Source organism: Seriola dumerili, unplaced genomic scaffold (assembly GCF_002260705.1).
Source record: "Seriola dumerili isolate Sdu_G_001 unplaced genomic scaffold, Sdu_1.0 BDQW01000019.1, whole genome shotgun sequence".
Lineage (NCBI taxonomy): Eukaryota > Metazoa > Chordata > Actinopteri > Carangiformes > Carangidae > Seriola > Seriola dumerili.
In genome coordinates this window covers 573,188-645,276 of record NW_019174274.1, presented here as the reverse complement: position 1 = coordinate 645,276, position 72,089 = coordinate 573,188, and the positions used below count along the sequence as shown (strand labels likewise).

Sequence of the window (72,089 nt, the reverse complement as noted above, 5' to 3'; positions counted from 1 at the left end):
GTGTGAGAATTGATTTTTGGACTGGTGATTACAGTCTAGGTCTTTTTTTTTGTTTCACATGCCACTGCATCACTGGCTGACTGTGGGTGTGGGTGTCACTTGTGTGCTTCATTAAAATTCCTGCATTGACAAGGGAGGAGTAACATCTCTGTCCAGCTGTTTGCTATTTCTTTGCACCAGAGCCCTTTAGATCTTCGGGTGGAAACATGATTTCTGCAATGCAATAGAAATACTATCAGAGCTGACATGAATATCAGGAGTATTGACACTATTGGTTAACGAAGGACAGCACTACAGATTTATGCAGCCATCAATTGATGACTCAATTCATTGAGTTAATTAATGTTCAAATTGTCAGTGACCTGTTTAAGCGTAATTACAGTCACTGTGATCTGAATCAGTCATCTCTGCACAGGCCTACCTTTTGACGGATGCAGCAGTTTATACAACTTCTCGTTCCTGCACACCCCCCGGCCGTGCAGGAGCGCGTGCAGCGGCTTCTCCTCGCCGTTCTTGGGCAGGCAGCGGAGCCCGCGCGTGCACGGCCCGGTGTACACGCCGCACGGCTGGCCCTCTTCGAGCGCGCACGTCAGGCAGCAGCCGCAGCCGGGCTCCTTCACCAGCTGACAGCCCACCGGCACCGGCGGACACATGGACAGGGCCTTCTGATCGCACGGCTCGCACGGCACGTACGACGAGCCGCAGCCGGTAATGCTTAGCAGGGGAAGCACCAGGAAGGAAACTCTCAGCAGCATGGTGCGCTTCACGTCTAAAACTGCAGAGTGTCTGACCGAAACCGCGACGATTATCAACTAAATCTCGTGGTGAATCCTTTCTTGGCAAAAGATTTGAGTCCAACCATCAGGGGGTGTTAGCTGCATCCACAGGTGCCTTGCGCGCTAAGGTTCCAAATGTCACCGCATCCGATGCTCGCAATCCACAAAGAGATTCACACACTGACCCCCCCCCCACCCCCTGCGTTGTCCTTCAACCTCGAAGTCACCAATCTATTAAAAAAGACAATAAAATATCCAGACACCACGTATTTGTCCCTTCAGTGATGCCCGGTGCCGTTTACGCGCAAGCTGTTTGTCTCCAAATGAGAAAGAGATTCCCACTCGCGCTCTCTCTGTTGGTTATTTTACCCACACGGTTTGTGAGCAGAATGTATAATCTGTGGCTTTGAGCTTGCCTTTTAAAAAAGAAACTGCCAGAGGCGAAGCCTATAACGATGGGTATGTCAAACAACGTTTGGAGGGGGAGGCGCACTTGTCAACTCCGTGCGCTCAGATGCTGATTTCACAGGGCGGGTGCTGGCATGTCTCCAGATCTGCCAGATACGAGACGATGCTCCTGAAGGCGATGAATAAGACCTTTTCTCTCTCGCTGCAGAGTGGCCATTCAACGTTCCCAGCCTTTTAAAAACGATTATATTCTGGTTGTTTGTGCTTAAGAACAAGGCAGATCACTTCTGACAAGATCAGGCGTCAAGCAAGAGGATTCTGAAAACTCAATTTAAATGTTTGACAAGGCTGAGAGCCAGTGAATCTCCAAACCATGTTGCTGGTCATTTTTAAAGAAAAAAAAAAAACAGTTTGAGTGAGAGTCACGTGGTGCCATTACTACAAGCAAGACAAGAACAATTTGGCATAAAAAGAAAATTAGACCAAACTGAACAGAATTCATGTCACATGCTGATTACCATGAGGAAAATGTGGTTTTAAGGAAAAAAATTTTGAGTCAACATGACTGAATGACTTGTTAAGATTTATGGTGAAGTTTTTCAAAAGTTGCTTTTATGGACCAAATTTCAGTGGTGAGATTATGACCAGTTTATTACTGGTCCCTTAATGTGATTTTTTTTTCTTTCAAAATGGCTTATAAATAAATATGTGGTGATTTTCGCCTGTTCCCCTGGTCACACAAACCATAAAAACAAATAAAGACTCCCTTAACTTCCTGCTCTTGCTAAGATTGACATTTTTACAGTGTTGATCCACACACTGATGAGGGTTTCTTGTGGTAAAACTCTACATTAATGACCTTTTATCATCACATCTGTCACAAGACATAAGCAGACTTGATGATTCTCCACTGTTCTGCACACCAACGCACAATACTTCGATTCCCAGTTTGATTTCTCTACTCCAGAGATAATGTGTTCTCTGGAGAAAGTCCACAGCTCAGATCTTAATCTCCACTAAAATCTAAATACTTGTTCAGATGCAATTAGAGTATTGAGATACTTATGTTGACCACAAACATGGTTTTCATTGTCCCTCTGTAAAGCTGCCAGATGAGATGGACCCCACCATACCCCCAAACCCTAATGTGTGTTATCTGTTCTTTGTCAGAAACGACTTGGTGAAATTTGACCGTGTAATGACACCAAATGTGCTTTGACTCTTCCAAAATTAAGGGTGTGTTTGTGCATGTGAAACAAGAAAGCTTCCTAATTCCCCTCAGATATCTGTGGACTTGTTTTGCCAAAGTACTGTAGCTTTAAATATTTGTGCGATGCTGTCTTAACCATAACAAATGTGCTCTCCAAAGACACAGTGACTGGCTGTAAAAAAAAAAAAAAAAAAAAGGTCCAGATTAGGGCACACTGCACTCAGAGTGACCTGAGTTTACGGCTCAGCGAGGTCAGTGTCCAGTGAGATAAATGGTCAACTCTCATGGAGAGGAGCTGAGGACAAAACGCTCATAATTCACTTGATGTTTTGGCAGATAGCAATATATGTCTGAGGATTGTAGATGATCAGCATGTTTTTGTTTTTAGTAAACAGAGTCCCAGCAGAGTCCAAGATAAGTTAATTTAATGCTTTTGACCCTGGTCATGTTGGAGTAGGCTGTTGCTTCTGTGTATAATTTCTCGATTATCCCGTTTTATTTGATTATTTGCTCACATCCCGTTATTCGTCATGTTGATTTTGCTGTTTAAATGGAGTTTAAGTGTCCTGCAAGTGCCAAAATCTAACCTCAGATGTCTGCAACATCAGTCAGTGCTGAAACTGACCTTTTAAAACCCACGCTGATCAAAGCTTTTGTTCCTTTGCTTTATCGAGTTTCACTTCCCTTTTTTCCCTTCCCCACTTTGTGAAACTTTGCTGGAGAGCTCCGTTCAGATCATCTGACCCCTTTTTGCCTTTTGCCATTGACCTTTGCGCCGTATCAGGTGTCATAAGACGTCACACGTGGCGGAAAGGTCAGCTCGGTGTCGCCCACTCAACCCTTTCATTTCCCTCAGCTACCTGTCTGGAGTGGAAGAAAGAGCGCCATTCAGATGGAAACCTGCACAACACATCTGTCTTTCACAGGTTCCAAAAAAAAAAAAAAAAAATCCATTTGAAAGATCCTCCTGAGACTCTCCTGCACATTTATGATTCATAAATTGATGATTTATGACCCAGAGGCATATTGGCAATGCTAATACATCGACGCTTGTTTTGTTTTATCCAGATGTGAGACGCAGAGGAACTGTGGTCCAAGTGCTGCTAGGGTTCGTAAACGCCGCCGTTAGGTCTGTTAACGTTGGGCTTCCTGTATAGTTTTGGTCCGAGTTGGTGGTTCTCTATATGGGCCATATGATGCACAGATGGTGGATTTAGCTGTTCTGGATAGAGATACAAAAGTTTTGGGATTTCCTTGGGAATCAAGCCAGGGACTAAATATGTGCTGAGGTTTCCATGTCAGACCAGTGTCTATATTAGCAACACACTCCGTCCCTTGCCTGAGCTACAGTTTGGTTCATTCAACTTTGGCTAAGTAATGTTGGGACGTAGCTTTCATCCACTCTTTGTCCAGTGTTACATAAGTTACTGCGATGCTGTAAAACTCCCAAGCAACTCTTCACAAGTCTAGTTTACAATAGAGCCAGGGGCTGAACTGAGCTGCATTGTTTAGCTAGCAGACAACAGCTAATCCTTCTTCTCAGGACTGTGCTAGGACTCCTCACTCTCCTGTTAGCTTCAGTGCACCAGTTAGAATGGGACAATTTTACACCTTCAACGTTCTCATTGGCCCACCGTGTCCAGGTGCCTCTCATTATCCTCGGTGTAGCTGCAACTCCCTCAAACCTGAGGTGAGGCCTGATTAGTCGGGTTAAGTGAAAACACCTGTGTGGCTTTGCGCATGCTGAGATGGAGAACTGATTACAATGCATTTGGCTAATTTGATTTGGTTCACGTGACATCCTTCACAGAAGAACGTCACACACTGAAGTGAACATCCTGTAGCAACCGGTACAGGGCAAACAAACATATTGTTACACCCTCAGCTGTGTTCCAGCTCAAGGACTGAATCCAGGGCCACAATTCTAAATAAGACTAATTATGGAGGAATATCCCATTTCAAACGCTTCCACATTGATCACTGCTAAATAAATCACCCCAACAAACCTGGCATCGAGGCATCAAACTCCACTTGGGAAAACAATCCCGCCACATGGCCCATTTAGTAGGTGTTTTTGTATTTCAATCATATTCCACATTTGCATCCATGATGGTTCCATCTGCTATCGCCTTCATGTCATGATGCTGATCATGTGATGTGATCGAAACATCCAGAACCACTAAATGTTTCCTCAACTATTGCTTCCAGTATTAACAGTGAACTTTGTGTGTGTCCTTATATGCAGCCTGTTAATATTGTTCATCACAGGGTATGACAAAAAATTTGAATTTATATGCATATATTAACATAAAATATTACAGCTGTCTATCATTTAGTTACCATAAACTCTGGTTCTCTTGTATTTACATTTTGGCAGGTGATGAATTTGCAGATGTTTGTCTCACGGAGTTGTCGAGGAGCACCTGAATGCACCATCAGTTTCCCTGCGACATGACCTTGAAGCTCTTCTTATAATTTGTTTGATTATAATTGTTGGCCTCCACGTCCATTACTGTACAAGTGAGAAAACGTGTCGCGAAACAGAGGAGACAGTCGCTTGAATCGCAGCCAGGAACAGAAAGGTAGTGTGAATTAAAACATCCATCCACCAGCCAAATGATGTCATGCTCAAACTTGGACACTCCCCACCCCGCAGCGCTGGTTCGTCTCCAACTCCTATATAGCAGCAGTATAGGAAAGGAAGAAAAAAAAAGAAAAAGAAAAAGACGTGTATGTGTGTGGTAGAAAAAGAGATGTATGCATTTCATAGCCTACCTGTTTGTGTCAAGAGGCTCATGACAGAATACCACCCACCAAAACCTGAGTCTCGGGGGCCTCAGCAGAGCCCTCGGGCTACAGAGGAACAGGAGAGACGGACACACAAACCTTATCAACACTCATCTCCTACAGCAACAGCCCTTTTTTCTCTCTGTTTCCCTGAGTCTTAACCTTTGTCTCTCTGTAACTGGAGCTGCAGGTCAATAATAATTGATAATATGGAAGGTGGCATGAAAGTAGGAACATTATGAAACATGTTTAAGTTATTATCTATAAGAAAAAAAAGGACTCTGCTTGTGGGTGCTCCAGAGGTTTGAGAGGTACAGTAGCGTCCTCTCATCTGTGATTCCCTCCTCTTCCTCCACCATTGTTCCTCTGCTTCTGTCTGCAGCTTGGCTTTCATATCCTGACCTACTTTGTTATCCGTCAAAAGACACCGAGGCTTGCTGCCACACTTGTTCTGGAGGAGATAATGGAGCCGATCGTGAGCAACATCTGAATGGAGAAGATGATCAAAAGCGGCAAGAAGAAGCAACCTCAGCGCAAAATGGCTCAAAGCCCCGCTCCAGTGTCGTATTTCTCTCCAGCCTCCAGGACCCCGGGCTAACGTGCCACATTACAGGAGAGAGTCAGGGGAAGAAAAGTCTGACACACAATGAAGTAATCCTTGTGAACGTGATACCTTGAAAGCCTGTGCTGCACCACGTTTTCTTCTTTTTTTGCACACATTGAGTCCTGCCTCTTAAACATTTATTACTTTATATGATGATGATTTTTTGTACTGTATCACTACCTGCCATCCTTATGTTTCCAAGTTATGGAGCTTGGCTAGTCAGCTGATTTTTTTTATTCTTCCTTGCCATCTGTTTGTCATTTGGCGCTTCAGAAACCTGTGACTTATGGAGATCTACAACAACCTGTGAGCTTTTAGCTTCCAGAGCAACTGCTCCTATAACGAAAAGTCTGCATTTACGTGGCATCAGGCCTCATAGTCGCTCTATATCAAACACTTCTTACAAAGTCGTTGCATGTAATGATGGCGATCGAGACATATTGCCGTCAAACTGTGAATAAGTCAGCATAAATGGTGCAGCATCTGCAGCGATGTGAATCTTATGTCAGTTCACCACAAAACATATGTACTTAGGGTCATGAGTTTATGATAGTGAAAGAATAAGGTTGTGGTCACAGTCAACAATGAAAAATGAGTAGAGCTGTTGTTCCTTTGAAGGCAAATGAGCCAAGTGAGGCAGTTCTGCATCTGATCAGGATGCCTCCTGGATGTGGAGGTGTCCTGGACATGTGAGGCTCAGATGAGACCCAGAGGAGAAGGACCCGCAATACACGGGAGAGACTTGATATCCTGTCTAATCTGTTAGAGGATGGATGATGTCCACAGCCTGAAAGAAACATGGCTACTTGCCAGAAAATGGATAGAAAACTGATTGATGTGAATGCAACATACTCAAATTTCAAAAACTGCATTTCTATCATGGGTTGATATGCTGCTGCTGACGGGGTTCAGCCCACTGCAGAGCAGCAGATGACTAGTTTATGTGACTGGTGTGTGCCATATGATACAGTCAGAGCTTACTGTAAGCGACAGAGCCGAGTAAACCGCTGGAAATGTGCTGAGACAGCATGCATCGCCCTCCCCCACACACACTCTCACACAGAGATAGTCGATTCCCAGAATACAGTAAGCACTTGATTTTCTGACAGAATTACAGAGCGGGTGAAAAACAGGTGGAGCTCATAGATGGTGACTTTCCCACAACAAGAAAACCCAAATGAATTAGATAAGTTGTATGTTTTGTATCCTTATTATGTCTAATGGCTGTTTAAGTACAACAAAGTGACATTTTCACAAGAATAATTGTCCATTTTTTATCTCTCCTGTCAAGGCTTTGTGGGGAATTATCGGCTGCTGCACAGGAAGTGGTGTATTTCATGTTGCTGGCATCTGCAGCAGAGGTTGTTTGGAATAAATAGATAGAGCAGTAATCAAGCACAGCGCCGCCTACAGAAACTCATGTGTCACCAAGGGAAAATCCCAGGAAATCAGATGTCTGGGTCGCGGCCACACTGACACATTTCTATTTCACGTGTGGGACGTGACTACCACATCAGTGATGGTATCTGAATCAGAAAAACACAAAAAAAAAGACAAACATCGTAATGTGTTGTTTACAGGCTGCAGGAAAGACGGAAAACAAATGTTGTGCCAATCAATATTTCTTCAGCCAAAATTGGCCTTTTTACCGTAAACTGTGTGGCTGCGGTTGCTCTGAGTCACAAACTTGCTTGGGATGACCGTGCACTTTTATTCCCATGACACAGCAGCTGCAGTCACCGACAGCAAATTACACATCAGGCAGTGCATGTTTTGCGAAAATGCGAAACCGCAAATCAGCAGGAGACAAAACTATAGCGCAAGGTAAGAGGAGGGGAAAAACAGGCAGAGGCGAAGGCGTTCGAGGAGCTCTGCAGGCTGCAGGGTTTGGTGAAGGAGAAGGATTATAGGAAGCAGTACGTGAGATGGCAGATTGGCTAAAACCCTGTCAGCACATCTGTGTGGCCCTGGCAACTGTGGATTGGACAAATGCAGCTCATTGGATCCAGATGTTGGAAAAGCTTTGGTGCGCCTGAGCCTTTCCGATTCTCTGCTTTTTTTTTTCGACAAATTCATGGAACCCAGATATTTAAACCTGTTGGCAAATCGTTTGTCTTTTGTAAAGTGAGCTGTATGTAAACGGCTTTCAGTGAAGACAAATTGTGTCAGGTGGTCGTTCTCTCAGAGGGAGGCGGCTCAAATTTGATCCATAACAAGTATGCTGACACGTGGCGAGGGGATTTACACCGGCCTTTAACTCTCCTTAGGAATTCCTGTATTTCCAATATCCCACATACAAAAACATACTCTTAAATCTAACATGTTTTTACTCAGAGTATAAAGTGTACACTGGCTCTTTTGTAACCATATTCAGAGTTGGGCCCGCGATGCACTGCGACAACGCCATAGCACCTGCAAAGCACAAAGTCAGAAACTAGCAAAAACATTTCTTGGAAAACCGGAATTTGGCATCCTCGTTACCGCCATCACTCACATGAAAATGCTTTCTCAGAATTTGCGGTTGCTACTCGTCTGCAGTGTGTTATGCAGAAGAACTCCCAAGAAACTACGGATGAATTTGGCAAGAGGAGGCCCTCCGAGGAATCGTTTTGATTTACTGCTGCGAGGCTTCAGCCCTTGTTGTGGGCCTGAACCGTCTGAGGCTGCGGTCACGCTGTCCTCTGCTTTGTTGCTTTCCCACTGGCGTCGATGCGCAACGCTATGAGTGATGGTTAGGTTTTTGTAAAAGGATCTTTCCCAGAATAAGTCCTGCTGTGGTTTTCGGGGTCAGTGTGACTTGGAGATGCTAAACTAACTTCATCTGGCCTTGCTCGCGTTTCTCGTACATCATTTGTGTCAGTGTGTCTACACATCAAGTGCCAGAGACACATTTCCTCTAGTTAACATCCTCATTTTGAGATGGCTTGCTTACAGAAACAAAGTATTCATAGATATGTACATGCTCGCACACAGTGGCGCAGTATATGGGTGACTGGGTTACAAAAGGCATGACAAAAGGCACAGAGTTGACCTCGCTAACTATCTCTTCCCTTCCCATTCAACTTCTTGTGTGTGAGTGTGTGTGTATGGGTTGGACTATCACGTCCAAAACCAAGACATTTGCTGGAATTTATTTCGACTCATTATTTTTCCTTTTTCAAATCATTAAAAACAGATGAAGACTGGATAAAGCACAAACAGAAGCTGTGACCTCGCGTCACCATTTCATATCTTGTATGTTGTGTCAGCAAACCAGCCCTCAGCAGAGCACCAGTGTCTTCTTTTATGATTAAGCGGGTGTGGAGGGGGTGTGCCAGCTTGCAATGAGCAACATACAATTAACACTTTTAAAGAGGTAAAAAAAAATCATATGACATCAGCCATTAAACATTTGACCTGAAGACAGTTCAAGGCTCTGCTTAACAACCACCACTGAACCCAAACATATTCCATATACTGTCTAGTCATGGAATGGAGTACAAGGTAAGTTTGAGCGAGCTCATCACGAGGGTAAAATCTGGGCGAAAATCAATTTAATCAGTTCATCATGAATTGGCTCTTAATCCTGAAGAAGACAGTGTGTCAATCTGTAGAACTTAAAATAAATGTTCCCCAAATGGTTCTTCAATGAAACTTCAGTTTGGGTGCAAGACGTCTGGGGTTCAACTCCTGGACAAGCTCCCAATTTGTGACGTTCCCGGATGTGGAACCAGGGGATGCGGAGGAGTAACAAATGTAAAATGCGTTCCGGAAGGAAAGAAAGGTTAGAAGTCTTAACAAAAGTGTGAGGAGAACCAGACTTTTATTGTCAAGCACAAACTAAAATCACTGCAAAAGACAACTAAAACCGCTGGTTTGGAATACCTAGAAAAACAATAAACAACCAGGATTTTTACAACTAACCACCAACTATCAAAGAGCAAGAGAAAACTCAAGCAATAAGGGAACAAAGCACCCTCTTTCACAGCAAGGAGTAAGACACACACAGCAACCACGCTGCAATATACTGGCCCACTGGTGCTGACTGGGCTCCCTCTCTCCACTGTGACGTCTCCTGCCAATCAGCAAGTGGACGCAGCTGCATGCTTTTTCAATAACAATCTGCAGTCAAAGGCAAAACAATGAGCCACAGGTGTCGCCATCCTTCTCTGTGCGCTTCGTATCCTGTGCCATATCTCCTTCAAACCTCCATTGTTTTGCGCCAAACCCAATCATAAATAACCAGAGGCTGTGTCTTCACAATGCGGGACTTTGTGTCCTCCATCCTGCGCAATAAAGCAACTGTATAATCAGGTTAATCAGGTTGGTTCCTGTCTCGATTAATTTGCCATGAAATGGCTGAATCATTCATTGAAATCTGCTGACGAGGGAAATCTCTCACACCTCACTGCAACCTTCAATCAAGTAGTAAATATGTCAGGTTTGAAAGCTCATAAAGCAACACCCCTAATTTAGTTTTGTTTGACTATAGTATAGTATTATGGAGGGGGAATATCCTTCAGCTTGATTCAAAGAAAAGAATGTGCCTCAAAATGAAAAGCACCCTTTGGGGCAGATGCAAAGTGAAGCTCTTTGCCCTGAACCCAAAAAGAGGTTTATTTCACACACACACAGTGAAAATTCAACATCTCCAACTTTATTATTTCAGCTTTTACATGAAATAAGGTCCTGAAAGATGTATTTCCTCCTCTTCAAACAAGATTTGGTTGATTTTTTTTAATTCATTTTAAGAATATTTAGACAATAACGACATGATAAGATGAAGATTCTTTTCAGCGTTCCGAACTCAGCGACGCTAAATCAACTCTCTTGTGTGTGTGGGCTTGTATAAACACTGCTACACTGTGGTTTTACACCCTCAGAGGAAAACGATCTTCAATAATTATGCCTTGTGTATAATAAGGTGTCAATGTGTGGAGAATCTGCGGTGAGAGTACAATCCAGGGGGTTTGTTTTACAATGCTGGCACAGCTCGCATCAGGTAAATCATTGCAATAATTCAAGAAATCCTGCTTTCGTCAGTGTCCTTGGGGATCTTGCATATCATGGCAATGTGAGAAGCCAAGGAGACCAGCATGATAAGGAGACGAGAGAGAAAAAAAAAAAAAAAAAAAAAAAAGGTTTTCCCGTGAGCGTTGCAGATTCCTATCGGAGGTGCTGAGCTTGTCAGTTCCGCATTCCGGGTTTGTACACTGATGAGAATCATGGAAATGTGCATACTGAACACTGTCTCCTGCAAACAAAAACAAAACAAAAACCTTCCTGTCTCGTCTCTTTCTGGTTTTGAGCCTTCTCTTCACCCTCCCACTTGAAGTCTGTCAAGTATCAGATTCGTGCGGCGCAGCGGCCTCCAAAAATCAGCTGGATTGAAGCTCTTGTTCTCGTGTTCGGTGATCTGTGAGCCGCTGCCAGAGCCGTGTCTCTTTGCAGGACATGCAATACCGTAACATGAGGGCATTGTCAGGTTGGAATGAGTCAGAAGGTGTTGTGTTAACGCAGACAGAAACTCAGAGACGGCGAGTGAGTGCGCATATTCGAGAGACACGCCGTCGTCTTGTGTTTTTACAGATTTGAAGAGATAAGAGAAACCTTCGTCACGCGTTTTTAAAAAAGGGGGGGAGGAGTGTCATGCATGATACTGCAGATAAAAATGATGAGTAATACCAGACAAAATAAAGTTGATGTTAAAAAAAAATAAAATCAAAACCATTTTCCAAAGAAAGTTGACTGAAAAATGTCAACACTGATTTGCTATCTTGCGAAGTGTGTGAAGATTAGTTTCGACCACAGTACTTTGTGTGTAATCCTGCTGACACCACTTGGTGAAGGTAATAATATGTGCAAGCAGCAGGTTAGCTTAGCTTAGCATAATGACTGCACGCAGGGCATAACAGCTGAACATTGGCAAGTTTTGTTACGAGAGTAGTCTTAGTCTTAATGAGAAGCTAAGCTATCAGGTATCATTCCTGCCTTATTTTATGGCAAAACCCCTGTATAGCCACTACTTTCTGCTACAACTTTTCCAAAATGTTAAACTATTAATTTAATAAAAAGGAGCTGGATGACCTGGATGTAACATAAAATTGGACTTTTTTCATTTCTTTGTGCGTTTGTGTTTAAAATAACCCACCTACACACTTTACATCTCCCACACCTGCAACATTCAAGGCCCAATTTCTCATCTCGCCTCTTTCTCTTCCTCAATCCCTCCAGAGCTGAACCGCAACAGTCTGCACTCACCTGTAAAGAAAAACAACGCAAAACAAACCTTTCACTAAGCTGTCACTGACACGTCTTAATACCCACTACAGTCTTGATTTAATGACGTGTCAGAAGTGCGGCCTGAGTCACTTGTCTTGGCAAGAGACCGAGGCTCTTACAATCACACTCGGGGGTTGATGGAAATCTGTCAGAGGGATGAACCTCTTTCCTCACATCACATACAGAGACGCTCTTGTTTTTGGCCGGAGCCGGATGTCTGTCACGTGCGTATTAATGTTTTGGCTATTGTGTAACTTTCTATAACGTAGGTTGAAATGTGTTCCTTCCACTTGTTAACACAGTGATTACAGTTGCATTTGTGCAAATATTTCACCTACATTCGTACGTGACATCCCCAGCTGGATCCTCGGAATCTGCGTGAGATGTCTGTATTTAGAGCTAAACTAATATCTTAAGAGAGCTTTTTTGTTGTAGCGTATTTGCAAAGCGAGAGTCTTAAAGCTCTCCAGGATTATGGTTTTAGACAGTGGCATTTCTCAGGGATTATGATGCATGTACTGCTTGTACTCTTCTTGCCAATTCGTGAAGGGCTCAAGCCAAGTTAATGAACCCGCTGACATCAGATAAGGCTACAGACACGAATACAAGAGGCAGTTTCACCTCACACCTTTTAGGCTTCATTAAATCAAGAGCCCTTTTTTTCATTTATCCCATATTGATATGTCAGACTCTGACTTTATATTGGGACTTCTATTTTGCATCTCCAGTCTAAAAGGCTCTAAGTAGCTGCAGGAAACTCTGTAAATCAGTTTAGTAAAGGGGAGAGGTTTTTTTCCAAAGGATTACTGAAAGAGGAGTTTCTTTTTTTTTCTTTTGGTTTTCCCCTTTCCACAGGTAAATGGGATGGCAGGGGTTCAGTCCTTTACACAAGGGCAAATCCCCGCCACCGCAGGGACCTGAAGCTGAGTTTTTGCACTCAAGAGATGCGCTCCCTGCCACTTCTATCCAGCTGATCCAACTCAACCACGGCCGGCAAGGAAGCAAAGTTTCCGTCCGTCTGTGTTTGCAAACCAGCTTCCTTCCCCGGCCAAAAGACAGCACAGGCTGCTATTAATTACAAAGAAATATTATCCTCTTGCAGGAGGTTCGTAACAACACCAGTATCCAAAGCAAACAGATACGGTGTGCTTGGAAGCTTGGTGCCTTGTACAGCTGCCATGCCAAATCCAGGCCCGTAGATCCTCTTACAGCAGATCAGAGACAGGGAGGAGGGGAGGTTTGTTATCATGCATGCTGCAGCATCATAATTCCCCATTTCATCCTCATGTTGCGACTTCAAAAACTGAGAGGACAGCAGCGTGCAAACTGTGATTTCATTGTATTCCCCTAATTGTAACTTTCCCAATATCTGCTGCGAGACAAGTTATCTGACTAGCGAACTTCTCCGGGATCAGCGGAATGTGATTGCATGATAAATACTTTCCAACATGCAGCGTGATAGCAGGTGGTTGTGTGGGAGGGTTGTGAGTTTTTAAACATGCATAACACCATATCAGCCCTGCAGAACAGCATGGGAGGAAGTTAGAAAATTGCATTCATTACATTCAAGATGTTACTTTTTGTTGTAAAAAAAAAAAAAAAAAAAAAAAAAAGCCTTTGCAAGAAAAAGAACTATTGACATGTGATGATAAAACAAATCAGGTGGTCCACAAAAGAAGTCACTCATTTTAGTTACGGGATTTAGTTACCGAAGCTCTTGAGAACTGTCATGTTACAGTGTGAATCGGTAAAGCTGGGGGCCCCTCGACAACGCCCCGCACTACTGCACATAAACACACAGTAAATAGCCATTACTCCTTTGACATTACCTGCAAACTGTGAGGAGAGGACATCCTGTGCAAAGGGAGAGAACACTCAGTGTCAGAATGATGGATGAGGCCAGACCATGTTGTTTTGATGGAAAGATGTGGTGGGAGATGTTTGTGGAAGCGTGTGTGTGTGTGTGTGAGAAAGAGAGAGAGCGAGATGATGCCCAGTGGACTGTTTGAGTGACAGCAGAGGTGCAACACATTGAACACGCCATCACAGAAGGGCTTTAGGATTGAACCTGAGAGGAGAAACTCTCGTAGCTTGGGGGATACGCTGAACAACACTGCAGAACTTGTTGGATATGATGACAGTTCCAGCTCCGAGGCTCTGTGTATGTGCAGGTTTAGCTTCTAGACACGAGGTTCAAGCTAATTTAGTACATTAGTACATGTTTGGTAACAATTTGTTTTACGGGTCTCATTGTATTCAGTCGTTTTGTCGTTATTTCCTTAATAAAAATCCAAAGAAACCAAAAAAAAAGTAACTTTCAGGAATTTTCCTGGAAAGGACTATGTAACATGGTATTATGTGAAAGTTGACATGGTGTTCAACTGGTGCTCGTCCATTTCGTAAATTTCAATAAACGCTTTTACTCCAGAACAGAGCAAGTAAACCGAACCCGCGTAAATCTGAGCACACAAGTCAAGAAATACTTCAGGAGAATTACTGAAGATTTCCTCAGGTCCAAATGGATCTCTGTCAGCTTCTTTGAGGTATTAATATTTCAGCGTCTCTGTCAAGGAATTTCTCATTGGAAATAACAAAAACCTCAGCCAGATCATAGCCAGAAGTTGAAAGGACATCAAGTTCAGCCTCTTCCTGCTACAGCCCTTGCAAACACCATGTTTGTCGACAAGTCCGACAAGCTAATTTGCATATTGATATCTGACCACAATACAGCCAGAATGGACATAATGAACACTTCCTAACGCTAGGTGCAAATTCAAAGGCCTGTGATTGGATGTATTTATGGAGATAATGTATCCAGATACAGATCACATGTTAATACCGAGTGTAAGCGGGACCTTCGTGTACAACTAATTGCATCATCCTTTCCAAGACACATACCAGGAAATCGCTAAGAAATCATAGGACCCATAAAATAAGGCATTAGCAAGTTATTCCATTAACCTGAGTGAAATAAGAGAAAGGTATATGTAATGCGTCTGCTGACCATAGCAGCACAGACTGAAAGCACATTATGTGACCAAGTTTCAATGAGTATCAATACTGTTTACTGTTTCCAAACTGATGATAAAATCTAACATAAATTATGAATCCAGCCCAGAATTAAAGGTGCACTATGCATTCCTGCATGACATCACTTCTGATGTTCGAAGTAAATACCAAACAAAACAGAGCAAGCTCGCCCCTCCCCCCCATGTTTGCATCAGACTGGAAGCCCTTCTGCCAGCGGAGTTCTCGCCACCTTTGAATCGATTCCCCAATATAAATGAAAGGTCTTCGTTCGTTCCTTCTCCATTTCTTTCCTCCTCATGATATATTCATCCGAACGTCTTTTCTTTGGTTGTGTCCGTGCCTCGGCCATTTCCCAAAATATATCGTTGAGTCGTTAGACCTAGTTCATGGCGCCATCCAGTTATCTACTCTCAGATACTCATGCTACTCTATCAACTCTGCTCACTGCCCCCCCTCCCCTCTATGTGCATGCGCACTAACCCCCACCCCCTCCCCCAACCATCTTGTCGGTGATTGGCTGGAACGTGGTTTGTTATGTTTTGGGGCACAGCCTGTGGCCCTAGAGTTTGTTTGCCGTTTGTGACACCTGTGTTGTCTCCAGAGACCGCGCTTTTTCACAGTGGATTCAGGGGGCAGGCAGCTAGCGGATCAAGGGGAGATGCCTGTGATTTGAGACAAAAATAAAATCGCACTGAAGCCATGCAGGAATGCATAGTGCACCTTTAAATGATTTTGTTTCCATCCTTCCTAAAAGAAGGGCCTCCCAAAATGTCTGTGCGTGTTGTGTGCGTGCGTGCGCGCGCGGACTGCAGCACTGTCATCAAACACTCCATCATCGGTTTCCGTCTGCAAAAGGCTCATGGGGAGACAAAACAGCCGCCGCATGCTCACATCATCAGGGAGCTGTTGTAACGAGGCCTGTGATTTTCACCTCACACAACGCTCATCGGACATTCAGGGATGTGAAGACATTCCTCTGCAATTTTCCAAGTAATTCTGATGAGTTGATGATAACAGTGCTGCTAAAAATAGATCATACTACAGTAATTGGCCGACTGTAGACGATAAATTCATCCTGTAACTCTGAACTGTTTTCACCCATGTCTGATTTTGTTGAATTTTTTTTTTTTCTCATGTGACTGCATATCTGATTCCTGCATTTACACCGGAACTCTTTTTGTTTATACTCCAAACAGCCTGCATGCGTAAGTGATGTGGCAGATGTGGTCGTAAACAGCTTCCCTAACCGAGCAGGGAGCACGGTCTGCGCGGCCTTCGCAGCTAAACGTACACTTCAAATGGACAAAGAGAGAAACAACGATTTAAGCTCAGAAGATTTTCTCTTGTGTAAAAGCTGCAAGTTTCTTTAATCAAGGGAAAAAAAGTTCCCTTTCAGCAACACGTACAGGACAGACATTTTAAATTTGCACTAATCAATAATTTTATAACAAAGGATCAAATGCCTGCCTGTAATCTGAGGGGGTTGCCACACAGAGAATTATCTCGAGGCTTTTGGCGTCTTTCAGTCCATTGTTTTGGGGTTTTTTTTTTTTTTTACCCTAGACGGTCTCGTGTGGTTTTTCTTGCAAATTCCTGAATGGGTTTACAATGACTTTTTGGCCAACAGGACACACAAATCACAGACAAAAGTTGTGATGAGAGATGTTAACAGGTCATAAAAAGGATTGGGAATCACTGACTTAAATTGCACATCTGCCACTGTAAAGTCAAACAGTGCTGAACCTCCTGAACTCATCTCTCTGCTTCACACTTTATTTCCTCACGAGGTGTACCTCAGAAAGACGATACTGGCTGAAATTTTTTTTTGCCGTTATGTTGACGCCTTTTATCCAAACTCAATTCAGACCATAACTTTGCCTCAGGCTAACAAGACAGAGTTCAAAACGGCTGTTGATTGACACATTGGCTGTTGTTAGTGTTGAACTGGTGACCTCTCAGTTCACGGACACATCCCAGCGATGCTGTCAACCTTGATCTCCAGACGCCGCTAAAAGGTCTTCTTTTTCCTTGTCGGGTAAGGTGAGAAAAAGGGATTTTGCCAGCACCACACTTAAAGGCCCCTCTGGGCAAACATGCTCAGTTCAGCGAGTTCAGCTCAGGTCCAGCAGCGTGTTGAACAAAAGAGGTGAGACGGTCTCTAAGTTCTGGGATCTTCTTCTTCTTCTTCTTCTCCCCGGTCACTAAAGTTTCTTTTTTTCTTTTGCTGAGCAGGCACGCTCTCCTCACTGTGTTACCCCGCTCATAAAGTTTCATAGCATCACACCTGGGAGCCGCTCAGTAAAACCACATTCTTCTTCTGCCAAGCAGCTCCACTGGCGCAGTGTTGTTGTTGAGTATTTTGCTCAAGGGTACTTCTGACAGTCACTGCTGAGCGAGGGGTGAATTATGCTTTTTGACTTCCTTTACCCAGAGTTTTCCTGGCAGACTTGGGATTTAAAGTGGTTGAACGCGTGTATGTGTGCGTGTGCACGCGTGTGCGTACTTTCAGGCTACAGCGGGAGTTTATATTATGTATCTTTGGGGGACTGACAGGATTGATGACCAATTGCCAGTTACTCATTGATCACTTTGCCAGGTGCTGAGATTGTTGGTTTGCAAAACCTGTTCTAACGCTTTGTTTTTTTGGAAGAGATGCGACTGATTTCCTCCTGAGAAAACAAATGTGTGTCAAGAAATAAGGTGTCTTCATCTCTGCTGAACACTGATTCAAGCTTGCAGTTATTTTTGGCATATGGACAAAGAAGCAGGATTATGCTATTAGAAAAGCACAGAGGTGATAAATGCTCAAAAATCATACGAATAAAACAAAAACAAAATGAATACAGAACATTGACGTCCTTAAAGAAGTGAACAAGATCAATATCAAATTATATTGTTCCCATAAGCTTCATGCTGTTTGCACAAGATCCATATTGTGCTCCGTACATTTGTGTAAAAGCGTATATATTTCCTTGACATGTTTCTCGGCACCTGCAATAAAAACGGGCATCAGGCACAGAAGAAGTGTGTCCTGGATCGAAGACAACCGCCAGTCCCTCTTCACACTTCATAGCTGTTGACATTCCTGAACCTGTAGGTCTGTCTCTGGCTCTTCATGCCTGCTCACCTTTTTACACGTCACGCGGGTCGAGACAACAATGCGATATTGTTCTCCATGCACCGAAGCCTGTCTCTCGGGAACTTAAATGCACCGTGTTCGCCTAATTTAACATTTCAAGAGACAAATGTTGTGCAGTCTGATCCCAGCTATAAATCTCGAGTCAAAACAGCAAGCGATGAAGCGGTAACATGATCACAGCGTTATGTACTGTGATATATTGTTACCTCTTCACCAGATGTAGCTCAGTGTGTTACTTTATTAAAATCTAATGTTGTTGGCATCAGTTACAGGTTTCTGTAGCTCAAGGTGCAGGTGAGACGAGCTCAACATACAGGTGGAATCTGTATATGTATTTAAAAGGAAGAGCTCCATTACACATTGGATTGATCACTGCTATAACCAATTTCACGCACTGTCCTCAGCATGTTAGAGATCTGCATTACATCCATGTTTCACTTGGAGAACAACCAAAGCTGAGCAATATTTCTCTATTACATAAAGATATAATAGGCTTCACAGTTCACATCGTTGGAGGCTCCACCTTTTGCATATGCAGAGATGAAATAATGACTCAGAACACTGCAGAAAATGTCCTTCCTAACAATAGAGACAATGACAAAGAAAATGTTAAGAATAAAAAAGAGTCCATACCATACTGATGATACACAACGGCATGTATAAGATATCCTGTTAATGCAGAACTCCTGCTGCCCTGAAAGAATTCTTGCTATGCTGGAGTCTGACAGATTTACAAGCTGGTGGACGTTCGCAGTTTACAGATCAAGGAATTTACAGCATATACAGTGTGCAGGGTGTGTGGACGCTCATGCTTGTCTCCCGACTCCCTCAAACAGACTTGATTTGAGATGGAAAAAGAGCAGAACCGTCATCCAAGTCTGAGAAAACTGATGTTTTAAGACCAAAGTGGAGATAAAAAAGGCGTGATAGGATAGACACTTTTTGCAGCTTTTTGGCAGCTTCATCTCTGAATGAGTGTGTCGAGTGGTGTAAGTTCCACCATGGAGCAGATCGTCTCGATTTTTATTGCCGTTGGCAGAATTCATAGACTAAATAATGGTTGTGCAATGGAATCGGTGCTGCCTAAAACACAGGAAATAAATGGTGGTGGTCATGTTCATTCATGCTGGTAATTATCACTGCCTTTTAAAAAAAAAAAAAAAGGCAAAACCCCCTCAAAGCAAAGAAATTATTAACTTTGGAAAGACACTGACTGGGTTGCATTGATCCAAAAGTTAAAACCGCTCCGTGTGTGTCTGTCTGGTACACTCGACATCTTGATACTGGGCAACCACCGAGGAGAAATCGCTCCTGCTCTGGGAGCATGTGTTCGCCTCAGAGGGCAGTTTCCAGCCAGATGAATCTTCGAGTTAAAGGTTTCTTTTCCTTCTGCGCTTGGGAAAGATTTTCAGAAATAAGATCTCAGAAAATCATGTGAAGACAAGAAGGCGCCTTGTATATACATGTCACATGTATAATAATATCACTTTCGAAAAGTTTTAATGAAAGCATATGAAACTAATTATGCTGGTACAACACCGCACGTTGTGGATTCTTTGGGAGATCCTGGCTCTTCGACGCTGGCCTGAGGACAGGCCCTTCCCAAAGCCCCGAGGCTCCTCGAGGGCCACGTCGTAAAAAGAAACACTTACGCCCCACCATGACTCAAGTTTGGGAGTATTCACATTTATGACAGTTTGTGTTTTCTCTCGAATATAATGCGCTGTGCTTGTTTGAAGCAGGTATCCCCCACCCCACCCTTTGACCTGTTTCTGGAGCATCAGGTTTGAATTCTTTGACTTCTTCGTGTTAACCTGCACGCTGCTGCTTTATTACTTGGTTTTATGGTGCCTGCAAGATTGTAGGTTTCATTTCAACTTTACAAGGCTTACACTCTAAACAGCAAATCATGCAGACTTTATATGACTGTAAAATAGCCTAAAAACAGCGCAGCTATCATGAGTTGTATGTGAAGTTTTTGACCCTTAATTTTAAAGGAATAGTTAGAAATATATATAAGGATGGAGTCAGGAGAAAATTCAATAAGATACAGTGTGACTTGTTCATCCTGGCGAGAAAGACCTGCTTGTTTCCTTCCAAATCTAAATCTATGCTTGACTGAGATGCCTCATAGTCTCCAGTCAGTCTCATAGAACTTGACCCATTAAAAGCTGAACTGGATTTGAATCTTCATCACTCGACTGGTGTGGGTAGATACGAGCACTGATGAGCCCTCTGATGCACAGTCGTTGATCCGCGGAGATTTCACACGAGCGTGAAGCTAAAAAAGGGAGTCAGTGAGCTGTTGCGGGGACACGGCGAGAGTCTAACAGGGCCTGTTCTGCAGCTTTGGCGGGAGAACAGCTGGCCCGTTTCAGAGCCGAACGCTCGCCGGCCTTCTTCCTGACCAACATGTGGATGTGAGGAGAAGCCCAGTGTACCGTTTCCTCCCCTAATTAGCCTGAACTCAGCACTGTTATCTTAAGGAAACCCTCAGGAGCTGCGAATCGGTCAAACGGCGGATATGACAGGAGTGATTTCTGCAGCAAATGGGCTAAATCAAGGCTGCTCCTGGGAAGATTATCACTGGCAGGAACAGCTCACCAACACCACTGATGAGCTTTTAATAATTTCCTAATAATTTCCTCTCCTTCGTCAGCGTAAGTGCTGATGACATCATGGCGTCATGGATGTTTGGAAGTGGCAAAAAGGCGATTATGCGTTGAGTGTCACTTGTAATAAGCACCTGCTGCTCTGCTTTGTGAGTGGACACAGAAGATTAAACCTATCACTCCCATTTAATCTGTTTTCTATCTAAGAAAATAACAAGACTCAGTCCTCTTTTGGAAGTAAAAAAGAAAAAAGTAAGTAGAACAAGGAGGAGGTGGATTGCAAACCAAAACAAGCAGGTTGATTTTTCCACTTGATAAGAGCAGAGTGGGAATTTTCCCCTGTTTGACTATTTACAGTCCAGTGGCATCTGCATGTGCAGGGGTCAGGTTTTTCCAAAACGACTGAGTCTCTGTGTGGGAAGGTCATACCTGGGTGAGATGCCTCTCACAGACTGTTCACATTTCCACTGCGCACTCACTTAAACACTGAGAGGTTCATGTTCATGCTTTGGCCGTGTCCTGCACGACAAGAGATCAGTTACAGCCTCTACATCCAGATCACTTATTTATTCTCATCCACACCACTAGAAATAAGGAGGCGAATGTCGATCAGTTGGCCATTTTGTTCCCGACTGAAAAACCTCAAAAACCTTAAGATGAAATGCCATGAAATTAATGAATTAATGATGTTTGTTGATGTTCGGTGGTGTTATATTAAAGGGCCACTTTGATTAAAGGGAGTCTGAGAAAATAAACCCTGATGATGTCATCAGGGTTTCGGCTCAGGATTTGAAATGTATTTGTGCAGGATCAACGTTTTGACTCATACTAAGGACTGAAAGTCAGAATATCCTCTGCTGCTTCAATTTTGATCAATGAACCCCTTTATAAAAGTGCAATACTACAATGCTGCACTACACTTCAGAAACACTTTTAGTCACAGATGTAATGGGACATCCATGCTGCATCTCTCATTTGAATATCTGACATGTCATTCTGCAAATACATTAAATTTAAAGAAGAATCTACTTTTTAAATGTATAATAAAGGCCATCCCTGTATTCAAGACCTTCTAGCCGGGTATCTACTTTTGGAAGATCTTATTGTGGTCTATAACTCAAATAAATCAGCAGTTTGATTCCTCGAAAATTGAAAGTTTTATTGCTGAGATTTGAACTGAAGACAAGCTGGAGAAAACCTTGTTTTACTTGACAAAGAAAGTTGGTAAGAAATGCTCCGTCAGGTGTATTTGAACCTCGGTGGGTCACAGGCTACAAGCTGAACCCCCGCTTCTTCTTTTTCTTGCCGCTTGTTCTTTGGCGTTAAACTCAACTTAACGCACCAACCTTCAGACTGGACGTCATTCCATCGCAGCAGCCCTCCTTCAAAGCAGATTTCAAAGCAGAGAAGCATATGGTCCTGATTTTTAATTCAATGACTTGGCCGCGGGTCGAACCCCAAACCAGCCGGTATCAGGGTGGATGCTAACCGCCGCGCCGCTGATCTGACGTTTGAACTGTAGCTGTGTTTTTATTGCCTTGACAGATTCTGTGTTTTTAGTTTGCTTTGTTTGCTCTCTGTCTCATGTTATTGAAATGCAAAACTTGTTCTGCGCACAGAGGATCTCTTGTAGAGAAACTTCGGTGTCAATGGGATTTCCTTGTTCAAATAAAGTTGCCAAATCAAATCAAATCACACCGATTGCAGACAAGGCCGTGAACGTGCAATCCGTCCACAGCCTGATACCTTTACATCCGTCAACTCTGAGGGTGAACACATACATATGTCGTGTCTATGAACTCGAATCGAGACCAGCCACGTGACCCATGATGCACTTGGTGGGAGCGTGTGCCTCCCTCACAGCTCATAATGTGCCGTGGCGAAGCAGAGAGAGCGACAGCGCGTACGTAATTTGTCAGAGGGGAAGTGTGTCATGCATATTTGAGAGTTTGAACACTGTCTGCAGCCGTGAGAACCTCACAGAGTTTTGATTATATTTCTTTACTGCCTGCGTCCCTCTCTCCTGGCTCCGGCGTTCGTGTTGGCCGAGGTGGGGCTCGGGTCTGAATCTTAGAAACAAACAGCGAGCAAACAAACAGACTGGGCTACTGCTTGGGGAACTGCCTTGTTGACTCTGTAGGACTGGATCTCCCCCAGTGGCTCAGCCTCACACATCTGTTGTCGATTTATTTGCCGTTGTACGACAGAGTAGCTCTGCAGTATTTTATTTTCTGTTTGTGGTTCAAACTCATTTTGTTACCTACTTCCAAATTAGTAGGTTGTTCAGATGCGGAATTTGATTCATAACAACAACAACCGATAGCTACCAATACAAAACATAAATCAAGAGAAACATTTGTAGGCTTCAGACTTCAATTTAAACTTGAGTCACAAAAATGAGGACTTGTAACTCAACTTGGACTTGTCTGATGCATGATTTGATTTATTGGAGGCTTGAAGGTAAAAAGCCAAAAAGATTCGACCTCAGATCAATAAATATTAAAAACTGCTAAATTATTGATGATTGGTGTTGTCATTGTGTAATGGTTCATACCAATGTTTCCATAATTTTCACCACATTAACGATGGCTCTGTGCCATTCGAGTGTCCCAGCAAGCTGCAGCATTAAGTGTGTTTCCATTCACCTTTTTGTGTCTTTTGAATTTGCACGGTAAAAAAGTAGAAAAATCGCACAAAGGTTTTTACACTTGGCTGAGGTAGAAACGTTGGTGAACTGATAAAAAAGGCAACAAATGGAAACAGACTTAAGTCATGAAATACTCTTCAAGTGATCACATGAAGCAAACAGAAATGTCATTTTCCTGCCATGTTCTCCATCATTTGACTCTTTCTCCTCATGTCTTTACATCTCAGTTGCAGTATTTTGCTTGGAAACCTGACTTGCGTGACAGTGAGCCAGCGTGCACGATACTAGGGCTGTGATACTGAAGTCAGCCATTGTTCATTTCAGTGTTCAAACCTGCGCTTTCCCTCCTGTGACATGTCAAAATGTCTTGTGGCTTGTGTGCACGCTCTGACCTGCTCACCTGCAGCTCGGCTTAATGAGCAATATGTGGTAAAAAAGCAAATAATTAAGAGAATTAAAGAGGTAAATCAGCTTCCCTGTCACAAAAGGATCACACTGGAGGAAGCACCAACTAAAACAGGCAGTCGTTTGACAGTAAAATAACGTGGCGGGAAGTAAAGGTGAGGAGGGCAGCGGGTGAACCAACGGTCACATGTGCCTTCAACTCTTATGCAAATCTGTTTCATATGAGGAGGAGGTTTTAATTTTCAGAGGCTTTTCTTATTCAACTGTGTCCAACACCTTGCTTTTATCTTACACCACATTTCAAGTACTTTCACTAAAGCTCACCCTCCCCAACAACACTGGAAGCACATGCAGAGTGAAATAAACTTCCCCAAGGTGCTGCACATTCAACCTAACGAGGCGACTGGAGCTCGGAGCTGCACAGCTGACAGAGAAGCTGAGCGATGAGAGACTGAGAGTGATGTTTGATGCCTGAACTAATGGAAATCAAACACTGTGAACCAAGGAAATGATCAAAAATAAGCTTTGGGCAGTAAAATCATGAATCCAGATTCTTCTAAACTCATTTATGGAGTCACAAAAACCAAATGAACACCCACATAGCTTTAATGTAACTGATTTGTATTGCTTTAATGTTTTTTTTTTCTCCTTAGGAACAGGTAAGCCATGACAATATAATGTAAATGATAAGCGCAAACAAAATCTGAGACCCTTGTGTACATCCATAGTAGCACATTCATATAAGCCCATCTGTACATAGGGGTCACAGAAACCTCTTCTTTTTCACTGAAACAAGGTAACTCTTGACTCAAAGCCAACAGGTACAATGCAGGTTTAGATTTTTTTTATTTAGACATTTATTTTTTGTTTTTTTTTTTCTCTCCAAATGACTAAAAATGAAATTAAGCTTGTTAGTAGTCAATCAAGTGCACTGTACCTCTTTGCTTTCAATAAAGCGCCACCATACATTCCCCCGTTCGTTAACACTGAACGTTAAAAACTGCGATAATGTGGTGATAATGCGACGATGAAACAAGATTTTTAAAAACATGTAAGGAAAAAAAAAAAAAAAAAAGAATAAATAAGAATAAATAAATCGTTGACTTTCGAGAGGGCTGGAGAAGACACCTTTGGCAGTCTGACAAAGCTGCAGCTGTCGAGCTTTAGCATCACGGTGTGAGACACGTCTAACTTTATTTACCTCCAGCACTGGCACCCATATGGAATTTATGTCACTCCTCTTTTGGTATAGTGAATATAAGTGCTTTGTTTACACACTTCCAATTGGGGCACAGCAGGCCTGTTCTCTCTTGAACGGGCGTCGGAGGTGGACACATTTTTCTAGCATTGAGACGCCAGTAAAAACAAATCAAAAAAACGCTTTAGTCATGTGCAGCTGAATGTCTCGCTGTATAAATGCAAGGGCCCCTGTGTTACATACATGAGCTTAAAACACCCATTCCTGCGTGTCCTGGCTGGTTCAGCTTTCTTACATTTGCTGCTAAAGCTGAGCAAGGTGTTGCAGTGTTAAGAGTGTGAAACACAAGAATGGGAACTGAGTAGCAGCTGAACATAAAAAAGCAACATGCATCCAGTCAGAATAGATGTAAAGTGTTTGAATCTTTGGCAAAATCATAATCCTAACTGTCATGGGTGCATACAGCTGTTTTCATATTGCATTTGAGGTTGGCTTCTCAACTTTTTTTTTTTTTCGTGCTTCCCTTTTTCTAAGACGGGCATGTCTTTACCTTAGTATCTACCAGCTACAATGCATTGACTCCTATGAGTGTGCCTCAGCCGTGGAAACACACTCAGATGCTTCTGTCCATGCAATTCAGACTCTTGGCTTCTACCTCATTCATGCCCTACCTCGTTCTGAGAGAACGCGAAAATGAAAAACATGACGAGCCGAAAACAAACATATACATGTACAAAGTAATGTACACCATATATTCAAACACATTTCAAAATCGTCAGACTTTGAAATCATTAGCCAAAATAAGTATATATTTTTTTCTCAACCCATTAGGTAATCTTCTTTATCTAGACTGTACAATATATGTATATATGAGTAATCATGAGGGACCAAAGCAACAAAAATAAATACTTTTTCGCTATGTCACCTTTCAAAGTATTATATCTATGTACATTTATATCAATATCAATTTTCCTTAGCTTATTGTGAATGGTTGAGCGTGTGTTCAACAAGCAGGCATTTGCACACAGTGTGGAAACTCCATGTGTTCTTTTGTTTTTTCTTTTCTTTTCCTTTGCCCTAAATCGTATCTAAATGTAAATTTTGACGACACTGTGGAAAAAACAAAGACCGGACTGTCCGGACAGTGAAAGGTAACCCTGGCTCAAATGGACCAAAATTAAAAAAAAAAAAAAAAAAAAAAAAGTAAAAATAGAACATCTCACCATCATGTGACTACTTCAACAATGGGTTGTCTACTTCTTTTCAGGACTCTGAGGAGAGTACAAAAATGTTGTCTATTTCATGCAGTCTTTGACAAGTCATACAACCTCAGTGTACTTGTCTAAAGGTTTTTAAGTCGTTTTTAGCACACAGCATAGAATGTTTTCAGTGATGTTGAATGTAGCTATGAGGGAGGGTACATTTTGGGACAACAACATGCATAAAGAACAGTGCATAGGTCCAGGTCATTGGGCCAGTCCCTGGTGATTTCCAGTGTGTTTCAGTGGCAGCGTCTATCAACAGATCCACTAATGCAAGCAGTTGGTGATGGGCAGGTCTATGTGACGCTGGGGGAGGGAGGGGGGGAGAGGAGGAGGGTAGGGTCCAAGCCTGAATGAGTGGCGCCATCTTGTGGACAAAACAGTCTTCCTCTCTCCGTCTGCCATGCTATCAGGAGCTTGCTGATTTCAGGCGAGAGTAATCCAATAAGCGGGTTTTGAGAGAGAAAGGGAGAGAGAGAGCGATCGGGCTTGGACCAGAGGCCGAGGTGATGCAAGTGTGGCTGCACTGACACAAAGTGCGGTGACCTTAGCGTGGCGGGGGCGGGGGGGGGGGGGGGGTTTGAGTCTGGTCTGCTATGCGCAGTTTAGATCAGTCATTGTTTCACTGCAGAGCCCTTTCCAACACACAACAGACCTGGAAAAGACCACTCTAAGGATTTCACAATGACTTTTGTGGAAGGTAGAAGAACCAAGCTTAAAGATCAAGCTAACATGCATAAGGTCTTCAGACACTGTTTTGCTAAAAGCCATCAAGGCCAACTTTTTTCCTGAAGACAAGTTCAAGAAGAAACCGTATTTCTTTTCTTTTTTTTTTTTTGTTTTGTTCAACACTTCATCTTTTGAAAAGAGGAAATAATAATGGCTTAATAGCTACATCATTCTTGCACTTGTATTGCAACTACCTTTGGTAAATCAAATCAATCAAAACGACAACAGAAAACCCTGAAACATACAAGTCCTTACATGTTCCCCGACTAAACTTAGCATTGTTCCTTTAGTCTTTAGCTAGCATTTTCTTTTAGTACAGGTTACCCTGTGAATAAATTCTCTCCCTTCAATGGCCTCCATGTTTGTCACGTTCACAGCTCCACACCACACATCCTCTAGCGCCACTTTGGATCCACACCAAATCCTTCAAATAGACTCTTCCAAAAAAGACCAAAGTCAAGACAAACCAGCAAGGCAGAGAGAAAAAAAGAGAGGAAGGAAACAGAAACAAACCAACAGGAAACAGAAAAAAAAAGGGGACGCCATCCAGTCCTGGCCAAAAAGACGCAGACGAAGATTTCTAAATGGCCACCGCCATTTACACGCTGGGGGGTTTCACCGTTTCATCATCTTGGAGACAAAGCTGACGATGGCGGAGGCGGGCTGGTCTATGTCCAGCTCAGCGAACAGGTGGCTGACATTGTCTGTTGTGCTTCCTTGTTTCCTTGCGACGAATCCGAAAAGCCTTGAATTAAAAAAACAAACAAACAAAACACATCTGTGTTTAGTATTTTTTTTGCTGGTATTTAGGCACCATAATGGTAAAATATGTCCAACAGAATAACCTGAGAAAAGGAAACCAAGATGTATTCACATCTGTCTTCCAACCATTAAATATTTTAACTTACTTCACTGAGCCACCTCCTTCTTTGCCCCATCTAAGGAAAGAAAACGAAAGAAATATTTGTTCATAAATCAAAAACCAAATGTGTGTTTAGATATTTGCACAAAAGGGTCTTGAAGGTTCTTACTTTCTGTCCTGGGGATCAGTGTCACAGTAGGTTATCGTGTTGATGGGATAATGTCGCCTGAAGAAAAGTCTGCAGTGGGAGAAACACACACATTTTCATGGGTATTGAGAATAAACATGCAGGGGCCACACAGATTTAACGTATGGTTAAACATCAGCCACCTAAGCAGTCGTGTTGCAGCTACTGAGTCTTGCGTGTGTTTACTCACTTCCTCTGACTGTCAGTGAGCGTGATGCCCTGCGCAGACGCCTTGAAGTGGACGGTGGTCGCAGCGGGCAGAGGGTTGGTCGCCAGCGTCTGACTGATCGCTTTGGCAATGGCCTGAGGCCCCGTGAGAGATTCCATGTCGACAGAGTTGATGTAGAGGACATTGCACGCTAGAAGTGAAACAGAGTCACTGTTAGTTAACAACAGATACAAGAGGAAAACGTGTGCATGCAGAGGATGGAGGCTGCAGTGAGGACAAGCTTACAGTGTTTCTCATGCTCTGCACAGCTGGTAACAAATACAGTAAGATCTTTCACATTGGGAATATTTGAACAGTCCGTTTTCAGTTTAACACACATGCTTTTAAACCCTTTCCTAAAAACATGTCGTTTTTTCCTTTAAGACAAAATCTAAGTTGGTCTGTGCAGCAGGTAAAAATGGAGGAAAAACTTGTTTCTGTGAGAGCAGGCATCACCGCATTCACATTCAGTCAAAGTGCATGACAGAGCAGAACAGTGCATTATTTACCATGGGCTTCCTCAGGAACCTTCTGGACTGTAAGGTAAAGGTGACAAGTGTGTGAGCAAGGGAACTGCTGTATGAAAGATTTGATGTAGAAACCGATGAAATGTGCTTCGAATTACAATTATATCCTGTCACATGGAACTTCTAACATCAAAATGTTGTCACTCTTCTTGTCCCTGTTTCCTCATTAAGAGAATATTAAAAACTGCTGTCTGTCTCTACAAAGCGAGATCCTTTTCATGCTTACCTGCTCCCTGCTTGAGAAGTTCAACGACTGGATCAGTGGGCGTGGCAAGCTCCAACGCCTCTTCGTTTGGGTCTTTGAGTGACAAACAAAACAGAGAAGATAAAAAAAAAAAAAAGTTATGTCATAAAACTATTTTGCTACAGATTACAACAATGTTTAAAGAAAATGTCTGAGCGACTGTGAAGAAGAGGGTCGGGCTGACCTTTGGTGGGGATCATCAGCTTACAGGGCAGAGCCAGAGGAGTCATCGAGTGCTGGTACACCAGGGCAGAGAGACAACCTACAAACACAAAATCAACTCTCTGCTAAACTGGATCACTTTGACATCAAGTGAAATGCTATGAAAGTGATGTCTCAAACTCACCAAAGTAGGGTTCGTTGGGACAACCCTTCAGACGGACGCCCTTAGGGCTCGTCTCAATCAGGAAGTGCCTCACCAGCTCGTTAGTCAAGTCGCCAACTGCAAAAAAAAATTGGATGAATGCAAATATTCACCAAATCAAGGCCAAGGATTAGTCAAAAACTCAGATATTTGGTTGCATTAAAAGCTTAATGCTGCTTAAGAGTTTTCTTTCAACCTTTTTTGTTTTGTTGGACAGTCGGCGGGGGGCAGGCCACCTTCATGGCCAGACCGTAGGCCCCGCGGAAGGAATGGCTGTCCCTGATGATGAACGCCCCGGGCTCCCTGTCCTTCAACAGGTTGATGGCTGAAAGGTGGAGAGAGGAGGAGAACAAGGAGAAAAAAAGAGAGACGAGAGGGATTGGAAAGGAAACAAAATTAGGGGAACGGGAGTCGTTGATCAAATAAAGTGGACGGGAGGAGAAAAAGAGGATAAACAGAAGGAAAGAGAAGATGAAAGGAGAATACACAATCAAGCAGAGAATGGCAATTTTACTCTCTTTCACTTTGGGATCAATAAACTCATCACGGTGGGTTTGAAAGGTGGAACTCTCACCTTGCTCTCTGGAGATGTCTGGCTTGTACCAGAACTTGGAGGTGTCCTGGACAAACTTGACATTCATCTTAATGTCTGGATAACCATCTGTTTGGACGGAAGGAGACAATGATTACAGGAGAAGACACAAACCTTCTGCGAGCTTGGAAAAAAAAGTCATTCTTTCACTGTCTCACCATATATGGACTTGGAGATGTCTGGGAGCATGTGAGTGCCAGACAGATTTGGTGTGCTGCCTCCGCTGGCCGGTGTCGGTGTCAGGTTATTGTTGTCCATCCTCTCCGCGTCTCCACTCGACATGTGCCTCTTCTCCGGCAGCTGCGGGGAGACGGGGAAGGCGGGCGTGGAGGGCGGCTGGGCGCTCCCCTGGCGAGAAGCAGCCCCCAGCTCATCAGGTGTGCTGTGGCCGCTCGCTGCTGTGCGGCGCCCCATCAGGGGGCTGGGAGGCACACCAGCGGCTACTATTTTAGGGCTTCTGCCGATCAGAGGGCTGGAGGGGACGCCGGCCGGAGGCGGGTGTCTGGCCAGCGAGGGGCTGGCTTGACCCAGGCGTCTCTGTAGGGCGGGGCTTGGTGGCGTGTTGGTGGCCACTGTGCGGTGGAGGGTGTTGGGGCTGCCAGGGACGGTGTGGACGCCCATGATGTTGACCTGGGAGCCCTCGGGGGAAGCTGGTCTGTGGGGGTAGGAGAGGGCGGGGCTGTGAGGGGGGGCATCCGAAGATCCAATCCTCCTTCTGCAGACGAAAGCAAAAATGGATGCAGTTTTGTTACTTCACCATCTTTGAACCAGCTCAGTGACTTTTTAAGAACATGTGCTCCCCATTGATCTGCAGCTGATCTTCAACAATAAAACTAAGAGAAAAAGGACAAATGCTCTCACCCATCAGTGCTGTGAATTGGACTGCTGGAGGAGAGAGGAGTGTTGAACGCTTGTGCTCTGGAGTCCCCAAAACTGCGATTATCTGAGGATCACAAAGCATCAGAACACACAAACACTGTCAGTCTCTACTTAGTGTTTCACACAACCTGACAGAACCTAACGGGATGCAGTTATCAGGCGTTGGAGTTGGTGTGACAGAAATAGAAAATGGTTCAGTCAAAAGTCAGTCGTAATAGAACAAAACATTCGGTCGAAATCTGGGATGCACAACTGAAAAGGAAAACATTTGGTTGCAGTGAAACACACAAATATTAAAAAAAGAAAAAGTGTAGCGGTCAGGAGGCTGTGCTGGCGTCGGGTGCAGAGGCGCTTATGGTATATTTCCACAGAAATGCCCTTACCTTGCTCTCCATCATTAGAATCAGAGTCTAACAGCGAGAAGAGATAGAAAGCGAGGGGAGGAGGAAGAAGAGGAGAAGATGTGTGGAAGAGGAAGGAGACAAGGAAGACAAACTTGAGTGGAAAGCAAGAACTGAAGGGTGTGTGTCAGCTATTAGCATTCAGTGGGAGTGTTTCCAGGAGTAAGAACAGATGTGAGCACCAGAGGGCAGCAGAGACTCACAGATGGAGCCACTTTCTGCTCACTCAGCTACAGAGCTACAGTATGACATAATGCAGTGATGCTGCAATGCACTGGCAGCAGCTGAAGTCAAAGCTTCTGTATATTGACTATTCCTTTTGTTTTCCTTGACGTTGTTAAAATGATCTAATTTGGATCATTATGATGTTATGTTCATAATTTGGTGTAAATCAAGAAAAAGCAAGAACAAGTTGAAGTATATGTCTATATTACACCTTTAAAATCTCATGGATAATAACTGGATCACCCAAAGGAAAACAAACAGGACATTTACTTGTGGAATCTAATGTTTCAATTCTTTACCGAGACCTAGTATCAGTTAAGATCTGAATACCATGTCTGATGCGTGTAAACTGACCTGATCCACCGTGTTGATGTGGCTTCAGTCCCAGCGTTGACAAAGGAGTCTTGGCCAGACCTGGAGGAGAGCGAGCTACAGACAGACACACAAGCAAAAAGGAGTGAAACACATGGCATGACATATATAACTGCATAACAAGATGACAGTGAGATGGGTAGAGTATAACAAGCCATGCAAGGGTATGAAAAGACAAAATTCTCCACAACATGATGCTGGATCTACATTTTTGAAGTGGACTTGGTTAAGGTATTTTTAGTTCAAGCACTGAAGTGTTTTTCTTTTTTAGATATTCAGCTGATCCTTGCACTCGAAGATGTACAAGTAGAATGATGGAATAAGCCTAATTAACATTACAGAGCTTGTCATCAAATATTCACACATTAGTTGTACAAATTGAAATAGGTAAAGTGCAACAAAGTCACAGGAAACTGTACTGTGCGGTACATTCTTGTATATATAGACTTAAGGATAATGTATTATTTGTTGCATTAGCTTCAGGTACAGTATCAGTATCCTCATTTATAAGAGAGGGATTCACTTCCATAATCAAAATGGAATTTGTCCGAAAAGATGCAGCTGAAAATGAGTCAATGAGCATCCCACCACAACACAAGTACTGTACATAGTCATGAAAATGTGAGAGGATTTATAGCATGCTGTCACTCAAACAATGACTGGGTTTCACATAGACTGAGACTGGAAGAGTTTGCGACACTGGATAAAGGTTGAAGGTTGACGAAGGTTGACGTATTAATGTTTTTATGCGTGGTGGAAGAGACACACGAAAGTTGTCAGAAAACTGAAGAGTTATTTCTGAAATGAAAGGCCGGACAGATCGAAACACACCGATGTAGTTTTATTCTGCAGCTAAACAGCTGAGGTGAAATGAACTCTTCAGTTTCATTAATCCAACTCTACAGCATGACGGGGAGTCTCACGGATGGTGGCGAGGGTGAGGATGGTAAATATGACGTTTTGTGTGCGACAGAGCAGATTGTTACTGCAACAGCTGTGTGTTCAGGACCGACTGCAGGTGGGGGGGTTGGGGGAGGAGGGCAGAGCTGGTTCACAAAGGTGTCCGGTTCACAGACCCGCTGAACAGGATGGTCGTCAGTGCTGTGACTGAGTGGGGTGTCTCCAAATCTAATGTCTCAAGGGGTTTGGTTGAATTAGTAATACATTTGATTAGATGTGTGAGTGGGTGTGTGTGTGTGTGTGTGTGGCCTCCTTTCACTTTTCAATAAGCACTCATCTTCCTTTAAATATTGCCAGTAAAAGAAAGAAAGAGGAGGGAAACGAGAAAAGAAGGAGAGAATGCAAAAATGAGTGAACATAATTTCCCTTTTCATCCACTTCTCTTTACATTTGTATTTCCTAAATTTGCTTCCCAAAGAAAAACATGACATGTTGACAAATGATTTCCTCTTGCCATTCAAAACCATGATTTGCACACACCTGCTCTGTGCTATTGTTTGCTGCCAAGTCATGCAATATTTAGGTTTTGCCTGAAGCAAATTCAAAATGTGTTTTTTGAGTGCTGTGGAAGGTGCAGTGTGATTTAAATGTTTCCAAAACTTTTACAACACTGGGACTATCAAAACTCCTCTTTACTTGCTGAAACAAAACCATTGGCTAAGGCTTTCACCTCAAAAACAATTGATTAATCAGCTAATCACTGCAGCTCGGCTCACAAGCTGAAAATGTTCATTAAACTACTGTAGCAGTGATCAGCTGTTGTTTTCATTTCATCCCTGCAGACAGAATGGTTCAGTGGAGGAGATGGTCCACCTTATGCAAATACCCTCAACCTGCAGCATGTACTTTAAAAAAAAAAAAAAAAAATCTGTTTGCATCCTCACTTTCCTGCAGGACTCACAAGACAGTGATGGATCAGAGCCTCGCCTGCGTCTTGCTCCTGCTGAGCTTAGCTTTTGGCAAGTACGTCTACATCGAGCAAAAAAAGACCTGGCATGAAGCTCAGAAGTACTGTCAGATGTTCTATACAGACCTGGCTCCTGTCAGCAATAAACACGACATCTACCAACTTGAGAGGCTTGTCGATGAGAGCGAGGACTACTTCTGGATCGGAATGGAAAGAGATTCCACAGACATTTTGAAATGGATGTGGTCAGGCGGAGGCGAGGTGTCCACATTTTTCTGGGCACTGGGTGAGCCCGACAACCGACAGCATGAAGACTACGTTATGATTCATTACAACAGGATGTACGATGCAGAAGCAGACTTTGAAGAGCCCTTCTTCTGCTACAGGGTGGTTGTGGTGAGGGAGAGGAAGATGTGGAAGGAAGCTTTGGATTACTGCAGGGAGTATCACCGCGACCTGGCCAGCGTGGGGTCAGAGACAGAGATGCTGCTGATCCAGAAAGAGTTAGGAAAAAATGTCACCACAGAACGCGTCTGGATAGGTCTGCATTTCTTCTCTGGACACTGGCTGTGGGTGGACAGACGGCCGCTGGATTACGAGGCCTGGGGTCAGGGGAACAAGCCTGCATGTCCGAAAGCCAACCTGCGGTGTGCTGCCTTACACGTGATGGGAGGGAAACAGAGTAGCAGTACGGGCTCTCCTCTGGTCACTAATGCCACAGAGGGAACAGGAGCGGTTCACACTCATAACACAGGGTCCGTCATGAAAACTACAGCAAATACTGAGCTGAATATTCCTGGAGTAAGTCAAGCAACTGCAGGTGTGAATCAAAGTGTATGGGAGGTTCATGACTGCGAGGAGAGACTCCATTTTATTTGCTACTGAGAGGTTACGTTGTGAAATGGTTGGTTTATAGGTTGATTTGTTATAGTTAAACTTTGGACAGGTTTTGTGAAGTAGTTTGCTGCTACAAGGCCGGGTTTTACTTAATCTTTAGCACTGTGATCCTTTTATTTTTTGGTGTGAATCCATGTATTTGTATAACACACCCCTTTTATTTAATTATTTTTTTCTGTGTTTTATCCTTTTTTTCTTTTATTTTGTGTTTTGTTTTGTAGAACTAAACTGGTGATGAACTAGGGTCAGAATAAAGATAGATAAAAAATTTGAATAAAATAAATAAACATTTGTTTTCTTGCTGTCATTATATAATTCTTTCCTGGCTTTTCTCATCTGTCTTTTCACTCATTAAGTCATTTTTTTTAACAATTACAGACAGACAACAGAGAGGTAAGAGTCAGTGCTTAGAGGATTTAAACAGCGCCCCCTGTCTGCAGACAGAGTGGACCTACACATGTTGAAGTAAGGAGTCTGTGGCGACACGGGGAAGCTGGGGGTCTGTGGAGAATTCTCACCACCGCCTCCAAAAGTTGGACTGTTGAAACCGTCCGCCTTGTCGTCCTCAAACGCCTCCCGGTAGCTGTGCATGGGACCCTTGAAAGACAGAGAAAATTTGAGTTAATTTAATAAATCAGTAACAAAAACCTGAAGAGGGAAATATTTTTATGTGAAAATGAATCTCTATTAGCAAAGAAGGCTTCTCTAAGCACAATCAGACACAGACTGAAGCACAACCCTCTCTTGGTTATTTTCAACAGTTGTGCATTTTGCCTCGAGCTGAATGAGATGAGAGTGTAAAAGGTTAAACAGCGTCTGCAGGCAGTACACGGTTCCCATGATGTGCACATGGTTGGACCATTAGGCTGAATACTGCACCTCTCTGGGTCTTCCTCCTGGGTTAAGGGCCAGGTTGTTGGCAAAGTCTGGTGAATGACTTGTCGGCGGATTGTCATGGCCGCTCTGGTACTGTCCCTCGCTGGTGGTCCGACGCCGGCCCATCTCTTGCGTCACTTCTGGGGTCATCCCTCTGGAGCGAACTCCTGCAACACCCCAAAATATTCACTGTGCGGAACTGTCAACTCATGAAGTATGTTTTCCAAACTGCTTTTTATACTTCTTGTGTAACACTTTATTAACATTCAGCAATATTTTTCAGGAAGTACGCCATCAAAAGTGGAGAAGAGGTTTAAAGTGTAAATATGTGATGTAGAAGGAATAGAAAAAGCAGTGTAAAGGGACAAATAGAGCAGAAACAGGAACTGATGAAGAAAATAATCATAAAAGATCTTAAAAAGTTTTGAAAAATGGCTGGGAAGCAGAGAAGGATTCAACAAATGCAGGAACTAAAAATGTCAGAAATTAAAAGCGAGGGAAAGTGGACAAACCAGAGAAGGAATAGGAGCGATGGCGGTCAGATTGTTGCGGTGTAATGCTTTCACTGATGCCCCGAATACGAGCGTTGTACTCTGTTCCCGGGGAGGGAGGTCAGGGTGGTGGGTGGGAGGCAGGAGGTGGAGGAGGGAGGTGAGAGGAGAGAGGTGCAGAGGAGGAAGCAAATGGTGGGAAGGGTTGTCCATAGAGCGGAAAAGATGGATTGTACAGAAAAGGAGAAGAAAAATCAAAACAGAAATGAATCTAATGAAGTGAAGAGAAAATGAAAAGATATTTATCAAATGAGATGATATCTTTTTCATAATCCAATTAAGTGATACAAGGTTCAAGATTACAGAATGTTAACAGCAATATTACAAAAGCACACAGCAGAAAACCTCTGCATCATCAGGTCCATCTCTAACAAACCTAAAAATGAGGAATTTACAACTTTGCTCCACTGGGAGGCGCCTGGGAGCTTCCACACGGTTTCACATGAATGGAAACATGAATGCAGACAATGCATGGAAGCAGGAGCCTCCTGCCACTTGGCTATTCTTACTCTTATCCTATCTCCCCCTCTCACCAGCGCTGGCGTATTTCATGCTGCAGAGCTAATTTTATGGGCACAGGTCACTCCTGTGGAGCGGCACCCCATGATGAATCGGTAACAGGAACTGCTGAAACCTGCTCTGCTCACGTGCTGTTTGGTGAAGAGGACTAAAGATGCTTCCTGCTGAAGTTGTAACATTATTGACTCAAGCTTTAAATTAGGTCTGTGCTCATTCCAGTGAGCCTTGTCGTTTTGGATTCACACATGTTGCCTATGTATAATTTTCAGGATCATGGAAGTCATTTTAGCCTATTTACAAAAAATAAAACTCTTTAAATTAAATTCTTCAAATAACATAACGTGGATGATTTCTCCCTAATTAAGTAAATATCTAATGGCTGATTGTGGAAATGAGGCACATTATAAACAATAAAAACAATATCTCAAAGTCTTACCAGCGATGCGGTGAGCCACCAGACCTTCCAAGTTTAGTGTCTCCTCCTCTGCATCTTGCTCTCGGGCCAAGGAGGAAGAAGAGGTATCCTTGGGCTGGGGGGTGAGAGCGGGGAGAGGGGAAGAGGAAGCACTGTAGCCTGGGTAAGGAGACGAACCCTGCAGGTCTGGGGAGTGGGAAACCCCGCCGCTTGGGTATGAGTTCACAGGCTTCAGCGGTGCCTGCTGGTTCAGATTAGAAGAGGGATCAGTGGGGTAGTGGTGGGCTGGTTGGCGTGGGTGGAGGTAGGGCTCAGGGGTGTGTGTTGGGGTGGTGTTTTGGTGTTGGTAGCTGGCGTTGGGCCTCTGGGGAGAATAGACTGGAGACTCCATAACTGGGCTCTGGTTGGGCAACGTTGACACTCTCCCAGCCGATCGGTGAAAGGAATTGTTGACTGACCCGGAGTTGTTGTAGCCGTGGATGGCAGAGTCCGCTTGGTACGAGGGTCTGGCAAGGGTCTGGGAGAAGGGCGCCTGTGATGAATTCAGGTTGTTGTCCCCGGGGGGCGCACTGTGGGACTTGGACATGTGGGAGTTGATTGGGTCCAGGTCAAGCATGAGCATGTTGAGTGCCTCGATGGACTGCTCAATGTCCCGCTGCGAGGCTGGGGTGGGGAAGTGGGGCAAGCTATGTGTTGACTGGAGAGGAGGGCCGAACGGATCATCTGGGAGGCTATACTGGTGCCAAGTGTTGAGACCTCTTTGAACGGCCTCTCGGCTACTGGTGCTCCTCTCCGGGGCCCTGGGCATCAGTTTAGGATTGGTTTCAGGGCTGCTGGGTGGCGGATTCCCGAACGACTGCGAGTGGTACATCCCCCCTCCGTTCTGGTAGTTGTTGTATCCCCCTTGTGGTGATGCAGAGTCCACAGACCTCTCCTGCATCGCCGTGGGAGTTCGCACTCCATGCACAGGCATTTCTGTCAACTTTTCCCCAAGAACGCCTCTCTCAAGGTACGGCCCGTCGTTCTGCCCGCTGACAGGTGTCTGTGACGGGTAGTAGAGGTCAGCTGGTGTCGCCTGGCCGTCTAGGGAAGAAATTGTGCCCAAGCTGTCCACACTGTTGCCCTCTTGGCTATTGGGCAGCTCGTCGTCTAGAATATCTGTCTCCCGCTCCTCAGTTGAAGGGGCACCCACCAGCCTGGTGTGGCCCCCGTTGACGTGCACCTGTGCCGGGACCAGGTGTCGAACTCCACCTCCTGGACTGGTGGATGTGGACAGGTAGGCTTGCCGTTGATGAGTCGGCGCCTCAAGGCCGCTCAGAAGCTGATCGAGCTCTCTCTTCTCCTGTGGGCTGAGTGGGGGGTTGGTCACTGTCGGGTTGTTGTGGTTCACAGCGTTCTGCACGGACTGGCTGTGCTCATCAGTGCGATCGGTCTTGATGGATGCGGTAGAGTTGCCTGAGTCGCTGCTTACGGAGAGGGTGTGGTCGACAGCAGGGAGGGAGGCGTGGCCTGCCACAGGAAGTGTCTGGTCAGCGGTTTGGAGGGGATGGTTGGCGTTTTGCAACGAGTTCTTGGCACTGGTCAAGGGGTTTTCATGGACTGGGAGGCCGTTGATGGTGACAACTCCCTCCAGGGAGTCTTTCTTGCGGACCCGGGCATATAGGCTTCCATCAAGTGGACCTTGGGTATGAACAACATCTGAAAGACACATAAAGAGACATATACGGAAATTATTAAACTACATCCATGTTTTCATGCAGTTCCAAACACACACAGAATCAAAACACAGAACACAATGAGACACACATTTGTCTGTTTCTTTCTGTAGATGATTCAGACAAGTACGAATCCTCCTTGAGGTGATTTAAATCATCTTGTCTTCATGCACATGGTTTCATTACATTTCATTGGCTCCAATCATCAAGTCATTTTTGCACAGGACGGGATCATTCACACCACAGGCACAGTGACCCCCCTCTGCACCCATCTTATTTGACCTGAGGTTCAGCGTGCAGCCCAGCCGCCAGCAACACAGCACCTCCAGCTCTATTAATAGCCAATTTGCAGGACCAAAGCCCCTGTCACGTTGCGTCAGTGCAGGCCCACATGGTCTGACGTGAACCAGGGCGGATCCTGTCCAACACACGGAAACAGCTGGTCTGTGTGAGCCAAAGAGAAGAGCAGCAGTGCCAGGTTGAAAGCCCTGAGCTGGACTGGGAGACTTGAAGAAGTCAATTTGAATATCTGGCTGCTGAATCATGATTTGCAGAGTGATTGCATACATATTGTACAACACTGCAAATCACAGTATCCACAATATTTCTTCATAGGAATGTTTTACAGACACTGTACGCATATAAAAATAAGTACAGCATATTTGTGTTATCTATGTTCTGCTGCACGTAGCTTGTAGCAAACTGGGCAGGGCAGGAACGGAACAACTAAACCAAATTCCTTTGGCCTGGCTACACCTCAGATGAAGGAATGGAGAGTAACTTTAGCTGTGAAAACTTTCAAAATAGTCTTTAGGCTTCCACATTAACCCTGACTGTTGTGTAGTTATGCCTGTGAAAGAGTCTCATACTGAAATCAAGTGAAGTTACAAAGTTATTTTCCAGATGACAGCAATTAAAAACATTAAGCATGGGGGGTGGGATCACCATCTGTTTATAGTATCTGTAGAACTCATTTGAAATTTCTTGGACACACATAGCCCAGCTCATGTCATCACATTTGATTTGAGGGCAAGATCTATTCTAGCAACGGACACCTCCATTCAAATCATACAGTGAGCCCTAATATATAATTTTTTTTCATTTGAATGTGAATAAAATATATTTATATTTTTAAAAAAGAGGGAAAGAAAACATACTACAACTCATTTATGGCATGTGAACACATAATCGTGGGTGTGTGCAGTAGTGTAATTCACACAGTTAAGATCAAATGTGCACTACAATTACAGGCCAGGGCAACTTTTCAAACTGTAAAACGCGACACTGGCTTCCATAAAACACAACAATCACACGTGCACCATGCTCATTCTGTGGTCACACTTATGCTTACAGGAAGAAAGTAATACACCAACACTGGCTTTTTTTTTCTTTTTTTTTTTGCAAAGCGATATACACAACATATATACACGACAGCGGCTGGCTCGTGTGTGGGGTGTTCCAAATTGAGCAACCCCTGGGGACAGATGGTGGATCACTCGGGCCGCAGCTATTTCAAAACCCATGTCAACAACAACTCACGGCCACAGCAGCAGCAAGAGCGAGCGGGCAGGCAAGGAAGCTGTAAACACTGTTGGCTCCTGTGGTTGTTTTTAATGATGACACTGGGATTAACATCATGGGAGTATAATGCAAGGTTTAGTATTATATTTCATGTGGAGTTCAGTCCAATGCGTTACACCTAATTCATAATTCACGTAAAAGTTTCATTGTTGGTTCAATATTTTCTAGATCCTGAATATTCATTTTCTTATATTTGAATATTAAATAAGTTCTGTTTCGAAAATTCTTCAAATCAGAATTGATATATATAATAATAAACTTTATTTAGCACTTTTCAAAAATAAGTGCTTCACAGATCAAAAAAAATAAAATACACATCTCTACCTCATGGTATCACAAACTCAGTGAAAGCATCTTCCTTACCTGTAGTGCAACCAATTTTTCTTTTAGTTTTTCTTCTCAAAAAATCCCAAAAGATGAAATATTTCCTCTTCTTTAGTCAGTTATATTGAAATTAAAAAGCCACATGCTGTCCACATTTCATTCTGTACATCAAGAGTCCTTCAGCTGCCTCTGTGTGACTGAGCTTTCTGCCTCTGGGCTTCTTCCCTCACTCTCTCTCTTCCCTCTCTGATTCATGTCCTCCTATCATCCAACATGTGCTCTACTGGAGCGAGGCGGGGCTGTACCACTGAAGCTGCTGAGAGGGGTGAGCTGGCACTCTGGGACGATCTCTGGACTGTTCCCGGCAGCGGGGGAGGGACTCCACCGCTGCCATCACCTCCACCCCCACCCTGCTTGCCTGGGAAGAGATGTCATTTCAAATAAACTACAGCTCCCACGCCATCTGTCTGCCTGGCACTGCAGTACCCCTGTCTGGTGACATCATTAGGGGGGATCTCCTCACTCAGGGTCACCCCCCCACCCCCCCGCTGCTCCACTGCGAACCCCCCACCCTCAAAGCCTGAGTGATCCCCTGCATGGGTCTTACAAAGCAAAGTTCGACCCTTTGCAAAGAAAGCTTCCACTGCAGGACATAAATCCTTAATAACTGTCTTTTATTGATTTTTAAGGCCTTAAATTTGGATAATCTACAGTATTTCTAAACTTTTCAGCGAACAGTGGTTGACATTTTCCACCAACTGAGCTCTCTCCCTCTCTCTTTTACTCTCTGACCTTTAGCCATAGGGAATTCCCTTGTTCTAGTACATAAAGGATGATCTTTCAGTGCTCTGTGGCAAAAACCACTGAAGTTTGCCAGGGTGACACTTTTTCCAGCTGCTGGTTAACTCTATCCTGAGGTTAAATCAGGAGAGCAGACAGTGCCATTTGACATGTCACAGCTCATTGAGGAAAGAAAAGTACAGACAAACTGAAAATGTACAGAGCAACAACTTTTGGGTAATAGTGCTCAAAATGTTGCTGCGGTATCGTAATTATAAACATATTCCCAGGAAGCATTTTGATTTATTTTTGATTTAGTGTCTCAATTTGGTGCTTGTTACTGGGGATGCTGCGTAAAAGGTTTCCACTGAACCACCACAGACCCACAAATACCAACTTTAGCTGCTCTTTCAAATTCAAATCATCCAGATCCATTCAAAAATGTTTGTATATTTTCGAAAAAAGTGATTTGCAAATTAACCAAAGCTCGAAAAATCCATCTAATAAAGATGTGAAAAACTTTTCTTTTTGTTCAAACATCCCAAAATTCTTGTCATGGCTCTGTTAAATGTATACCAATGGGGTAAAGTCAGACACAAAAGTCAGAGGATTGACTGACTCACAGGTGGAGTATGAATGTTTCCGGAGTGAGTCTCCTTAAACACCTTCCTTGCTATTTTCTCTCGCTCACCAACGGGGGGGAGAAGAGGTCTGAGAGTTTGGTGTAACCCTCTCGACTTAGAAAAGAACGGAAGTGACAAACAACGCTGGGCATGACAGGAACTCACTGAACGAGCGCCGCAAGGTCACAACCTTTACATTTGCCACACACTTGGCATGTGCGTTCGCTGGGAAACAAACACGGGCTTGTACGCATCACTGCAACTACATATACACGCATGCAGTATTTTGTGCGTGTACAGAGGCGATGGAGGTGACCGGTGTTGAAACAACTCTCTGTTCAACCCAGCTGACCTTGAGATGAGCAGCTTGTCTGCAACCGTCTGACCTGCTGATGTGCCCTTGAGCAAGACACGGAATCTAAAACCAGTTTAAACTTACTTAGTGGACCTACATTTTATAAGGTAAATTCAGTTTGCTAGTTTCATGCATTACAAAGGTTGTTGTTTGGCTGTCAAGTCCTGGACGTCAGAGCTTCCTTCAGCAACAATCATCATCAAACCAGCCTCAGCAATAGTGTAATATTACAAGGCCGTTAGGGTATAATGATATAATGGTATAATGGTGTAATTACTGCCGGGAAGGAGGAAATCAGCCCAACAAGTTATGGCTTTCAGAAAAAGATCAGCAGTCTGATATTTGTCCTTTTGACTGGTGTTTTACGTGAGGAGCCAAGTAATTCACCAAACTGTAACCCAATGCATCTCATAGCCAAAGTGGAAAGTTGAATTACCAGTTACATTTTTCTATGTTTATAAAGGTTATACGGGTGACGAATGAGATAAGATATATCCTATGTTGGATTTTGCATTTAAACAGAGCGATGCAGGTATCATCCAGCTATGATGACACACAAAAAATGTCTCTGCATGTCACCTACTGCACAGTAGCATCAGTGTCAAGGAGCTTCAGATGTGAACAGCAATAGTCACCATATGGCACAAACAAGCAGCTCGCCATCTGAACAGAACAAATAGTTTTCTTCTGCTGTCAATAAATACTGTAGCTGCAACAGACCTCAAATTAGATCAGTTGAGTCACTGAGGCCCGGCTACCACAAATAGCTAACAACTTGTTTCCTACTGTGGTAAACCAGTGAAACACGCCATTCTCCCTGCTTCAAAGGACAAAGCCACGTTTACCGCTACTCATTAACATATTCAATAAAATCCAAATCAGGTTCCAGAAGTATTTGTACAATAAGTATGAAGAAAAAAACTACTTTATTCCCACAGTTTAAACAAAATGCTAAATATATTTAGCACCTAAATAGGCCCTCTCATCAATTTAGGTGTAATGTCGGCCTCTCTCTCTCTCTCTCTCTCTCTTTCTCATTCTCACTCACAGACACAAACCCACACCTGTCCATTCTCTGTATTGTGTCATGTGACAGGTGCTTTCGTCTCTTGTGAAAGTGCCACAGGCATTGCTCATACATCACTACACACATGCGTGCACACATGCGCACACACACACACACACACACACACATACGCACACACACACACACACACGCAGCACCTGCTTCTTGGCTGTATTCTCTTAAGTGTTTGCTTGAGTGTCTCATTGCCACATCACAGCCTTGGAGGCCATTAAAAAGCCATTTAAACACCTGTGGCCAATGGTTTATTATAAATAGACAATGTGCTACAACCACTGTTATTGCTGTATCAAATGGACCGGCTGGGATGTGGATTATATACATACTGTAGTTAGTACATGTGAGATTAATAAACACAGGGTGACTCAGGAGGCCCATTTGTCAACAGCAAGATGGCTGGTATATGATTTGAGTGCTCGGTACTATTGCTGAATGTTTGACTTTTAGCTCAGAAATAACTTACTTGGTTTTTGGTTTTAAGGCTGAATGTGGGAGGTCAGAAGCAGGACTAGAATAATCACCCTCATATGGGTAAAACATGAATGCTGGATTAAAATGTAAATTAAAACCATCTGAAAAACCACCAGGATCCTTTGCTGGCCCATCGTAAACCAATTAAATTAACTGATTGAAGTTAATTTAACACTGGTGATCATTTTTGCCTCCTTCACATATTATAATCAGTTGATTTAAATACATAATACCAATCTTTCCGGATTAGGAACTAATTTGATCAGGATCCATAAAGGAGTTCCTCAGGGCTCTGTTCTATGACCACTTCTTCACTTTCCTTATTATTATTTTCCATCAGTAAAACATTGTAAATTAAATTTATGGATGACACCATTTTGAAGATATGCAGGGATTAGGTAGCATTATTTACTATATTAATCCTGAAGAAACTGACATATCACCAATAAATTTTTTGTGTGTTTTTGGGCGGATTTTTCCTTCAGATTCTCTTATCGCCCACTCCAGAAGTTTCCAGGCATAGTGGAAAGTTAAAGATGGGCTTGACACTCTTGTACGGTACACGATGACCTTATAAAACAGACCAAACCCATTTTTTACAAAGTGCAGACACATATAAATATAGAAACACACCTAACAGTTACACGGTTGATTAAAGGGTCCCGAAGTGGGTCTCTCAGGAAAGATGTCTGCAATGATGGTTTTATTAGATATGGTGTATGATTTCATGTAGGTTTATAAATGCATATATGAACTTGCATGCATCCAGACACATGCATCTATTTAGAGTGGGAAGGTGACCTCTGCTAGAAAGGTTTCTTTGGAGGTGTATAGGTCAGAAGGAAACTGGGTGTGTATATGTGAGAACAGTAAAACTGGGAGGTTGAAAGAGGACCGGGATGACAAAGATGAAAAGAGCCATTTGTTCTCCAAAGCTCATTTAAGACAAACTTAAATAATGCGAAATGTAAAGTTTAGCAATGCCAACTACTAGTAGTTCTGTGAAATATCAATATGTACTATAACTTTCACCACATGGCACTAACATTTTAACTGAGTTGGTGGCTGGCATGTAAAGCACAAACATCTAAACACACATACATACACACACACACACACACACACACGTGGTGATGTCAGCGAGCCATCGGGTATCTCACAGCAGGATGTGACATTCACTTTCACAGCTTTCATATCACCGTGACGACGGCCAGTCTGCATGCCAACAGTGGGTGACTGGGTTTGACTGACAACTGGCTTGTCTTAAAGACCTGTGTGTTCGTGTGTGTGTGTGTGTGTGTGTGTGTGAGAGAGACACAAGGAGACCTGCAGAAATATCCTCGTAATCCAGCGTTTGGTCTTAAAATGTGAAACATTTTCGGGGTAACTTCACTTACTTCCAGTGCAAATACATTCATTTTCAAACATTTTTAAAAGCTGAAGGCAATTTGTTACTTATAAAGATCAGAAAAAAACTGTAAAGAACTATTTCACGTGTATTATAAAGAAATATGTTTCGGCTGCAAATGGACCACTGAGATTGGTCATTTTCTTGCAGCAGAGCATGAGAGAAACAGAGACACCCTCATAAGGGATGATGTGACAGTCGATCAGTGAAAAAGGTGTCATGGATGGTGTATCAGTGACTGGCACAAGGAAAACTGTCGCAGTTTTATATTTGCCATGTCTGCCTCTCAGTCCATCTATCACTCAGTGTCCAGCTGTCACAGTTTGAGGTAACGTGACTGTATCAGTGTCTGTCTCCAAGATTACTTTCAGGGTGATGTCATCCAGCTGCCCGTCTGCCAACTGAGTGACTGTCAAAAAAAGCTACCTGTCTGACTGTCTCTATGTCTGTCTGTATATCTGACTGACAACAGGCTACTCTCCCCATCAGATTCACGTCATCTCTTTACTTTTTGCAGAAGAGGAAATGTTAGCTCAAAGCTACAAATTGGGATTTTTATTTGGGTTGAGTTAGTGGGGGATTTTTGGCCGGGTCACACCAAAAACAACAAACTCAAGTCATTATTGCTGAGGGAATATGCATTGATGCGTTCAACAAAATATGTACTTAAAGCCTCTTCAGCCCAAAAATATTTCTGTGACATCAGTTCAAAACCAGAGAAGTCAGGTTAGCATCCATGCATATGAACAAGAATAAAATTAAACTGCCAGTGTGTCGAGACGTTGCCTCAGATGTCGTTTCTGCGTGTCTGCCTCTGCAGGTCTCACTGTCTATTGACCAGTGGGTTGGTTTTCTGTGCATCTGTCCATCCATCTGCCTTTCACTCACGAGGATCAGTAGCTGTCATAAATGTACCTGCTGTCAACCTAGATGTTGGTCTGTCATCTCTGGCTCTTTGGGAACTTTGCCGTGTTTAACTTTCAGAGAAAAAACTTTTTCCCACTGCACTGTAACAATCTAAAGCATTAGGATTTGTATTTATACTGTACTCATGTGCGAATATGGCTATTTTATGAATGCATTCTTTGACACTGGACAACTTTCAACACTCAAAAAACTTAAAATGTCAAATTATGTCAACTTATTCAATTTTTTCAAAAGGGATTTGACAAGGACACTTTCAGAAATTGGAAATGAGGCTGTGTTAACTCACAGCAATAATATGCAAATACAAAAAGACAAAAGCAGAGTGAGACAGAGAGACAGCAAGAAAGCCATATGGAGACATCTAGACAGACAGTAGGAGAAAAGAGGCATTAAGAGATGAGGGCTGGCTCAGCTGGGTTTCCAGGGCTGGGATTTGAACCTGCTGCTAAAGCTCACTGTGCTGTCAGCAAGAGGCCTAACGAGAAGCATTATCTGCTCATGCAAGACACACACAGGCTGCTTTTCAAATACCTGAAATCCATTACTGAAGGTTATGCTTCAGAAAAACTGAATTCTGTTCCGCTCTACTAAAAAAACTACTGCACTAGATTTGATGCTAAGAATGATAAATGTTTTATATACAGTATGTCTATGGCAACTTATGAACATGTTTTTACTGCATAGAGGGCTGGTTGAAAACTCAAAATTAGTTATAACGATATCTAACTAAAAAACAACTTCAAACAAATGACAATCTGATTCACTCAGACATTTACTTAAGTTACCTGCTATCTAGTTATTTGCAGCAGACAGTGGCATTTTTTTTCAATCAAGTCTCACTTTGGATCGTCCACTTTCCCCACCATTAAAAAATACAGAAGTACATTAAATACTAACAAATAAACAAAAACAATAAAGTCCTAAATCTTCAACTTCCAGCTTCACTGAACACTGGTCATTTGTGCTTTAACCACTGGCAAAAGAAACGAAACAACAGATTGTAAAACAAATGCTACACACGCACCATGTCCCTGTCCAAGTGCTCTGGAAATCACATGAAGTTACCAACCAAAGTCCCTCATAGTTTTGGTGAACCCAAATTGCAGCCTGCTCATAAAATGTTCCACACACAAATTGCTCGCTCCATGACTCATTTTATACCATATACTGTAGGTGCCAAACACACAGGATGCAACCATGTTGACATGGAAACGCAACAAACAGACAAACAGACTCTTGATGTCTGCAGACCAGAGGTTGTATTCCTGTCATGTTATCTGACCAAAACGGCGAGTGTTAAAAGGGAAAAGCTGAATAAATCTGCAGAGAAATTATTTGTCTGCTGCAAAAGTAAAATGTATATTTCTCACATTTTCAAATGCAAATTGACCGAATTCCAATTCACTGTATGTTACAGGCAGCTTCACACGGCCATTTGAACTCAACAGCAGTTTCTAATCTTTGGTTGTAAGCCCAAGGCCTCATAGTGCTACTCACCAGTCAGTGCTGCTCTCCTCTCCTTAACTTTACTTCATTCCTTATTCTCTCCTTCTTTTTCCTTTTTCTTCTTTATTCATAAAAACAAAAAAACAAAACAAAACAGAAAAAACACTTCACTTGCTTTAGACTTTTGTCAAATCTTTGCAGGAGTCTGGTCTTCTCTGTCTCTCTCGGCCTCTCTGTGCCTGTCTCACTGCCTCTGTGTCTCTGTCTGTCTCTATCCAGCTATTCCAGACATGTTTCAGGGCTCGGCCCCAGCCAAATATGGGAGGAGGGCGGTAAACAAGGAAGACGAAGACAGCCTCTGCTGTCACTGGGCCCGCTGCCCTACTGTACACCACACACACACACACACACTGGAACACACACACACACTTATTCTCCTGTGGCAAGACACCATGTTTAGTGGTTATTCTCATTTTTCAGAACTCAAGGGATCATTTCATTCCTACAACACACACTGCATCCACTAACAGAACATTCAAGTCAGCAACTTTGAATATTACCTGTTTCACAGTGTAATAATGAAAATTGTATTGTGTATACATTACCTGGGTTTAAATGCTCATTTAATGTCTTGCTGAGCACGTTTTACATGTTTTTATCAAATTAGAAACCTGGAAAACATCCGTGTGATACAATGAAGATTAGTAAATATCAGCATAGTGTTTTGAATCATGAAATTTTTGTTTAATGACCACAAATAAGCTCATTTCTCTCTCATACCAAATGCCACTGCTAGTGCCACTGTTCAGTTTAGACCGTCTTTCCTTGCATCTCTTCTCTCTTTAAAACATCTTGGAAGTGATATTTCTATCATCCTTGCACACTTTCTGCCAGAGTGAGTGCAAGCATTGAGGCATTGTGTCTGCGCTGGAACAACAACACCGTCTTTGTTGTTTTTTGCCACAAAGCAATCTCGGTTCATGCCATATAGCTGTATTTCAGACATCGGGCAAAAACAGACTTTGCCATCACACTAAAACCTGGAATTCAACAATTTTCTGATATTAAAATGATAAACGTGTCATTTTTATAAAGCAGATTTGCTAATAGCATTGCTGCAGCTGTGTTGCTACTCAGTGGCCCAAACAGTGGCCTTTTGACTGGTCTGACCTCCGGGTCGACAGCTGCCACCGAACCCCAGGGCTATTAGTGGAGCAAAGGCAAGCCGACAAACACAAGGTGCACTGCACACACACACACACACACACTCGCACATACCACGTAAAAAGGTCTATACAAATGTACAAAAATTTACAGGCATGGACATGGACGGCTATGCATCCCCATATAGTGCAGAAATACTGTATATCACCAACTGAAACTATAAACACCAATACCTTTACACACACACACACACACTTCACAATGTTGTTCTTAACAACTGCTTAAGTGTAACACTCATCACAAATTCCTTCTGTTAAAGTAAGCTAAAGATGCCCCCCCCCCCCCCCCCCAGCATGCATCAGTATGAAACACACATAACTCTAAGCTGCCTAATCCTGCAGACCCTTTTAAGACACCCATCTCTCGTTGAGTCCTCTCAGCTGGATTTCCAAGGTCGCTGGCGCTGTGTTAAAAATGGCGTCAGGAAGAGCCGGGGCGAGCCCCAGACGCATTCAGACATCAACAACTGAGGATGAAACATTCGTTTAACACCCGCGCAAATAAACAAGTCTGGATTCCTTTAACGATACCTGATGAGTGATCAGTGTCCACTGTACTGTAGTGTGTAAAAATAGGCCATTCTGTCATGGAGCTTATCAGCGTGGCATCAGAGTATGAGGTCACCTCGGTCTACCAACTCAAATATGTATTTTACACCTGATTAACATTCTCTCACTGCTTACTAATAATCTATCTCTCCCCTAGCGACTTTTTATGCCACCAAAATCTTTCTTGTCATAATTTAAATGCTGTTTAATAGAACTTCTTAATCATCATCTCATTGTTGCATCTTCCAAAACAAGCACGACCTTCTTCATCCCCTGTCTGTCCAGGCCTTGTACAAACAGAAACCGTGTTCCTGCACCAGCTCCCTGTGAACAGTCAGATCGTCACGTCCGAGCGTAAGAGCGAAGGCTGCAATTAGAGAAATGAATAAACTGGCCGAGAGGTTTTTTCTGCTGAGTGCTCAGAACACGGCTGCCCACTCAATTAGGATCAAACTTGCAATCCTGGCGATTCCCACTGACCTTCTTGCAACACAGCAATTACCGCAACGGTTCTCTGGGGATGTTCATAAAAATGAAATGGGTCTTTGCAAAGCCATAAAAAAATAAAAAAATAAAAAAAATCCCATATATAAAAGTGGATGCAGCACCACAACGGCTGCCAAGTCCTGACTCAACTGAGGGCCAGTGCATCCTCCTGTTTGTGCAAACTTCTCAGATTAACAGCAGTAATCATGAATCTCATCATCACTGAGAGGATCCAAGGGACTCTTCAAAACTGTCAGTTAGCTTAAGTGGCCACACTTTGTCTTAAAAACGCCAAGACAGGATATTTTATGATGTTATCAATTTGCGACGTTCAGTTTATTCCAGAAATGATCTTGTAATGATGTGTTATGGTCTGCTGTTTACTGATCCCACTGAGACACTTTCCATTACTCATTCATATACTGGGGACAAACTAATACATGTATGGAGGTAATAATAGTATAATGATAATAATAGCAGAGCACTGAGAGTCAGAGTGGGGACAGGAAAATGTGCTGCAGTGTGCCATGACTGTCAAATTAAAAGAAAAGCCTACATAAAAAATGATGTGTATCACTCTGATGATGACGAAGATATATTACAAACGGGCTGTTGTTGCCATGGGCTGCAAAGCTCATCGAAACACTGTTCGTGATACTGAGCTTTACCAGTCTACTTGAGCCTGTGATGTTATTGGTGGTGAAAAAGTGGAATTTCTGCGTCTTCTGCAACTGATTTCTCTTTGCATAATTGGCTGAAAAATGATCCAAAAGAGGAGACAGTCTGTGGATCACTATTACTGAACAGAAAGAAGAACGCACATTAAAAAGGAGCCCAAATTTTAAATTACCTAAACTTCTGGCACAGAAGCAAAAGCAAGCCAGTGGCTGGAGGTGGGTTTGGGCAGTTGTGAGTCTTGGGGTCGGTGGTGTTTCAGGTTACAACCCCCCTTGGGGAGGGGGCAGCGCCAGTAGCAGGGCGACTGACGCCCCCCTATTTCTGCAGCAGCTATTTAAAGGCCTAATTGACAGGTTGGGGGAGGAGGGTGTGTGTGTGTGTGTGTGTGTGTGTGCAGCTCAGGGAAAGCAGTATAGGTGGGTGACGAGCAGACAGACACAGACGCTTCTGATCTTCAGGAGAGTGCCGAGTGAAAGCCAAAAAATCTGGATCTGTGGTGACAGGGGAATTTGACTGATGTGTATTGAACTTGTTTGTGAATTAGTGAAACTGAGTGAAATGTCTGGCATCTGAATTGAGAAAAACTGTATTTGCTTTTGTTTATTTGAAATTTGAAATTGAAATTTTACTATTAGCAAATATTGTCTGTGAAGCTCCAGCACATTGCTTCCATGCTACCGAACTCTAACTATTAGTATTAGTATTATAAAGCCTTCAAAAATAAAAGTTCTGGTAACTTTTTGCCGTGTCGTTTCAACCATATTGATCGACTGTGTACTCAAGTTGAATCTGTGTTTCTTTTTGTGAATATTACAAGATACAATCAAAATAAAACAAAAATAAAACCACTGAAGCAGCAACACCAGTCTGAAAGTCTCTATTAGTAACTGTGGATGAGTGGAGACAACCTATCCATCAAACTCTGTGCGCGTGTGTGTGCGTGTGTGTGTGTGTGTGTGTGTGTGTGTGTGTGTGTGTGTGCATGGACAAACCGTGCTCGCCATCTGCAGTGTCCTCACAGCGATGGCTGAAGTTATCATAAGAGTCCCAGCGGATCAGTGGATCCTGGGTGTTGTAGTCCACAGAGACGCTCGGCCCGTTCTCCAGGTGGCCCAGGCCTGAGGAACACAAGGCATGATGGGTAATGGGGTCCTCACACAGAACGTATTGGCTCGAATGGATGAGAGCACAGGAAGTGTCACTCCCGACACAGAAAGCCACGATTTAGGAAAAGTGACATTTATCCTGACAAAACATTTTTGCCAATACTTATCACTTTTAAAATCAAAACATTTTTTCAGTAAAGAAAAATGGATTACCTCTGATTTTTTCCGGTCCATATGAGAAGACAAACTCCACCTTGCCATACTCTGGAAACCTCTCATCTGCACAGACAAAGACAATATAAAGATGCTTTTTATTTTTTAATTAAAAACAACAGACACAGATACACACAAACACAGTGGATGAGAAATGATGTGTTTAAATCAACATTGAGCATCATGGTGAAACATACAACAAAGTCTAAAAAAAAAAAAGTCCTAAACAATCACTGATAAAATGTCAACATTTCAATTTCAATGTAGCAAAATCTATGTAAAAACTGCAAGATATAAATAATTTATGCAGAGTAAACATCAGTGTTTATTGTAAAACTTGACCACTTTAAGAAACTCTAGCTGATCTTTATCATAATTAGCTCTTTTGCATTTTCTTCCATTATTTCCCTTTGCTTTATTTTACTGTAAGTAAATACTGAGCTGCCTTCACCACCAGAGGACCCTGTTTGCTATAAAAGTGAGGAACAGTGTGCTCCTGTAGCAGGGCACAAGAACTTTGCTACAAGAAATAAACGAGAACCGAAACATATTCTTCAGATAAACTTAGTAACAACAGTAAAAAAAAATCCTAGTTTTATTTGAAGGTGTTTGAAATACACACTTGATCCATACACACACTAACAGCACAGTAAGTGTGTGAAGCAGGAGTGCTGTTGAATGTCCCTGCCCGATGTGTCACCCAGTTATCTGCATTCGTCTTGAATGTTAATAAACTTGTCACATTAGCCGAGGCTCGCATATAAACACAAATACTGTCTTTTTCCCTCTGTTTACAAAAGGATAACGAAGCATTGTCAAACACACAAACGCAGACATAAACAGAATACTGTAAAAACACACCCACCCAGAGAGCCGTTACCTTTGAAGGTCTCGTCCAGCTCATTCTTCCCGAAAACAACTCCCAGGTCGTGGATGGCGCAAGTGTGGAACTGCACCCTGAACACCACATCTCTGATCGGGCTTCTGTACCTCTTGTGGTAACACTTCAGCTGTGGTGAGCACGACGGGGGGGGGGGTTATGAAAGATCAATATATCAGTCAATGTATCAATCAGGCAGAAATTAGAGAGGAAAGTTCGGTGTTGTTATTGAAATCTCACCAAGATGTCTCCCTTCAGAAGCAGGCCTGGTTCGATAGTGATGCAGATACTGGTGTTGCTGTCCCCTTGCACGTTGCTGTGGTAAAAAAAACAACAACAATTTTCTGTTAAAACTCAATCACTTGTTTCCTCATAGGGTTATCTTTGCCCTGGATTATAACACAAGCCAAGCTGAACTGGAATAAGAGTTTTCATACTATATTCCTGACGTATAGACTGGTTGCATTGCCTGGTAGATCTTCAGGAAAGGACGGCAGCCTGCGAGGGGGAAACAAACGAGGACGCTGAAGCATTTTCAAGCAAAATTTAGACTTCTTTCTGTAAGAGTTTGGCAGAGGAAGATACTCACCTCCTTTGGACTCAAAGTTGGGTATGCCGTGCATGATAACATGATGCAGGAACAGAGGCTTGTTGTTGATTTTTATGTGTCCGGACAGGAGGCCGTTGAAGTATCGCACATACCTGCAGACAAAGGAAAGGAAGCAAAGACTTTAGGTTGTCGAATACTTACTCTCAGGACTTTTCCCCTTGGCAGCATCACTTGTGCCCGGACTTTCAGGTCACTTTGCCAAATAATTTATGAAATAACAACTTGGGTGCAAAATTGATATTTTGGCCTGAAAGCGGCGCATTTAGGGATACAATGTGCCCAGTAAATTTCATAGCAATCTGGCAATTACACATCTTTATTACCTCTCTTCAAGCATGCATTTTAGAGAAACCTTGTACTTGAATAAATTGTTAAACAAGGGGAAGTTTTGACCCAATTATTACAGTACAATAAAGGTCAGTGGATCAGCAAGATCATCAGGAATCATCCTCTGGAGAACATGAATATCTTCAGCAAATTTAATGGCAATCAGTTGAATCCTTGCTGAGATACATACACAGCTATTTTACCACTTAGCATGTCAGGACCTTCTGGCTAGATTACATGCCAAATCCACACTTAATAAACCCCCTTCCTGTGTGGTTCACCTTTCCCGCCCGTCAGCTCCACCAGCACAGCCACAACTGAATTCCACTCTGACTGTAAATCAGCCTTTATCCACTACGGGAACCGCCAGAGTGAACTGGTGTGTACAGAGGCCAGTTGGGGGTCTGTTGAGTTAGTGTGGTCTGGTTGTAAATGATGATAATGATGATGGTACCAAACGTGACCTTGACCGTGGGGTCGCCACATGCAGACACCCCCCTTGCTCTGCTGTCAGTGGCCAGATGGTTTCGCCTCTGTGAAATTCAATTAGACTGAGCCGGCACGCCACGAAAACAGCGCTGAGAGGAGGACCGGGCTTGTAGCTACAGAACGTTTGTGTGTGATATGAGACGTAATAGTGTTCTGTCTTTTACCAAGAAATTATCCTATATTAAAGGTTTCGCATGAAGCCTTTGGAACATGTACACATGTGTATTGATTTAATAAAACTACAGACATGATGATTGTATGCAAGCTGTGTCAGGTTGTGTTCAAAATGAAGACACAAACCCTCTGTCACAAACAGTAATTGCAGCTAAGGAAGCCCCAGAATAAACTTAAAATATTCATAAAATATAATGAGCGAAGCTGCTGAAATTGTAAATGAACCTTCCCATGAGAACAAGCATAATTACTGTATAGGTATCTAGACTCTGGGCAATCCTGTCCTATCTCTTCCAGTATCTTCTTATGTGCCTAAGCTTGATGAAGGTGCTTCATATCAGCAGAGTCTAATCGCCAAAGTCTTGCTCTCTCATTACTGAAATGACACATGGGAACGAGACCATACCTCAAAGCAAAGTTACTGATACAAAAAAAAAAAAGTTCTTCATTAAAATGGAGTGAAATTTAACCTCAAGTGATTGGAAAAATCTTTTCAATCAATACTCAGATGATGATCAGACACGTGTCCTTACAGAAGCAATAGTTTGCTAAACGGCTCGGCTTTGAACCGTCCGGCCTGAGCGCGACATTGTAAAGCAGTCACACTAAAAGTTTACACTAATTCAGCTTTGTTGTGTGACAAAAACACACAAGGGAGACATAAAAGGCGGCCAATCCTCTCAGTGACGGTCCAGTTTGTTCACTGTAGCACACCACCATTTCACAACAAACATGGTAATGATTTCATGATGCTAAAATGCTACACATAACACCTCTAATCCAAAGTTTTACACGCTTTCATAGCAGCAGAAGGCCGAACTCATCTTTTACTCTTGATGTTAATGTCACACATTCCAGACCATAATACGGGCAGACTCCTGGGGCACGGATAATTATATCCGAAGCAGGAAATAGCAGCGGGGCAGAGGGGAAGCCTATAGACCTGTTAGAGAATGGCTGGCTGCCTAATTCACTCGCTGAAATGAAGTGGTGTTAAGTCCCCTGGTGTTTCCTGTGTTTCTTTGTTAATTCCCCGTCACCTTTTTCCTGTTCGGATCAAGAAACCTCTCGCTGCAGGTAAAGAAGGCAGACTTGATGGGTCCAGCCTTTATGAAGCTGACTTATAATAATGCAGAGGGGGGTAATAATATGGTATGGACAGTCCCCATGAGCGAGCTGCATTCAAAATAATAAGGAATTGTTTAAATAGCTTTAAACCACTCTCGATTGGTTTCACTTGGCTGTTTTGCTCTCTATTCATGGAAAGCACATTATCTCCAAACACTCACTGCTAAATGTGGAGAAGAACTGGAGGAAAATATGCTCTGATACGCTTAAAAGACAGGAATGAACTGCCACTAAGCCCCGCAGCCTCCCCAGAGACACCAGTGAAATCCCTCAGACAGACAAGACAGATTACTTCTCCCAGTGCCATGACATTTACTCACAATTATCCCAATTAAAACTAAATTGGAGATAAACAAGAAAAAAGGGAAAGAATTTCCTCTGCAAAATGTTTCTAAAGCTAAATGGGAAAGATGGAGCTGCGCCACAACACTGATCAGTCAGTTTGTTGATTGTCCAAGCTTAGCTTCAGAGGCGTAACTAGGCAGGCGGGCCTGATGGCATGGGGCACGTAAGAGTGATATCCTGTATATAAACAGTTTGTTGGGTTCTTCTTCTTCTCCAAAACCAAGAATATTTATCTTCTCTTACATGAGCTGCAAACGTTAGCATGTTCAGCTAACTAGCTCAGTACCTACAGTAGCAGAGATACATCCAAGGCCAAGTAGCGCTTCTTACTAAATTATTATGTGCAGGTACATTAAGGTGTAGTGACAGTAACTATGGGGGTCAGGACTTCTTCTACTTATTCTATAAAGCTTTAGGAATAATTAAAAAACACTGTACTTTACACTAATAACCTAACCCTAACCTTTTCTGCGATGGCTGACCCACAGGAAGTGCTTTGTCCTCGTAGAAGCGCCTCATGGCAAACCTGTCCAACGCCTGGTCAGCACTGCATGACACAAAATGAGAAGGACATTGTTATAGTTTGTTGTTCCACAAATTACAACGTATCAACAACTGCTTGTATATTCGAAATACCCCCCTGGAACTTCACCATTTACAAAACAGCTTTAAATCCTCCTGGCTCCATCCCACCTATTAACATCTGGTTGCATTAAAGAATGATGACATTGTTGGAGCGCTTCTTCTCACAGAGCCAGAAAAATAAGCTGAACCGGACTCTGTGTTTTGCCATAATAATCACATCAGTATTTAATTTTCAAGACTGCTCTGGTCCCAGACCTTGAGGTGATGGATTGGCGCTCCTGTCCTCACAAAACCTTGTGAGGAGGAGATTTAAAGTGGATTTAAATTCCACTTGCTCAAAATCGACAGGCACAAATCTTCACCATGTTTTAGTCTGTCTACTTATCGTGACATCTTTGATACCTTGCAGATATGTTGCTGTAGTGCATGTACGCAGCCACCACCACCCCCGTTCGACCTCGGTTCCCCTGTGACACAGAAACACAGAAGAGAGGGGAAACTTTGTCAGCAATATGATTGAAGTTTGACTGTGGATTATTAAAAGGTTTATTTGACACAGGACTTATTTCAAAGAGATCAAAGATTTTTTTCATAAATATCAAGAAACGGAGGAACAAATAAATCCTCAGAAGTGATGGACTGGTCAGCAAGCTGCTTGATTTACATTGAAAACCCAAAAAGCTGGAAGAAACATAAATCACATGAAATAATGTTTGATCACTCTGCGTGTTTAGAGTGACTGGTCAGGCTCTAAAAAGCAACAAATCTGAGCGGGGAAAATGTTTTTATTTCTGCTTTTTCTGCTTCATCTGGGTAGCATGTGCAAATACTGTAAAGTTATGTATGTTTAAACAAAAGCGAATGGATTGTATAACCATGAGAATTGAATAACTACAAGAATTTATGTTGAGTTCATGAGATCAGCAGCCACAAAGCATACAATATAAATACAACCATAGGTTTGACATTTAAAGGAGTAGTTCAACATTTTGGGAGATAGGCAATAATTCCTTGATATTAACAGATGTTTTTTTTTTCCTTTCATGTTCTGGACAGTCGTGTTGCTGCTTTACCTTGTTGTGTAATACAACCACGTTGCGTGGGTCTCCATTGAGCCACGTGTCGATGGCCTTGCACATGCTGCAGATTTTGTCCAGCGCTGGTGCATGGTGGTCTGGCCAGCCAAACTCCAGAACCTGGGGGGGGTTGAGAGGGTTCGTGGTTTTATTCAGACCAGAAGGAGGTTTCACTTTTCATCTTTGTGGTTTCATTCCTCTAAAACATGAGGTTATCTAATAGATATGCCTGTGTGTTTACCTTGTGGTTTAACTTTGATATGTCGTTCCTCTGCTCGCTCAGGTTGAGCATCTGAAATCAGATAGAGACCAAATATGAATATATCAAAGTACTAATGCACATGTGATATTCAAAATGTATTTTTAGGTTTTTTATTGTTAAAGAAGAAATATCACAACAAAGTCACACTTGTGCAGTGAAAAGAATCACTGAAATTTCTGCACTGACCAAAATCAAAGGACAGAGTTGAGTAAACAGGAAACACAAGAAGTGATATGAGTGAACAGTCCTGGATTTAGAGGGGGGGGAGGGGGTATCTCACCAGATAATGTTCGCCGTGTTTGGACCGCAGCATCGTCGCCACCTCCTTGAGGTGGGTGGTGTAGCTGTGCTCCTCGGCGGCGGCGGGGAAAGAGACGGAGATGATCCTCTCCGTGATGTAGACCAGGTCCACCTCATAGCTCTCCTCCATGGCCTGAACCACACTCTGACTCCTGGAAAAGGCAGAGGGAGCGAGACGTGTTTATCTGGTGCTTTTGTATCCCAGTGGGGGGATAGCTTCACGGTCGAACTGAGCATCTCTCAACCGCACAGCTGAGGTTCAAACTTTTTGTTGGCGAACATCTACCCTGCTCTCCTTGAACAAAATACCGAGGTCCTGATTTCATGAAGGTTTGCATAGGAAAAGGTGTGTGTTATGTAACCAAACTGGAACACTCTACTCTTCACTTTGCTCCTCTTTGCATGAATTTTTCATAAATATCATAATATTATTTTGAAGGCTATACAAATTAAAACCACACACCATTCACTGACTGCAACCCTTTCAAATGACTGTAAGATAAGGTGGAATAAGTTTGGCCATTTAGAATAACTGTTATTATCACAACTGAAATAAAAAATGTTATAAATGAGAAATGGGAAAGTGTGCATGACATCACCAGCAATTTGGCCAATCAAGAGACAGTGTTTACCATTATGGAATCACAAATCTGACCAGAGACTGGTTCGACAATTATGCGTGCTTTTTGTGCCGATGGGTGCCAGTGTTGGTGGCGGCATTCATCTTAAAGCTGAAGCATCTAAATTGAGCTCGCAAGGACACAACCATGGGATGGAGGCCTTGACCTTTTTACCTTCTAAACACTGGACAGTTTTCCGATATTAACTCAACATAAGGATCTTGATCATCAGCTTTGTTCACTCCAAACTGCTCTCCAGTTTTCAGAGATCATCATCTTCACACAGCACTTCTTTACAGCAGCTGTGAGAACACTTCTAAAACTCAGTTCATCACAAACATCCACTTGATCAAAAGTAAACTCCTGCAGCTCACTCTCATATTTCTTGGAGAGGAAAAGGTTTACAATCCTTCGCTGACTGTTGACATGACCTCTGCTGATATTATTATTATACTGTATTATCACTATAATCTATTTCACTGGCCAAACGGTAATCAGGTTTATTGGGTGGTGAGCATACAGTAAAGCCCCGCATGAGAAATAACCATGTTTGAAGAATAACAGAAAACAAAGAGTGTGGAATGAGAATTTACATTCCGAGAAAAAAGACCAAATAATCGTTATGTGATGTTCATCGTAAAATTGAGTTGGAGATCACAATGGATTATGGAGGGAAAATAATCTATTCTTAAATTTATTCTATCAACTCCATTTTTCTGATGTGTGAGTGTAGATATCTGTGCACCTGCATATAACACGAGTCTTACCGTGACTGCTTTCGCCTTATCTCGACGCTCTTGCAGGACCTCGTAGATCCCTGGAGAGCACACACACACACACACACACACACACACACACACACACACACACAAACACACACACACATATATGCAGAGGGTGGGGGAGAGAGGGAGGAGGAGGGAGGGAGAAAATGATTCATAAGCATAAGCCATCTGGTAATGATGATGATTTTACTGAATTACAATCTGACATAACAAATTACAGAAAAGTCAGATCACAAGAAGCAAAACTGAAGCTGTTTTGGAGAAAGAGAAAGAAAAAGAGAAGAGATAGAGCAAGATAAAACAAAGAGGAGGAGGAGGAAAAAATGAAGAGAAGAATAAGGAGTAGGAGAAGGAGCAGGAGAAGAAGATGAAGAAGTTTGGAGAGAAGGACGTGTGTAAGGATGAGCAAAAACGAAAAGAGGATGATGAAGAGGAGAGGGAACAAAAGAAAAGAATGCTGAAAATGATGAAGAAAGAAAAGGAGAGAGAAACAAAGAAATGAGAGGAAGCAGGAGAAGAAAATGTAACAGAAGGATAAGGAAGAGATTAAGGAGAAGAAGAAGAAAAAAAAACAATAAGGGAGAGGAGGGGAAGAAGGATAAAAAAATCACAATACATCAGTGTCTTCCAGGAGAAAACCATCCTGACTCAGGTCTCGTCAGGACTTCAGCACACTTTAATTATCTTGTCTTGAATCTAGTTATTTACTGAGGAAAGAGGTGAAGTCAGGTTGTTTTACTGTGACAGGACTGCGGAGGGAAAACGTTACTAAATATGTAGTGTCGAGGAATCGCTGCATAATAGATACTGGAGTTGGCGCTTCCTTTTACTGTTTGTGGGGCCCGGGGGGGGGGCATGCCTGTATGAAGTCAGCCGCCATCAAAAAAGATGAAGGCACCCAAAAAGATAGAACTAGCAGCTAAAATTTATCTTCACAGGCATCATCTGTGAGATTTTAGACTTTTTTCCCACAACGTCATGAAGAGTGAGCGTTCAGCTTTACCGGTCAAGTGGTTAAACAGAGATGTTGGCAAGAAGGGTCTCTAATCATCGCAGAAGGTTAAACACACAGCACAGAGCTCTCCATGTTGCTGCCCAGCGGCTTCTCCCAGATGAAGCTAATCCCACCCCCAAGAGCCAAAATGGGAAGCATAATTCTCTGTGATTTGACAGGAACCAGATGCCAGGCGGACCGCGGACGTTAGTGTTTGCAAAATGAAACAGCCTGTTCGCATGGGGCTTCGGGGGTGTTACGCCGGTACATTTCACATCGCGGGGACAATCTGTTGTCTTGTAGCGACATGGGTGCATGAACGCCTCATGAAAATCAATGCAGCATGTAATGTAGTCTAGCTACAGTGTCTGTCCATTTAAAATGCACTTTTTCACACGAGAAAGCTGGATTTTACAATAAAAGGCTGGTTCTCATTGTCAAAAAGAAAATCCAATGGAAAGGACAGAACCAACAATAAATGTACCATTCTAACATATTTCCTGCCAAAGCATGATGCAGTTTATTCCTCTGTGCCACAGACTCCATTGTCGTCCAAAAACTATTAAACTCACATCACTGAGCCACATCACTGCACTGAGTGACACGTTCCTTTATTACCATGAACATAGGCACTGCGGTGTGTTTGGAGTCAATCACACATACTGTACATCATGAAGATACTCACTAGTGCAATAAATGTGTATTAATCCGCGACTGAAAACAGTCCCTACCGGTTATCCAAACTGTAAATATTCATGTCAACATTGCAGTTTAATTGCGACTAGGAAACTCCAATTTTTTTTTGATAACTGACTTGACACCAAAGAGAAGTGGATGCCTCACGTCAGCCGAATCAAGGCAATTAATAGCATTTTTGTCCCTCATATGACCAGATCTGCAATCAACTATTAGAGTTATCTACAAACATGAATATTCACAAGTACCTCTACCATTTATCCAGTATGACACGAACATCGCATGAGTGCCACAGTAAAGGTGGAGAAGACTGAAAATATTAGACTAATGCTCTGGGCATTCAGGCATTTCTTGCCAATAAGAAAATATTGAATAATGTCAACTATAATCTTAAAGACATACGGATAGATAACATTTCATGAAAAATGACAAATCCATCTGCTGAGGAAGATCATATGATATGACTGAAAGCTCCACAACAGCTACTAATGGACAAGCTACAAAAAGAAAAAACAAAACTGTGGCATTTTGGACTTCCTGTGCGACAGTAGCCTACCTTGTTGAACAGGTACCCAGTGCTCCACCTCCAGGATGAACGCAGGTGGGCAAAACGCCTTCGGATGGAGCTGCCCAGAGGCATGTTTTGGCACAGTAACTACTTCCAACTAAACCAATTTCATGTTTTTAAATCACAGAGCATCATCCAGGTCACCGCGGCCTTAATCGCCTAGCGCTACAACGAGAAGGTCCCACTGTGCCATCATGAGAGAAAAGATGCTTCATGAGCAATTATGTAATATATCATGATGCATCTTCCCTCTCTCGTTTCCCTTTCGACTGCCTTCTCCCTTCTTTCTCTTGTCCTCTCCCTCCCACCCACTTTGTTCTCTCTGGAACTACTCCTCCCTCGGTCTCATTATCTCTCATTATTTCTGACTCCCCCCCCCTTTTCTTTTTTCTCAAGCCCTGTGTTTGTATGCTGTGTGGTTCCTATGTGAATATACAGTATATGTTTTTTGTCTGCTGCACATGTGTTTGACCTTAATTAACCTCAAGAATCTAGTAACTGAAGCGAAAAGTTATCAAAGCATAAAACATGGAATGAAAATACTTTTAATATTTCCCTTTTGGTTTCAAGTAATAAATTTGATCATTAAAACTGTTGTGAAATTGTAGCCGCTCAACTTTACCTCTTTACATGAGTGTATCCCTCTCTGTCCTCCCTTGAGTCATTAACTGATTCACAAAATTCCCCATAGTGCACTTGGATGACCCCGAACAGGCCTCACACCGACTCAGTTATAGTCATGATGGGGTGTTTTGATTTAAAAACCACCATATATGAATCCTATATGGACTAACCCAATAAAGATTCCGTCGGCAGCCCCCCCCCCCTCCCCCTGCTCTGTCCATACATCACACACCCACACACACAAATGCCCATATGTATGGTAAACCCCATATGATGATGATTCCATAATTTAAGCATCAAAGCAGAAAGCAGAGGATGCCAGGATAACACAATAAGAAAACAAATGATTTCCTTTAAAATCAAGCCAAAATGTATGGAACGCAAGACAAGATCTCCATTTCACTTGGAACCAAAGAAACACGATATGATGGGATAACACAAAGAATGCTTTGATAAAAGGTAACAACCACACAACAAAGCTTTTTTTTGGTTAAACAAAACATTCGGATGAAAGATCAGGATCATGACCTCAGCTGAGGGGCCGTGTCTATGTGTATTTACTCCCAAACACCAGTGTGTCCTTGTCAAATTATTTGTAAAAATCTTCCAAAATTACAGTAAAAAACAAGACTGTGGTCAAGACAACTAGTAGCTTCTCTCTCTGTATTTTTAGCGCTCGTCGTTCTCATGATTCCACCCACATTTCCCATGAACCCATGCATATGGATGGAGAGCAGACAGCTACAGGCACAGGTTTTTGGTGGAATAGTCCTTTAACATACTGTAATAATATATAAAATGTCCTAATTTTTTTGTCGCCTTTGATTTAGGACCCCTCTCTATTAATTAAGACATCATCCCAGTCCCACGCACCTTCTCGTCTTCCAATCATTTTCTGTGAACTCTACCCAAACTCATCACGTTGTCTCATCATCTGTCTTCTGTTCTCTGGGAACGCACCGAATATGAATTAATCTCCATACAAGCTTGTGTCAAGGACCAATCTGTGTTAATAATCTGATTCTGAGTCATCACTGAAGTAAACATTCAGACGACGACCGATGCAAACACTCATTACTCATTGTTGTGACTCACAGAAGGGAGAGGAGAAGAAGCAGAGATGCCAGACATCAGTGCTGCTTTCATCTTTTGAAAATATGTTGCTTCTGGTTTCATGAAAAGAAAAATAAAGACATGGGAGCCGTGTATTCAAAAAACATTTGAAACAAGCTAACAAATCTTTGCCTTTGTGACTGTTGGCTTGAATAAACTGTTTTCTTTTTGCATTAGCAGTGGTTCTCTCCTCTCTTATTTTTTTGGAATCATGCCTTCTTGGAAACCCACCGCCTCTCCCTGCACCCTTCATGGTTTAGCAATGTCAAGCTAAACATGCATGCTTAGTTTCAGGCCAGGCCTTGGCAGCGACTCCTGGCACAGAGGAGGCGTAATTTGCAGTGAGCTAACAAAAACAGATGTCAGGGCAGCTTTTCTCATTTTGCAAGGTATGTACCAAATATTTCTTTAGACTGGCACAGAACAGAGAGAGGGTTAAATCATTTAGCTCAGGCCACCTGGTTGTACGGACTCTGGAGTGTGCCACTAGAATAATAAGAGCATTGTTCATTGTTCATTGTTCATGTTAATTAATTCATGATCAATTAATAGAAGAATTTAAGAAATTCAATTTGCATTCAGATGATGCATGAAAAACAAACACGCAAAAAAAAAAACATAATTAAAAATATCCTTAGGTTGTCTTTGAATTATACATTTACATCACAGTAATGTGTCTATATATCAAATTCATTAAAACTATTTAAAAATGTGTAAAAATCAAATATGGTTCAACCATCAAACAGAGCAGCAGCAGCAGCAGCAGAGGCTCTAATTGGTTAGTCAAGTATGTTATGTACTGCATGGTGCTGCCACCTTCTGCGGTTTGCAGGAACAGACGTGAGCTGTGTTTGGGGTCAGAGCTCAACAGCTTTAATTACTTATGAAATTATCAAGTAACTAATTATGTATTAATGGATAAGAATTAAAAACTGAAGAAGCCTATAATTATTCTGGTGACACACTCTAGACTCAGTGGGTTGTACACACAGGATGTGGTGCTGTAAAACACTGTGAAGGGTGGTTTATCTGTACAGTAGGTAGCGACGTTTTTCGAACAAAACTGAAGTGTAAAAGAATCACTTCCTGTGATGTTTTTCTTATCAAAATAAAATGATACAACAGCATGTGACAATATGTTTTATGTCATTGTTGTCAGTCGTTGAATTTGGATAATTAGTGAAATGGCAATTATTACTTTTGATGGTGAAACACCAGTTGCTCTAATGACACTATATGTACAAAAGTATGTGGACACTCAATATTAAACTCATATTTGATTGAGCATTAATCTGCTGCTTTAACTGCCTCCACTCCTCTCACCACAAGACTGTGGAAACCTGGCGGCAGGGATTTGCTCCCATTTAGCCACAGGAGCAATAGTGAGGTCGGCCACTGATGGTGGGTGATAAGAGCTGGATTGCAGTCAGTGTTCCAGGTCATCCCAAAGGTGTTGGATGGGGTTAAAGTCAGGGCTCTGTTTTCCTCCACCGCAAACTGGGAAAACCACTTCTTTATGGACCTGGCTTTGTGCACAGCGGGATTGTCTTATTGGAACAGGGAAGGGTCTTCCCCAAACTGTTGCCACAGAGTTGGAAGCACATTTCTGTCTAAAACATTGTATGTTGTGGCATTGATATTTCCCTTAAGTGTAACTAAGGGGACTAACCCAAACCATGACCAAAAGTACACAAATGTATGTGGAGAGTGTCCATATACATTTGGCCATAAAGCATATATAAGGATTGTTATTCCAGCACTTTGTTGCAATAACAATAACAGCATTTATGAATGAAGAGCTTTTAAAGCATGTTTCCTTGGCATTAACACTTAGAAGGAAGAGGCGTTACTTACCGGTGTATCTACATGCTTTAATGGCAGCTGAGGAGTGGGAGGCTGGAGAGAGAAGCCAGACAGTCAGTGGGTTAGTCATTGTTTCTCTCACACCGAGGAAGAAACAACATGGTGAGCGAAAGGATGAGAAGGGGAAGGAGAGAGAAGAGGGAGAGACTATTTGTTTTATAGACCTCTCTCTCTCTCTCTCTCTCTCCCCCTCTGTCTGGCTGTCGGTGACACACCAGACACAGTCATTCTATTAACCTTGAGGAAAACACACTGTCTATGGCTTCCTCTCTGAGCTATACACACTTTCTCTGTCCTCCATACACAAAGTACACATACTCTGTTATTATACATTATTCTTTATTAACATCATGTTGATTTAGAGGTATGTGTAGTGCTTTACAATTTAAATCTCTCTATTAGTCTTTGTGTGTTGCTGAAAGTGAAAGAAAGTATTTGACTGAGACAGTAATGTGTCCACACACACACACACACACACCCACACAGACTGACAGGGATCCATGTGTTAAGGAAAATCTCTTAACTGAGTTAAGTGCAGCGTCTTAGGCTGATGTGAGCTCTATAAACAAAACCGGGGGCTGTTTAACAAGCTGCAGCCGTCATTTAAAAAGGCCGGCATCCAAAGTAAATAAGTGAAAAGTAGCTTGGAATGTTCCTAACTTGGTCATATCATTGGTGGTTAATCTTTCAAATATAAAACAGGACCGGCTGCACTGCTTTTTGTTTGACATTAGAAATCAGGAGAATGATGAAATTGCTATTCCTGCCGATTTTTTAAACTCACTCACCCACCTACCATTTGCTGATTATGCAGCATTTATGGACGTGAATGAAAAACTTCTATTTAAAGCTCGATAAAAATGACTCAAGTCTCAGTGTCGCAGTGCATGAATCACATTTTGTCCTGTAAAGGAGCAACCCCTAGAGGAAAGGGAAATTATCACTTTGACTGCAGCTCAGTATCAGTCTCTTGGTGTAGCATTTAAATGCATCCCGAAAGCCTCAGAACAAATCAGTGATTTAAGATACTTTCTCAGTCCATCCTGGAGGTCTAGGTGTGTTACAGTTATATCATTTAATTGCAGTGTGCCCAGGCCAAATCCAATGAATAACAGAAGAGAAAATACTGATTAAAAAAAGGGAAGAATATGTAAACTATGGACGGTGGGATGACAAAATTGACAGCTCAGTCAACAAAACTACTACTATACTAAAGGCACCTAAAGGAAACTGCCCCATAACACTGGCATCATCATCATCATCAAATTCTTATCCCCTCTACAGCTGAAACAGTATTCAGAATGTGTCTTGTTAGAGCTGCATTGACAGGATTTTCCCTTGAGGAAACGGAGGAAGCCCTCGTGGTTATAGCCTCTGACCTATGACCTCCAGCGTCAACCGCACAGCGCTCCCTGTGAGTGGTTCCGCCACAATGACAGGAAGGCTCACAGCATTACGACGGGGATTTCAGAGGTCAACAAGATCTTTAAGAGTTTCCTTTATGGTCTCATTTGTGCACAGATTCACACACATACTACACAAACACACAAGACATGCACACGGCATACTCACCACCTCATAGTTGGTAGTTGTTTGACATGATGTGGTGACCTGTGGAAGAAGAAACAGAGATGAGACAAGAGAAGAAACGCATTATGACGACTGTGATATCTGCATGGGACAGTAAAAGAGGAGGGGGGCAGAGAGAAGTAAAGGTTAACCATGACTAAGGGACAAATACCAAAAGCATCTTCTCAAATCTGAAGTACTTTAGTGCTGTGTTTTAAAAGGGAGGGAGAGACTCCGAAGAGTCTCTGAATCTTTCCTCCTGAATGCTTGAGTATTCCCAAAATCACCCTCAACAGTACAGAAATAACCACTGCTTTAAAAAAAAAGAAAAAAAAAAAGGCCCTTTTGACTGTAGTTCTGCGTGGGAAACATGTCAGGGCCATTCCAGGCAAAATCACATTTGGCACTGAATTCACACTGAAACACAATAGTTCCTGTAAAAGTCCGAAAACAATTCACCGCAGTTCACAGGATGAGTTCACTGACGGGTTGAAGCATTACACTATGACTGTAAATTATTTTGCACAATGTTTTCGCAAGTCAGTCTGTGTGAGAGAATCCACGCATAACACAACATCACGAACATCACGGAGCTGTCCTGACCTGCTCTCGTTTGTCTTAGTCTACGAAATGTCAGAAAAATTCATCTAAACCCCAAAGATATTTAGTTTAACGATCAAATAAGACAAAGAAAAGTAGAAAATGTTTTATATTGTGGCTTGAAAAATGACTAAAACATTTAGTCGATTATCAAAATAGATGCAGATGTATTTTCCCTGCAGGCTTGCAGCTGGCCACCGACGTCGTTGTAGGCAGTGTCAGAACGTCTGATGCCAAAGTCAATTGGACATAAAATACTGACGACAGCTGACATAGATATTTTGTTGGTTTGAACTTGTGTTGTTGAGTAACTAAAATCCAGCGTCCTCCGAACGTCTCATGCCCATATTCTAGTCATGATTTATGGTGACCGAAACCCAACGTGTGCCAAACGTCACAGTGTTAATTAGCCAACAGGAGTCCAACATCTTGTTACATTGACATCTGGTACCAGTTGGGTAATGAACTGAACTAAATGTTAAAACTGAAGTTGGGTCTACTCCTGACAAACTGAAAACTTCACCTCCTTTTGTCTTGTGAAACAGCACCCCGTCCTCACTATGAGCTTTACAACAACATGTTTTTTCAGTTTTCTTTTCAGTAAAACAACAGTAGGTTTCCTGATAAATGCAGCTGGGTGGCACACCAGTACTATGAAATGCAGAGTTGCTGGGCGAGTACCTGTTGCCAGACCTCCCAGCAACAGTATCACTTGTCCCCTAATTATAATATCACCTCAAAATAAGAGTGGTATTGATTTCCTGATGTTGCAAGGCTGCATGTAGCATCTTTAAATAGCAGTTAGGGTATCACAGGACAATTCAGCTCTCAAAACAGTTTGCTCATAGTATCCATGGCAGGCAATAGTGGCTCCTAATAGTCTGCATTGCCCTCTGCACAACAAATCACTCATTATGATGCATAAACAGTCATTCTCCGGCAAGCTGAGAGACTTCCATTTGACTGTATTTACCTTCGTGTGTACACATAAACATGCATGCATACGTGTGCACGGTTAAAGTGAGTGCGTGCAGTGGGCCAGTATCCGAACGTGTTGTGAGTTGATGGATGTTTACGAGCAGCGGGACGAGAGTGCGCGCTATCAGTACGCCACAGACGCAGGCGAGGAAGGAAGCTGCTGTAATTAGTTTGCTCTGGGAAAACAAAAGACTCATTGACTTTGTAATACTATCATCAAGTGTATCAGAATACAGCAGCAGCAGAACAGATCCCACCTGGTGCATGATGATATGCAATGTGATGGCATCAGTTCACCAGTTACTGCTGATATGGTTATATGCTACGGTAAAAGCATGAAGAAAGATGACCAGGAGTGTACTGAGATATTTCAAGCGAGCCTACAAGTTACACATTTTTGTGCTAATTTCCATGTTCCATTGCTGGGACCATAATATGTTAATATGCGCTGAATGCATATGTACTATGTATGTACAATACTGCATCAGAAAAACAGCCAGTAGTTGATGTTAAGTGCCACTTTTAATACCGTAAAATATGACTTTATAAGCTAAAATTTACAAGCAGTCAGTCAAAAATCCCCCTCGAGGCAGTGTGCAGATTTTTGCAGACCAGATTTATGTGGTTCAAACCATCAGTGGCCAGTATTCAATAAAATGCCAGTCCAATCTTATTCTTGTTAAGCGCATATACAGATGCATGAGAGTGCATGACTACTTTGGGGTCATTTTGAATCTCCGGGTTTATAAAGTGAACGAGATACACTGTTGCTCCTGCAGGTGCTACATTCAGGGAAGAGTGTCAGGTGATACAGGATGCATGCATGAACGTACCTGTTCAAAGATGCACTCAGCTGCCTAGTTTAAACCAATGCAATGCAACAGCCCTGCAGGAAATCCCACCTTCGTGAACATTCTGATGTTTCAGTTTTTGTGTCGAGAAGTGTATGAGAACTGCATGAATGAAAAAAAAAACGCCCATGATATTTTTCACTGTCTCAGCTGCTGTAACTTGAAGCGCCCTTTAGCAACGCAGCTAAAACCCGACGACTGCACTGGAGCTTGTCAGAGAGGCCGACAGTACATGAAGTCGCTAGTATCAGGAGCCAGAGGCGAGTCAGCTCATGCTTTGCTCTTTACTGTTCCGACACTACCTGGGGCCAACACTGACATTCATATATCAGTGTTGCCGGTCTCAGTGGCCCCTGGGGCCTCGTAGCGAGAGCATCTGCCTTTATTATCACAGCTGACAGGAAATGCTGTTCTGTGCACTGTACTGTAGCATACGCCTGCAAATGTCCCAATGATGACTCCCTCCAGTATTGATCTAAAGGTCAGAAGGGCATAGCGATGACTTTGAGTCTCAGCGGCTACTGTACACTTACATCCAGAGGAACCAGACGACTGGCCTCATACAGCAGCAGCCACGTGAATCACAATTTTTTTTTACCTTTAGGAACATATTTCTGCTTGAATATTGCTTGCAACTATTGTTACTGTTCAGGCGGGAGATATATAATACAGACGCCAACTTCATAATCGCATCTTACATTCCTTCAAACAGTGTCTCGGTGTAACTTAACATCCTCACCGCATCACTGTGCAACAAAGCAAGAGAACAACAGCTTCCCTGAGTTCATCCATATATGGTGGGTGCAGCTGAAAGCCGGAGTAACACAGGCTTCACATGGGTTTTACCCGCTCAGACGGATGAAAGAGCAGGAATCTCCGAGAGGCTCTGCCACATGCTTCAGCATCGGGCCAGACTAACACCTGAACTTCATCCATCAGTAATTGTTTTTGTTGCTCCATCTGCGCCATCTCAAAATCTGTCAAAACCAGAGCACCAAAATCCACATAAATGCTGAAATAGGGGACTATTTTTTATCATCTGATGCCTAAGAATTGATTAAATCTGTCAGATAAAATGTATGTTGACTTTTTCTTTTTTTTGACCTTTGCGTGCATCTCCCAAATCACGTCCCAGCAAAGTGACCAGCAGACCGCAAATAGAAAGAGAGTCATAGTGGGTTTAGGCTTTTAAAACAGACAGCTTATAATCTCATCGAGTCACGAGGGGCGTCTGGGAAGCCACTGAACTAGAACAAGGAGTCAAGCAAGTCACCAGGGGGGGCCCCTCCGCAATCTCAACCCAGCCGAGAGGCCTCATTAGGGGGCAAACGGAGGTGAGTCGAGGCGGGACGTTGTTGAATTAGCCTGCAACAAGGGTCAAATGTGTCAGGTGCGTCTCAACAGTTTCACGGAGCTGCCCTTGTCTTTTTTCTTTTCTTTTCTTTTTTTTCTCTCCTTCCTCCCTCCTCCTCACACTGAGGGTGCGGATCAGCGAGAACTTTGATGATTTCAGCAAAACTGCTGCTCAAGTGGGTTTATATGGAGATGGGGAGCGCAGGATATCAAAGCACGACTCTGGAGCCTGGTCCACTGGGTTGAATCATGTGTATAATGAGTTAACAGGTTGCAGTTCAACCAGGGTAGTGATGAACCATTTTCTCTTCACTCTCACACACTTCAAACAGGCTTGAACAAGCATCCTCTGATAAGCAAGGAGAAATATGGCTGGCTTGCTCAGCAATCTTTGTACGCTTGGTTTGCACTCTTCCAGACAATGAGGGCATTTTCAGTGCCTTTAATGTTTTAGTTTTGTGCTGTTTGACACATAAAAAAGTATGAAATTTTATATTTTTGCAGATGAGATTAGAATATTTTTTGATATCTTGCAAGGTTTATTTTCTCATTTCTACATTTTACAGATTTTTTTGTATGGAGGAGTTGATTTTTGCCCTTATACCACTCTAGCTGAGCAGTAATCACTCTGATCTTGGTTCATCTACTTCAGCCTAACTGATGGGAGAAAGCCTGTGTTTGCCACTGTGCATAAATCATCTCCCTGGCTCCAATAAATAAGCCCGCCATTGGTCCAACCACACTCAAAATTCCTCAAGCACTCCTCCTGCCCACACAAGAGCCACTGCCGCGCTGATGGCAGTTTGCCTGAGAAAGTAAATTCTTCACTTTCCAAACGGGGGCCAAATAAGGACTGAAGCTCAAACAGCCCCTTTGGAGGGATTCATACATCGGCTGGGTTTCTGTTTTACTTGGAGGGCTAATAAATCCGCTGAGCACTGTGATGGCGGAGAGCGTGTTCCTTTCCCGCTTTGACATTTTGACATAATGTCAAGTATGTACCTCGCCATGTTCGACTGGGTGGCGTTGTGTCGCTGGCAGGAGAGCGATGTTGAGTGATGCTGTCAGCGGTTAAATAATATCTGACGAATTTATAAGGAGAGCTAAATCAAGGAGTCGTAAGATAACAGCAAAATAAATGACAGAATGCTGCCAACAAAGAAAACTGCGTGGGAAAGTTTTACCACTAAAATGCTATCTATCATTTATGAAAGAGTCAGTTATTCAATTTCCTTTAAAAACAGAGAATTCGTTCTGCGAACGTCTTATTCTGTGA

At 42.8% G+C, this 72,089-nt stretch overlaps 2 protein-coding genes across 2 annotated transcripts in view; both read right to left on the bottom strand.

Moving 5' to 3' along the window:
- The window catches only part of LOC111233723 (insulin-like growth factor-binding protein 5), an 8,017-nt gene extending 7,068 nt beyond the window's left edge, over positions 1-949 (bottom strand). Inside the window, exon 1 of the mRNA XM_022761612.1 lies at positions 422-949. Coding sequence (XP_022617333.1) covers positions 422-755 — 334 coding nt within the window. The 5' untranslated portion in view covers positions 756-949. The remainder of the gene's footprint in view (positions 1-421) is intronic.
- Positions 950-26,722: 25,773 nt separating this feature from the next.
- Positions 26,723-67,073, bottom strand: LOC111233779 (tensin-like). The gene is made up of 30 exons (XM_022761676.1): positions 67,035-67,073; positions 65,454-65,495; positions 59,587-59,636; positions 58,180-58,351; positions 57,879-57,929; positions 57,635-57,757; positions 56,964-57,028; positions 56,440-56,523; positions 53,493-53,605; positions 53,341-53,401; positions 53,144-53,219; positions 52,904-53,033; positions 52,024-52,089; positions 51,697-51,822; positions 37,076-38,752; positions 35,573-35,736; positions 35,212-35,290; positions 31,912-31,986; positions 30,914-30,995; positions 30,211-30,767; positions 30,035-30,121; positions 29,657-29,785; positions 29,443-29,538; positions 29,281-29,358; positions 29,079-29,150; positions 28,835-28,861; positions 28,308-28,476; positions 28,100-28,168; positions 27,977-28,006; positions 26,723-27,813 (listed from the first exon to the last, which is right to left on the bottom strand). Exons 4-30 carry the CDS (start codon positions 58,327-58,329, stop codon positions 27,684-27,686), a joined length of 4,566 nt encoding a protein of 1,521 aa, XP_022617397.1. The 5' UTR covers positions 58,330-58,351; positions 59,587-59,636; positions 65,454-65,495; positions 67,035-67,073; the 3' UTR covers positions 26,723-27,683.
- Positions 67,074-72,089: the final 5,016 nt, after the last annotated feature.

Excerpts from the sequence above, each read along its gene's own strand:
- LOC111233779 (XM_022761676.1), bottom strand. The coding sequence starts at position 58,329 with ATGGAGGAGAGCTATGAGGTGGACCTGGTCTACATCACGGAGAGGATC. Across the intron at positions 29,539-29,656 it reads TGTCCAACAAAACAAAAAAG|TTGGCGACTTGACTAACGAG; the intron begins GTTGAAAGAAAA and ends TTTTTTTTGCAG. Across the intron at positions 28,007-28,099 it reads ACTGATCCCCAGGACAGAAA|ATGGGGCAAAGAAGGAGGTG; the intron begins GTAAGAACCTTC and ends TTCTTTCCTTAG.